The sequence below is a fragment of the Enhydra lutris genome, unplaced genomic scaffold (genome assembly GCF_002288905.1).
Source record: "Enhydra lutris kenyoni isolate GAN:26980312 unplaced genomic scaffold, ASM228890v2 scaffoldscaffold9, whole genome shotgun sequence".
NCBI lineage: Eukaryota > Metazoa > Chordata > Mammalia > Carnivora > Mustelidae > Enhydra > Enhydra lutris.
In genome coordinates this window covers 43,002,354-43,074,442 of record NW_019154093.1, presented here as the reverse complement: position 1 = coordinate 43,074,442, position 72,089 = coordinate 43,002,354, and the positions used below count along the sequence as shown (strand labels likewise).

The window sequence follows — 72,089 nt, the reverse complement described above, 5'->3', positions numbered from 1 at the left end:
TAAAAACAAAAACAGAAAGTGCCCAGGGGTATATAGTGTGCTACTATTTGTGTGGAAAACAAAGGAGAAAAATATATGGATATATTTGCAAATGAACAGAATTACTAAAAGCAGTTGCCTACAGGAGGAGGGTTGCTGGGAACAGGATTAAAGAAGGCTTATTCTTCACTGAATATCCTGGTGCTTTTGAAATTTGGTATATTTTACCTCTTCAAAAAATAAAAATATCTCCCCTCCAAAGAAAAGTAGCTACAAAAAAAATATATTGATTAAAAAATAATTTCATCTTGGTGCACCTAGATGGCTCAGTCCATTGGGCATCTGGCTTGGATTGGTTTCAGCTTGGGTCATGATCTCAAGGTCTGGATCAAGCCTGGTATTGGACACCGTGCTTAGTGGGGAGTCTGCTCGAGGATTCTCTCCCTCTTTCTCTGTCCCTCCCCCAATTTGTGCTCACCCTCTCTCTCACTCTGCTTTTCCCTTCGCCCCATGCTTTCTTTCTCTTTCTCTAAAATAAATATTTAAAAACAAAAAACACGTTCATCTCTGTCTCTAGACATGTGCTGTGTAATATAGCTAAATGGGATAGTTGAGATAACGGCCAATCTGAATTGAGATATGTTGTAAAGTATAAAACACACACCCTATTTCAAAGACTTAGTCAGAAAAATAAACTAAAATATCTCATTAACAATTTAAAAAGTACTAATTGTTGAAATAATATTTGGGCATATTGGGATAAATAAAACTATATTCTTAACATTAATTTCACCTACTGCTTTTTACCTTTTTCCCCCTTTGCCTTGTCTTTTTTTAAGTAATCTCTACACTTAACTTGGGGCTCAAACTAGAGTGTCATGCTTTGCCAACTGAGCCAGCCACATGCCCCTCTTTTTACTTTTTTAAATGTGACTATTAAAAAATTTATAATTACATAAGATCATATTATATTTCTGTTGGACGATGTTGCTGTAGTCACTGAGTTTTATGGGAACTGTAGCTGTGTCTGGTTTGTTCACCATTACATATTATGCAAATGAAACAAGTTTTTCTTTACCTACAATTTTGTTCAAAGCCTAGATTGTGATTATGAACATAGTTTCATTAGCTTCCAGCACCTAAACTGTTTCTAGTCTGTTCTAACATCTTTATGTCATGGAATAGCATTTCCAGGACAAACAATACCGTATTTCACCTAAGATGCCATTGATTATAAGATGCATCCCAATTGAAAAGATAACAAATGTGGAAAAAAACAGCCAATGGCTATGAACATAAACGTTATCCAGATTTTTGAGATGTTAAATATGAAAAAAATGTGCATTTTGGAATCAGTGAAATACGGTAACTGAGTTATTTTGAAATATCAAATGTAGAAGCAGAATATTACATGCTCCATGCCCCATATCCCTCTTGTAAAGGTATATTACATTCTATATATTGTATGACATTTCTGATATTTCTTCTCTTCCATTTTTCTATTCCAGTCAAGTAAATGAAATCTTGTTTACAGGGGCACCTGGGTGGCTCAGTGGGTTAAAGCCTCTGCTTTCGGCTCAGGTCATGATCTCAGGGTCCTGGGATAGAGCCCCACGTTGGGCTCTCTGCTCGGCAGGGAGCCTGCTTCCCTTCCTCTCTCTCTGCCTGCCTCTCTGCCTGTTTGTGATCTCTGTCTGCCAAATAAATAAATAAAATCTTAAAAAAAAAAAGAAAAGAAATCTTGTTTATGATCTTAGAATTACATGCCTTCCTAACTAAGTAATATCATAAGGAACTGGATAGGTTAAGATGGAGGTATAGAAGGAGTAGAATTCTGAAGCCATTTATTTTTTTATTTATTTATTTGAGAAAGAGAGCAGTGCAGTGAGGAGCCCAGGGAGAGGGACAAGCAGACTCCACTCTGAGCCTGGAGCCAACTCCAGGCTCAACCTCACAACCCTAAGATCATGACCTGAACTGAAATCAAGAGGTGATTTTAGGTGCAAAATAGTACCTTTATTTACACTTTATTTACACAAAACAGTACCTTAATTTACACTGTTTTGTAGTGAATTTCCGTTTTCTTGATCAGTTGTGTTTTTTTTCTTGGTAATTGAGTCTATGATGCAGTATATATATGCTATTATCAAAGTCTACTGAGACAGCTCAGTTACATATATGGTTTATATTTTTGTGATATATGATTTTATGCACTATTACTTAGCTATTACAATCTAATAAAAATATGGCAAATTAATTTTCTTTCTTAAAGCTCTGTACCTTAAAATATGTCTGTTCTTTAAAAAAAAACAAAGTCAGATGTGTAACCGACTGAGTCACCCAGGTGTCCCTGAAGCCATTTAGAAGAAACTTTTTAGATAAAGTTGGAGATGAAAAACATTTAATAATATAAAATCCTGAGGTGGAGAAATGAGCTAAATGGATGATGGGTTTTAAGGAGGGCACATATTGTGATAAGCATTGGGTGTTGTATGTAAGTGATGAATCACCAAATTCTACACCTGAAACTACTACTACACTGTATGTTCACTAACTGCAATTTAAATAAAAACTTGAAATTAAAAAAAAAAGAAAAGAAAATCCTGTTCCTTAATTATGAACTGTAAAAAAGACCTTGAAGTTTAGCTGTTTGAAACAATATTTGAGACATCTAGTTCTAAGGTTTAAATTGGATTTGTTTATTTGTTTGTTTATTTTTATTTAGTTGGCAGAGAGAGAGAGAAAGGGAGAGAGCACCAGCAGGCAGAGTAAGAAGCTGAAGCTGGTTCATCACTGAGCAGAGAGCATGATATGGGGCTTAATTCCAGGACCCTAGGATCATGCGTGACCTGAGATGAAGGCAGACACTTAACCAACTGAGCCACCCAGGCACCCCTTAAATTGGTTTTAATATCATATTGGTTCCCTCCCAGATTAATGACATAAAATGTTTCATATGTGTTTATTTTATATCTATATGCACCATGATTTTACCATTCTGAAAATTATAAGTTTTAGAAGTCATCTACGTAGATGTCCAAGTAGGTCAACAGATACAGCCAAGTAAACTGCATTGCTTGAGCACAGTACATCAAGCTCTACTTAAGCTGAGATACAGTTTTTCTTGGCTCACAGAGTGATTCTCATGTGTCAGTAAGGACCTTTTGACTCTATTTGTACAGTTTTTGCCCTCCTTACTGATTTCATTTTTTGTTTTTGTTTGTTTTTGGTTTTAACTTCAGGCCCGGCCTGTAAGTTAATCTTCACTGGTGACAATGATTAGGACTGTGTTTTTATGGTCCGTTTGGTGATCTCTGTACGTGACAGAAATTTATTTTCTCTTATGTGAGAGATGACAGGGAATCTGGTTTGTTCATCCTTGTCTGTATATGAGAGAGCTCTAATTAGTTAAGAATTTAATACCTGTTGGGAAGGAGAGGAGCACTTTGCGATCTAGACTTGCAAATTTACTTTCGGCCTTTGGCTAAATTTGTTTTACATCTGAAAGTTTTAAGTTCTCAGTGTGTCTACATGTCTTTAATTAAGGAAGGCCTTTGCTTCTCATTGTACGCCTATGAAATGCTTTCCTACTTCTGAGCAGTATACAGTATACATTAACAGATTAGATTGTGCCTCATATTAAAGATCTCTCTTCTGATTGGTTTATAAATAAGCACTCATATAAATGAAATAATCCCCAAATTACCAGAAAATTTAAAAAGTTAACTTTTTTAAAGATTTTATTTTATTTGTTGTAAATATTTATTTAGTTATTTTAGAGAGAGAGAAAGAGAGTGAGCAGGAGGAGCAGAGGGAAAGGGCAAGCACACTTCCATGATGAGCATGGAGCCCGATGTGGGGCTCAGTCCCAGGACCCTGGGATCATGATGTGAGCCGAAGGCAGATGCTTAATTGACTGAGCCACATGGGTTAGACTTTAAAGGAGAAAAAAAATCATTCATATACAAACTGCTAGCCAGAAACATTTTTAAAAATTCAAGTTTACATAAGTAAGATGAATCTTTGGGCAGATCAGAGAGGCCTAGTAATTTGGGTTAATGAAAAAAAACAGCTATCTGTTATTTTCTTTGCTTATCGGTATTAAGTATATATATTGTACTATATGTACAGTTTAGAAAGTTTTTAACATGTAAACATTTTTTTTCAAATTTTTATTTATTAAGAAATCTCTACCCCCAATGTGGGGCTCAAACTCATGACCTCAAGATCAAGAGTCACATGCTCTACCAACTGAGCCAGCAGGCACCTCAGTACTTTATTTTTTAATGAAGATATAAATTAGTCTGAATTTCCTGACTCTTTATATTGGTTTATTGGTCAAGTTGGCTAGCCTAACTCCTACATATATTTTAAGATTTTTAAAATTAATAAATTTGGCTTCCACTAAATTGAATCATAATTCTAACAAACATTTTTTTCCAACAGTAAGTCTGTTTTCAATTATGTCAGATTAAAGGTAATTGCAAAGACCTTTAGGAAATTTAACTAGTTTGGGTTAATTAATTATTATCATGACAAGCCTAGATTGTTTCTTGGATAGAATATTAAAACCTTGATTACTGAGCATAATTTTAAGTTTATATATTTTTGGTTCTTATTTTAATGTGCTATGGAATAAATGATATCTTTAAGTCAAGTTAATAAATGGTTCTTTTTTCCACTTTAAGATATAAAAGGATATGTATAGGTGTATAAAACTGTGTTAATATTTATGGTCTTTGGGCTGCCTGGGTGACTCAGTTGGTTAAGCATCTGCCTTCGGCTCAGGTCATGATCCTGGGATACTGGGATTCAGCCCCACATGGGGCTCCTTGCTCAGTGGGAGCATGCTTCTCTCTCTCCCTCTGTTGCTCCCCCTGCTTATATGCGTGCCCGCTCTCTCTCTCTCTCTCTCTCTCTCTCTCTCTCTGTTAAATAAATAAATAAAATATTTTTTTAAAATATTCATGATCTTTGATGGTCTGCTAAAATGTTTTTATGTGACAAACAGTGGCCTCAGAATCCTCAGGGTCACAGAAAGACCCATAAGCCTGAGTGCAGCAGAGCTCCCAAGTATTAGAGCCAAGCTGGCTGCAAAGAGTGAGCCAAGGAGTGGGCTCTCAGCTCAGGGTTGCCATAAACCATGATCCGCAGCACAGTCAGGCCACTACTCATTGAGCAGGTACCCAACAAGTGACAGATCCGGGGAGACTACCCTTCCTCTCCCAGGAGGAGTGGCAGGAGAGTGCACTGCAGAAATTTACATTGTTTGGAGACTCCAAACAAGACCATATGCCAGAGATACAAATGCTCAGTCACAGGCCTGGTATCTGGGACTGGTTTGGGCAGAATATTACAGCTTTTAAACTTATTTTGTTGCCAATTATTGTTTACCAAGTGTAATATTGCTATTTAGCAATATGCTTGGTTTTAAAGAAATTCTCCTTAACTTGGGAAAAAAGTGTCCTCTTTTAATTTTAATTCCCTTAAGCCTAAATGCCTGGACATAGCTATTGTGACACCTTTAAATAAATCCGTTTTGAATGTTTTTTGAGCCCACACAAAATAATGTTTTAAAGTTTTCCCCTTGCTACTTTACTGATACCTTTATCATTCCTGGGGCGGTCTGCTGATTTAAAAAAATGTAGCATTCCATTTGTATTTATTTTTCTCCCTTGCCAAAAAGTTTTTCTAATACTGCTTGTACCAGCCAGGGAAATGCTCCAAAACACTATTCAGATCTCTTGCACTGAGGAACTTCTATTTTTACCCCCTTATTGAACCTGGCTTTCATCAGCCAAGCTTACCTTAGTGTGGTTTGGATTTGATAGCTAATTAGTTCAGTGCTGGTTGCAAAGAGTTCATATTGAGATGATTTTTAATACCCAGCAGATTGTCTTCCTTTATATTGTATCTTTTTTATGTTGCATGTTGCTTTTTGGTATCAGCCTGACTCTTTGCCCAGTATATGATAGTTCTGCTGATGTTTATTGTTTATTGGTGAACACATCTTCATTAAGAGTTTTTGAAAAACTTATCAAACTCAGTAAGTTTTCTTCATAACCCATTTGGAATTATTCCTAATAAAATGATAAAAATATGTAATGTGTGTGTTCTTTTTGAGTCTAGAAGATATTTGAAATGGATTTTCTTATTTAGCACAGTTAATTTGCATATATTGCATTTTTGTAAACAATAATACAGGTCTCAGTGAGTTTACTAATTGTTTAAATTGGAAAATAAATAAATTGGTGAGCATGGAGTGTGGCCAGAGACCAGGAAGAGAGGAGTGATTGCTTTTCTCTGAGGGCTCACTGATGACTGGGGCCCTGAACTCTCACTCCTCCAGGGCCAGAGATTGGGAGGCCACCATTTTCATTCTTGACCTCTAAAGCTATACAGAAAGACCCAAGGGAACAAAAGTTACTGAGCAGATTCCTTAGCCCAACCCCTGGCAAGGGCAGCACAATTCCACCTTGGGGAAAGACACTTGAGAATCACTGCAGTGGGCCCCTCCCCCAGAAGATCATCAAGAACATCCAGCCAAGACCAAGTTTACTAATCAATGAGAACTGTAAAACTCCAGTGCTAGGGGAATAGAGCACACAGAATTCATGACTTTCCCCCCACATGATCCTTTAGTCTTTCAAAGTTTTTTCTTCCTTACTTTACTTTACTTTCTTTCTTGTTCTATTTCTTTTTTTAAAATATGGGTGCCTGGGTGGCTCAGCGGGTTGGGCCTCTGCCTTCAGCTCAGGTCATGATCCCGGAGTCCTGGGATCGAGTCCCGCATCGGGCTCTCTGCTCAGCAGGGAGCCTGCTTCCCCTCCCCTCTCTGTCTCTCTGCCTACTTGTGATCTCTCTCTCTGTCAAATAAATAAATAAAAATAAAATATTTAAAAAAAAATAAAATAAAAAATAAAATTTATCTTCTTTCCTTTTTCAACTGACTTATCAATTTCTTTTTTAAAATCTTTTTTTTTTCATTGCTTCTCGGCCTTTGGCTAAGATCGAGTGAACATCTTCTTTTTTTCATTCTTACAGTCATATTCTAACCCTTCCTTGTATTTAACCTTACTTTTTGTACATATGTAAGTTTTTCTTTCTTCAAAATTTTGGGATACAGATTCCACTAACTAAAATATGCCCTAAATCTAGTGTATGACTTTGTTCTATCCACCTGCTTGATCATAATAGTTCTCTTTTTTAAATTTATTTTTTCTTCTTTCTTTTTTCAACCAACTTATCTTTTCCTAAAATCTTCTTAAATTTTCATTTTTACCTTCATGGTCCATTCCTCCATTGTCTTTAGCCTTATTTTTGTATATATATAAGTTTTACTTTCTTTAAAATTTTGAGAGGCAGTTTCTTCTAACAGACCAAAATACACCAAAAATCTAGCATATGGCTCTTTTCTATTCACCAGCCTGATCATATTCTTCTTCCTTTTCTTTTTCTTTCTTTCTTTCTTTTTTTTTTTTCTGTTCCACCCAGTTTTGGGTCTCTTCTAATTTTTTTAGTGTATATGTTTCTGGGGTCCTTGTTACCCTTTTAGCCTTTTGTTCTCTCATTCATCTATTCTTCTCTGAAAAAATGATAAAATGGAAAATTCACTTCAAAATAACAAGAGGCAGTACCAACTGCCAGGGATCTAATCAATATGGACATTAGTAAGATGTCAGAACAAGAGTTCAGAATAACAATTATAAAGATACTATCTGGGCTTGAGAAAAGCATGGAAGATACTAGAGAAACTCTTTCCGGAGAAATAAAATCTAACCAAGTCAAAATCAAAAAGGCTATTAATGAGGTGAAATAAAAAATGGAGGTTCTAACTGCTAGGATAAATGAGGCAGAAGAAGAGAATTAGTGATATAGAAGACCAAATGATGGAGAATAAAGAAGCTGAGAAAAAGACAAATTATTGGATCATGAGGGAAGAATCTGAGAGATAAGTGATACCATAAAGTGAAACAATATTAGAGTAATTGGGATACCAGAATAAGAAATAGAGGAACAAAAGGTATATGGAGCAAATTATAGCAGAGAACTTCCCTATTCTACCAAACATTTAAAGAAAATTAATACCTATTCTTCTGAAACTGTTCCAAAAAATAGAAATGGAAGGAAAACTTCCAAACTCATTTCATGAGGCCATATGATCTTGATCTCCAAACTAAAGACCCCACCCAAAAGGAGATTTACAGACCAATATCCCTGATGAATATGGATGCAAAAATTCTCACCAAGATACTCACTAATAGTATCCAACAGTATATTAAAAGGACTATTCACCATGACCAAGTGGGATTTATTCCTGGGATGCAGGGGTGGTTCAACATCTACAAATCAATCAGTGTGATACATTACATTAATAAAAGAAAGGACAAGAACCATATGATCCTCTCAATGGATGCACAAACAGCATTTGACAAAATACATCATCCTTTCTTGATTAAAACTCTTCACAATAGGGGTGCCTGGGTGGCTCAGTGGGTTAAAGCCTCTGCCTTCGGCTCAGGTCATGATCCCAGGAACCTGGGATCGAGCCCCACATTGGGCTCTCTGCTCAGCAGGGAGCCTGCCCCCCCCCCGCCTGCCTCTCTGCCTACTTGTGATCTCTGTCTGTCAAATAAATAAATAAAATCTTTAAAAAAAAACTCTTCACAGTGCAGGGATAGAGGGTATATATATACCTCAATATCATAAAGCCATCTTTGAAAAACCCACAGCGAATATAATTCTCAATGGGAAAAAAATGAGAGCTTTTCCCCTAAGGTCAGGAGCATAGCAGGGATGTCCACTATCACAACTGCTGTTCAACATAGTACTAGAAGCCCTAGCTTCAGCAATCAGACAACAAAAAGTAATAAAGGGCATCCGAATCAGCAAAGAAGAAGTCAAACTCTCAATTTGCAGATGATATGATAGTTTTTGTGGAAAACCCAAAAGACTCCACTGCAAGAGTGCTATAACTCATATAAGAATTCAATAAAGTGATATAAAACCAATGCATGGAAATCAGTTGCATTTCTATACACCAACAGCAAGACAGAAGAAAGAAATTAAGGAGTCAATCCCATTTACAATTGTACACAAAACCATGAGATACCTAGGAATAAATCTAGCCAAAGAGGCAAAGAATCTATACTCAGAAAACTATAGAATTCTCATGAAAGAAATTGAGGAAGACACAAAGAAATGGAAAAATGTTCCATGCTCATGGATAGGAAGAACAAATATTATGAAAATGTCTAGGCTACTAAAGCAATCTGCACAATTAATGCAACCCCTATCAAAATATCATCAACTTCATACACAGAATTGGGACAAATAACCTTAAAATTTGTATGGAACCACAAAAGAGCCTGAATATCCAGGAGAATGTTGAAAAAGAAAACCAAAGCTGGTGACATCACAATTCCGGACTTCAAACTCTATGAAAATCCTGTAATCATCAAGACAGTATGGTACTGGCACAAAAACAGACACATAGATCAATGGGACAGAATAGGGAACCCAGAAATGGACCCTCAACTCTATGGTCAACTAATCTTTGACAAAGCAGGAAAGAACATCCAGTGGAAAAAGGACAGTCTCTTCAACAAATGATGTTGGGAAAATTGGACAGCCACCTGCGGAAGAATGAAACTGGACTATTTCCTTAAACCACATACAAAAGTAGACTAAAAATGGATGAAAGACCTAAATGTGAGACAGGAATCCATCAAAATCCTTGAGGAGAACACAGGCAGCAACCTCTTCAACCGCAGCCATAGCAACTTCTTCCTAGATACATTGCCAAGGGCAAGGGAAACAAAGGCAAAAATGAACTACTGGGACTTCATCAAGAGAAAAAGTTTTTGCACAGCAAAGGAAACAGTCAAAAAAACCAAAAGACACTTGACAGAATGGGAGAAGATATTTGCAAATGATACATCAGATAAAGTGCTAGTACCAAAATCTATAAAGAACTTATCAAACTCAACACCCAAAGAACAAATAATCTAATCTAGAAATGGGCAGAAGACACGAGCAGACATTTCTGTGAAGAAGACATCCAAATGTCCAACAGATACATGAAAAAGTGCTCCACATCACTTGACATCAGGGAAATACAAATCAAAACCACAATGAGATACCACCTCACACCAGTCAGAATGGCTAAAATTAACCAGTCAGGAAATGACAGATGCTGGCAAGGATGCGGAGAAAAGGGAACCCTCCTACACTGTTGGTGGGAATGCCAGCTGGTGCAGCCACTCTGCAAAACAGTGTGGGGGGTCCTCAAAAAGTTTAAAATAGAGCTACCCTACAACCCAGGAATTGCACTACTGGATAGTTACTCCAAAGATACAAATGTAGTGATCTGAAGGGCATGGGCACCCCAATGTTTATAACAGTAATGTCCCCAGTGGCCAAACTGTGGAAAAAGCCTAGGTATCCATCAACAGATGAATGGATAAAGAAGATATGATATTGAATATATATATTCAATTTGATATACATATATATCAAATTGAATATATATATTCTATAAATATATATAATTGAATATTATGCAGTCATCAAAAAATGATATCTTGCCTTTTGCAAAGATATGGTTGGAACTAGAGGGTATTATGCTAAAAGAAATAAATTAGTCAAAGAAAGACAATTATCAAAAGATCTCACTGATATGTAGAATTTGAGAAAACAAGCAGAGGATCATGGGGAAAGAGAGGGAAAAAATGAAACAGGATGAAACCAGAGAGGGAGACAAACCATAAGAGACTCTTAATCTGGAAATGAACTGAGATTTGCTGGAGTGGAAGAGGGTGGAAGGAGGCATGGTTGGATGATGGACATTGGGGAGGGTATGTGCTATGGTGAGTGCTGTGAATTGTTTAAGACTGATGAATCACAGGCCTGTATCCCTGAAACAAATAATGAATTCTATGTTAATTAAAAAAAAAAAACCTCATTGAAATGGATAAAAGGAATGACTGAGTGTCCTTTCAGTGGAGTGTTAGGTATTATCTAATGGATTCTGAGGGCATTATCTGAAGGGCTATTGGCTAGGCTGTTTTACAGTTCTGTAAACTTAAAAGTCTAATTATAGAAAATGGATAGTAATGCAAAAAAACAATGAACTACAGTTGATTTCTGCTCCAGGAAAAGATGCCCCCTTAGACTTTTTTGTCCTATAAGTAATTAAAGTTTTATATCTATTAGCAAATTCTTTTAAGCATTTCTAACTGCCTATATGTATGTTCTTCAAATTCTGCCTTACATCAGTTTTAACATCTTATTTGTTCCCTCATTCATTAATGAGTTGAATGAAATCTTTAACATTTAAAAAAAAAAAAAAAAAGAAAGTGCTTTCTATAGGATTTAATCTTCAGTCTCCAAAGACCTTTTGTAGTATTTGATCATGGGTAATGCATTCGTGTTATTGGACATCACTCCAGAGGTCATATAAACAGCTATTATTTAAATCCTGAAGCGTCTTGGAATAATCTTTTCCCTTTTAGCAATTTGATGATATGGCACATTCCTTAAATGTTCATTAAAATTACTAGAAACATACCAGCTATGTTATAAACCATCAATTCACAGATGTAGGCAACTAAGAATCATGTTTGTAGTCTGGGACAGTCCCCACGCTGGCTGTAATGGCCCTAGCCAGTCACTTTATATAAGTCACAAGAAATCAAATACATAAATACTAAGTCTTATTCTATCATGGATCAAAGAAGCAGAGAAAGCTAGGCTACAGAATGAGAAAAAAATGAAACATAACAGAGAGAAGTAGAGTGAAAGGTAGAAAAAAGTATTTTCATGGATTTCTAAGGACTGTTTGGGTCCTAGACACTTCCTAAAACTGACTCCATTCCTGCCCCTAGGATCCATGAAGCACTTCAATACACTTAAAAGATACTTGCTCACTTTTTTCATAAAGTAGCTTAAGTTCACTTGTGTTCCTTGTGACTAAAAAGTCTTATTTGATAGTTATAAAATTCCTTAATACTATCAAGGGTACTATAATAATTATTTTCACCATCATATGACTTTGGAATACATTTATATGTCTAGAAGCCTTATGTTTAGAATTCATAGGTGAATTTTTGGAGTTACGTATTGTAAGTTCAAATGTACATTTGGATTATATTCTATTTAATTTATAATTTCTGTGTAATACTCTGCTTTTAGTTTAAATTTTTATTTAAATTCTAATTAGTTAACATATTGTATAATAGTGGTTTCAGGGGTAGAATTTATTGATTCATCACTTACATACAACACCCAGTGCTCATCATAACAAGTGCCATTAATACCCATCACCCATTTCCCTCATCCCCACTCACCTCCATCAACCCTCGGTTTGTTCTCTAGACTTATGAGTCTCTTATGGTTTGCTGCCCATTATCTCTTTTTTTTCTCCTTCCCATAAATGTTCATCTCTTTTTGTTTCTTAAATTCCACATATGACTGAAGTCATATGGTATTTTTCTTTCTCTGACTGACTTATACTGCTTAGCATAAAACACTCTAGTTCCATCCACATCCTTGCAAATGGCAAGACTTCATTCTTTTTTATATAATATATACAATGGATATATTGTATATGCAATGTATACACAATGTATATACAATGGAATATAATGATTTATTCCATTGTATATACATATTTTTATACTACCTCTTTATCCATTCATCTGTTGATGGACACTTGGGATCTTTCCATAGTTTGGTTCTTTTTGATAATGCTGCTATAAACATCATGGTGAATGTAGCCATTTGAATCTCTTTTTGTATCCTTGGGTAAATACCTAGTAATGTAATTGTTGGATTGTAGGGAAGTTCTATTTTTAAATTTTTGAGGACACCCCATACTGTTTTCCACAGTGGCTGTACCAGATTGCATTCCCACCATCAGTGGAAGAGGGTTCCCTTTTCTCTGCATCCTTGCCAACATCTGTTGTTTCCTGTGCTGTTAATTTTAGCCATTCTGACAGGTGTACAGTGGTATCTCATTGTGGTTTTGATTTGTATTTCCTTGATGATGAGTGGTGTTAAGAATTTCTTCATGTGTCTGTTAGCCATCTGGATGTCTTCTTTGGATAAATATCTATCATGTCTTCTGCCCATTTCTTAATTGGATTGTTTTTTGGGTGTTGAGTTTGATAAATTCTTTATAGATTCTGGATACTAACACTTTATCAGACATGTCATTGGCAAATCCCAATCATAGACTTCCTTTTAGTTTTGTTGATTATTTCCTTTGCTGTGCAGATGTTTATAATTTTGATTAAGTCCCAATAGTTCATTCTTCCTTTCATTTCCCTGGCCTTCGGAGATGTATCTAGGAAGAAGTTGCTACAGCCGAGGTCAAAGACGTTGTTGCCTATGTTCTCCTCTAGGATTTTTATGTTTTTGTGTCTCACATTTAGGTCTTTCATCCAATTTAAATTTATTTTTGTGTATGGTCTAAGAAAGTGGTTCAATTTCATTCTTCTGCATGTTTCTGTTTTCCCAACACCATTTGCCATTTGTTGGAGAGATTGTCCTTTTCCATTGGATTTTGTTCCTGCTTTGTTAATGATTAGTTGACCATATAGCTGTAGGTCCACTTCTGGGTTTTCTTCTCTGTTCCATTGATCTATGTGTCTGTTTTTGTGCCAGTACCACCAGTACCATCAGGATGGTACTCAATAATTATAGCTTTGTAATGTACCTTAAAGTCTGGAATTGTGATGTCTCTAGCTTTGCTTTTCTTTTTTAGGATTACTTTGGCTATTTGGGTTTTTTGGTGATTTCATGCAAATTTTAGGATTGTTTGTTCTAGCTGTGTGAAAATTGCTGGTGGTATTTTGATAGGGATTGCATTAAATGCATAGTTTGCTTTGAGTGGTATAGACATTTTAACAATAATCGTTCTTCCACTCCGTGAGCATGGAATGTTTGTTATTCCATTTTTGTATGTGTCCTCTTCAAGTTTTTATGTTTTCTATAGTTTTCAGAGTACAGATTATTTTGGTTAGGTTTATTCCTAGGTAACTTATGGGGTTTGTTGCAATTGTAAATGGGATTGGTTCCTTGGTTTCTTTTTCTGCTGCTTAATTACTGGTGTATAGACAAGCAACATATTTCTTCTGTATGCTGATTTTATATCCTGTGACTTTGCCGAATTTATGTATTACTTCTAGCTTGTGTGTGTGTGTGTGTAGTCTTTCAGGTTTTCTACAGAGTAACATGTCTGCAAATGGTGAAAGTTTGACTTCTTCCTTGCTGATTTGGATGCCTTTTCTTTTTGTTGTCTAATTGTTGAGGGTAAGACTTCCAGTACTATGCTAAGTAGTAATATAGTGTCTTGTTCCTGACCATTGAGGAAAAGCTGTTTTTGTCCATTGAGAATGATATTAGTTGTGGGTTTTTCATATATGGCCTTTATGATGTTGAGGTGTGTTCCAACTATATCTACTGGGTTGAGGGTTTTTACTAAGAAAGGATGGTTATTTTGTCAAGTGCTTTTTCTGTATCTATTGAGAGGATCATATGGTTCTTATTCTTTCCTTTATTAATGTGGTATATCATGTTGATTGATTTGTGAATATGGAACCACCCCTGTAGCCAGGAATAAATCCCATTTGATCATAGTGAATAACTCTTTCGATATACTGTTGAATTTGATTTGCTAGTATCTTGTTGAGAATTTTTGCATCCATGTTCATCAGGGATATTGGTAATTCTCTTTTAGAGTGGGGTCTGTCTGGTTTTGGAATCAAGGTAATGCTGGCATTCTAGAATGGGTTTGGAAGTTTTCCTTCCATTTCTATTTTGGGGACACTTTGAGAATAAGTATTAACTTCTTTAAATGTATGGTAAAGGGAGACCCAGGAGGTTCACTCAGTTGGGTGTCTGACTCTTGATTTTGGCTCAGGTCTTCATCTCAGGGTTGTGAGTTTGAGCCATGCATTGGGATGCACACTAAATGTGAAAACTACTAAAGAAAAGGCTCTGATAAAATTCCCCTTGGAAGCCCTCTGGCCCCGGACTTCTGCTTGTTGGGAGATTTTTTTAAATTTTTTTTTTATAAACATAATGTATTGTTGGGAGATTTTTTATTACAGTTTTGGTATTGTTGCTGGTTATGGGTCTGTTCAAATTTTCTATTTCTTCAATTTTCATAATTCGTATGTTTCTAGAAATTAGTCCATTTCCTCAAGATTGCTCAGTTTGTTGGCATACAGTTTTTCATACTCTCTTGTAAATGTATTTCTGTGGTGTTGGTTGAGATCTCTCCTCTTTCTGATTTAACTCTCCTATTCATTTATGATCTTTTCTTTTTGATAAGCCTAATATTTTATCAGTTTTATTAATTTTTTCAAAGAACCAGCTCTTAGTTTCATTCATTGTTCTACTGTTTTTGCCTTTTTTTTTTGCTTCTATATTGTTCATACTCTATATTGTTCATACTCTAATTTTTATTATTTCCCTTCTTCTGCTGGTTTTAGGCTCTATTTGCTATTCCTTTTCTAGCTCCTTTTACGTGTAAGGTAAGCTTGTATATTTGATACTTTTCTTGCGTCTTGGGTAGGCTTGTATCACAATATACTTCCCTCTTAGGATCGCCTTTGCTCCATCCCAAAGTTTTTTGGACTGGTATGTTTTCATTTTCATTTGTTTCCATGTATTTTTTCATTTTATCTTTAATTTCCTGGTTAACCCATCCATTCTTTAGTAGGATGGTCTTTAATCGCCATGTTTGTGGTCTTTCCAAATTTTTGTCATTGACTTCAAGTTTCATAGTGTTTGTAGTCTGAAAATACACATGGTAATGATCTCAATCCTTTTGTAATGGTTGAGTGCTGATTTGTCACTAGTTTGTGATCTATTCTGGAGAATGTGCCAACTGGACTTGAAAATAATGTATATTCTGCTGCTTTAGGATGAAATGTTCTGAATATATTTGTTAGGTTCATTTGGTCTTGTGTGTCATTCAAAGCCATTGCTTCCTTTTTTTTTTTTTTTTTTTTTGCTTAGAAAACATGTAGGGGTACTATTGTATTATTATCAATGAGTTTCTTTATATTTGTTATTGATTTATATATTTGAGTACTCCCAATTTGGGGGATATTTACCATTGTTAGATATTCTTGATGTATTGACCCCTTAATCATGATATAATGTCCTTCATCTCTTGCTAAGGTCTTTGGGTTAAAAATCTAGTTTTTCTGAATTAAGTATGGCTACTCTGGCTTTCTTTCGATGTCCATTTACATGATAGTTTTTTCTATCTGCTCTCTTTTTTTTTAATATACAGATGTCTTTATGTCTAAAACAAGTCTCTTTTAGGCCACATGTAGATTTTTTTTTTTTTTTAATTTTGTGATACCCTATTTCTTTTGACTGGAGCATTTAGTCCATTAACATTGAGTGATGACTGATAGATATGAATTTAGTGCCATGTGTTACCTGTAAAGGTGGTATTTCTGTTGGTGTTCTCTGTTGCTTTCTAGTCTTTTTTGCTTTTGGTGTATTTTTTTTTCCCCCACACTCAAGAAGTCCCCTTTAATATTTCTTGCAGGGTTGGTTTAGTGGTCATGAACTCCTTTAGTTTTTGTCTGGGAAACTTTTTGTCTCTCCCCCTCTATTCTGAATGACAGCCTTGCTGGGTAAAGTATTATTGACTGCATATTTTTCCCAGTCAGTACTTTGAATATATCCTGCCATTCTCTTCTGGTCTGCCAAGTTTCTGTGGACCAATCTGCTGCCAATATGATCTATCTTCACTTGCAGGTTAGGGATTTCTTTTCCCTTGCTTTCAGGATTCTTATCTGTGTATTTTATGAAGTTGACTATGTCTTGGGGATGGCTGGTTTTTGTTGAACTTCATGGGCGTTCTTTGTGCTTCTTGGATTTCAATGTCTGTTTCCTTCCCCAGATTGGGGAGGTTTTCAGCTATCATTTGCTCAAATAAATCTGCCCTTTTTTCCTCTTCCTGTTCTGGGATTCCTATGATATGAATGTTGTTATGCTTTAAGGAGTCACTGAGTTTCCCAAGTCAACATTTGTGATCCAATCTTTCTTTCCCTCTTCTTTTCAGCCTCATTATTTTCCATAATTTTATCTTCTACATCACTGATTCATTCATTCTCATCATTGTATCCAGTCAGTTTTGCATCTCAGTTATGGAATTTTTTATTTTGGCCTGACTAGTTTTTAGTTCTTTTATCTCTACATTAAGGGATTCTCTAGTGTCTTGTTTTTCTCAAGCCCAACTAGTGTCCTTATGATTGTTGTTTTGGGACAGCCTGGGAGCCCAGGATGTGTGACTGGTACCCGAAGTGAGTGTTGCTGGTGGGACTGAGCCCTTAAACCCATGGAATCTGATGCTAACTATTTGGAGTTAATGTCAGAATAGGACTGAACCATAGGATGCCCAGTTGGGTGTCAGAATCAGCAGTTGGTATAACATTTTGTCAGTATTTGATGTTTAAGATTACAAAGAAATATTAAATTCGCAAACTTTGTTTCTTACGTGATTTTATATTTTTTGACATGTCTAATATCATCTAGTGAAAAATGAGGAGGTAACTTTATGGAGTTCAAAATCAGAACATGACTTTTTTCCATTACAGTAAATAAATAAAGCATACATTATTACATGAAGTAATAAAACTTCCTGGAAAGAATACAAACAGATATGCTAGTAGGCACTCAACAATTTTATTTCTTTTTATAATGTATGCACATGAAATGAGATTGTATACAACAGACCAAAGCCTACCCAGATACCAGGACTCATATAAAAAGATTTTAAGGCAGATTTTATTTATTTCTAAATAAGGCAAGTAAAATGCAGATTTAGAATTAAACAGGTTTTCAATAACTTCTGGTTATTATATGGTGAGAGAATTATGAACATCAAATTTTTGAGTATTATTGTACAAAACTGAAAACAAATGCTTTCCAAATTGTAGCAAAACGAACTCCCCCAATACCATTAAGTCTACAAAGACACTACCAAGTTATCTGATGGCATCCAAATCCTATAATGCTTTCTTAATGTAAATTTTGAAACATTCTGAATACTTTTATAAGCCCATTTTTCAAAAATGTCATTGGAAAAATATTGAAATCAAAAGAACTTCTGTTACTTTAAGTGCTTAATGTAACAAAACAAATGTACTTTTCTAGGTTAATTTAATTCAAGTACAGTAGTACTAAAGATCACACATAACTTTAATGAAACCTAATCTTTTTGTGAAAAAGCAAGTCATAAAGTTAAACAAAATTGGAAAATTAGTATTAGAATCAGCTGCATGAGTTTGGTCTAAGAGTACTTATTTTAAAGTTTTAGCAGAAAAAGTCTTAAAGCTCATTCTCTTCTTTGGAGCTTAAACAGTAGGTTGTGTTCTAATCACTCAAAAGTTAATCATGTTTCTATAGCTCTCTCTCTAATTTTTATACCTGCCAATGTGTTCACGGGCTATAATAAGTCTTTGAATTTGTGCTGTACCTTCATAAATCTGCAAGAAAAAAGAATACACATAGGTGAAATACCTTCAGTACATAAATACTTCAACTTACTCAATATTTTGGACAGTACCATAAGCTCCATTGTAATACCAAATTGAATCAAACCATACATAGGGTCTGTAATCCATAGAGATTCTGAAACCTGATTTTGTGAAACCATGAAAATATAATTCTCTTATAAAAAGTCATTTACCAAAATTTTGGGAGTACCTTAAAAATCAAAGGATATCAATATTTCAAAAAGTTTGGAAATCTGAAGTTTAATGTTGCTAAAATATTTATCCAACTTTTCTGAACTGTTTTTAGCTAGTTGTCATCTTCAGTTATTTTCCATTTTTACTCTTACACCAGATTTTCTCTCTTACTAAGGAACAGAGTTTCTAAAGAAAAAAATGCTGGAAGGACTTGGTTTAACTTAGATATTCCTAAGTAGCCAGTCCTTACTTCCAGTTTAAACATCTACCCCCAGCAATTTGTTATATATGGTTCATCTTCTCAGATGAACCTCTATCAAATGGTTAATATCACTTTATCATTATCTCTTCCAGGTTGTTTTACTCCCAAATAAGGCTTCAAATGATACAATAGTTGTCGAGAAAGATTCAAAATAAAATAGTTTATTTTAAATGATATGCATACTTTTAGGAGAGCAAAGGGTGGATTACAATTAGGTAGGATGTTAAGATTCAAGATGGCTGATCCAGAAATATACTTACATGTCTATACCATTTACTCTGTTAACCTATTCTCTCAGCCGTATACTTAAAGGTAACATTCTTTTGTGTTAATTAGTTTTTAAAGCTTTGGTTTATAGCCATCTATGATAGCTTATTATTTTTTTAAGATTTTATTTGTTTATTTAGAGAGAACACGTCGGGGGGGGTGTGCAGAGAGAGAGAGGAAGAGAGAGAATCTCAAGTAGACTCCACACCCTGTGCAGAGCCCAATGAGGGGCTTGATCCCAGGACCCCGAGATCATGACCTGGGCTGAAATCAAGAGTTGGACGCTTAACTCACTGAGGTACCCAGGCTCCCCTATGATAATTTATTATTTCTAATGGCATAAAATCCCTAAATAATTTGTCATCTGTGAATATTCTTTTACCTAAGAAACAACAAAAATCATTTTTAACCTTACCTGATAGATCTTAGCATCCCTCATTAGTTTTTCTACAGGATATTCTGTATTAAATCCATTGCCTCCAAAAATCTGCACAGCATCAGCAGCTAACTGATTTGCAATATCTGCAGCAAATGCCTTCGCTATAGAGGCATAGTAGGTATTTCGGCGACCCGAATCAACCTCCCAAGCTGCTCTCTGGTAACTCAATCTAGCTAGTTCAACTTTCATTGCCATTTCAGCCAGCAAAAATGATATTCCTTGGTGCTAGAATTAGAAAGAAAAAAGTTTAAGGATAATTACTATTTAAAAGTTTTTCTCCTAGAACTTTTTTTAACTTTAAAACTAATTTTAGACTTAAAAAATTACACTCTGCTTCCTCTAATGTTAACATATTACATAACCACAGTATAAAGATCAAGAACAGGATATTAACATTACTATAGTATTATCAACTAAACTATATACTTTACTCAAATTTGGGCAAGTTTTCCACTAACGTCCTTTTCTGTTCAAAGATCCCATCCAGAAATTCAACTGTTATTTCTTCTTTCCCCAGACTGTTAGATTCTTCAGTTTCTCCTTGTCTTTTATGACCCTGGCACTTCTGAATAATACCGAGTGGTTTTTTTTTTTGTAGAATGTCCCCCAATTCAGGTTTTTGTAATGTTTTCTCTGAGCTGGAATGAAGTTATGTATTTTTGGCAAAAATACCATAAAAATTATACGTATTCTCCTCCTGGGTATCTGCTGGGATCTTTTTTTTCTTTTTAATGTATATATGTATTTTTAAGTAAACTCTACACTAGCGTGGGGCTTGAACTCACAACTGCATGCTCAGGAGTTACATGCTCTACTGACTAAGCTAGCCAGAAGCCCCTGCTGGGATTTTTTTTTTAAAGAAAATTATTATAGACTCAGTGAAAAATGATGTGATACTTTATCAGATGCTGACAGAGGAAAGTAAGCACCAAGAAAAGGACAAATAAAAAAATGCTTCTTATCCCCCCTCTAGAAGTTCATAATCAAAGAAGAGACATAAGACAAACACCTTCAATTAAAGATAGTAAGTATTCTATTAGGTGTACAGCCAAACTATTATAGGATAGAAATATGTTCACCATGTATAGGTAAGTGAAAATTTCAAATATACAGTATGGTTGCAGTTTTGGAAAAATATATTCATAGAAAGAAAGAATACAGAGCAAAATGGTCACTGTAATAATCTCTGGACAATGGGATTATGGAGAAGTTTTATTACTTAATTTGCTTATATCACATAAGTTATTCTACAATGAACATGGAATGGAATATATGCTTTAAAATAATACACATTAAAAAGGCCTATAGGCATTTAGAAATGAGAATACTAAAATTATAAAAAGATGCTTTGTATCATAGGCAACACCAAAATGGGTTTTGAAGACTAAGAGGTTATAAAAACCACACAAGTTATGACTGTGTACAGACTAATATGCACCAAATGTCACATAAAACAAAAACCTGAGCTGTTCAAGTTCATATATTTACTGTTTTTAAAAATCACACTATTCCAGAATGTGACAAGTTGCTTGAGAGTAGCATGGTACATATGTCTTAAGAGGAGACAATTATTAACCAATATAAATAATTCCTACATAGAACAAGAAGAGTAATATCCTCCCTTATTTCCTTCTGCCTGATTGTGCCCATTCTTCTAAGCCAATGATTCTTTCAAGTTGTTTTGTTTTAGTTTTCACTTTTTTTTTTTGAATAGGTAATACATCTATCAGTTTGAAGTTCAAACTCTCTTCCTTCTATCATCCCTGCCATCTCCAACCCCATTTAATTCCCCTTCCTGGAGGTAACCAGGCTATTTTTTCATCTTCTCAGAGATCTTATAAACACATATAAGCAAATACATCTACAGTCTCTCCCTTTTTACACATATGTTGGCCTACCATGTTGATGGTTCTTCATTTTGCTTTGCTTATCAATAAAGCTGAGTGCTTTCTATAGTAATACATAAAGAACTTCTTTACACCTTTTTTTATAGCTGTAAATCATTTCACTGTATGGTGGATCAACCTTTTGGTTGTTTCTATACTTGGCAGTTTCTACACAATGCTGAAATGAATAAGCTATAGACATGTCATATTGCACATACGGGAGTAAACATGAAAGATACACGTGAAATACAGGTGCAGAATAACCACTTTTGATATATAATGCCAAAACGTTGTTCATAAAAGGTATAGTCAATTATATTCCCACTGGCAATAAATAGAAGCCCTTATATCACCACAACTTTGGCAACCTGGTATAAGATACCCATGCTTCTCCTGTGAGATGTTAATGAAAAAATCCCAGTGAGTCTCACGCAGTTTCTTTTCAGCCCATGCTTTGAGAAATCCTGTTCTAAACATCATCCCTGTAATGTCTCAGAATCCCTGTAATGTGTCTGGCCCATCCATGACAGTTTCGCCTTTTGGTTTCTCTAACCCAGTCTATGAGCCTTCACTTGGGACTTAATCTTATACAGCTCTATATTATTTCTTAATATTTGTTTTAGGATATGTATCGTATCTCCATAGAAAAGTTAAAGGTTCCTGAGTACAGAGTCTATGTCAAACTTCTTTTCTATTCCCAGAAATAGCTCATGTAATGTGCAAAAGGACAGACTCTTTAAGTGACTAACTGTGTTCAAATCTTGGTTTCATTACGTATTAGGTGAACCTAAAGTTTTACATACAATAAATGAGACCAAGAGTACCCACTCCACAGTAATGTGAAGATTAAATGAGTTAATACATGTAAAACCCCTAGAATAGTGCTTGGAACAGAGAAAGTATCCGATTACTAGTATTTTATATAGTAGGTGTTCAGTTACTATTTGTTAAATGGATGAAATAGAAGTTCATAGTGGAAATGTATTCTAAATGCTAGGAGTTTTAAGGGTTACCAAAACAGAAATTCATAGCCTATATGGTGCTTACATTCAAATGAGAGAGAAAGGAGAGACTTATAATAAACAAACACATAAATGATATAATGTTGAGTGGTGTTAAGAACTTTGGGGAAAACAAACCCAAGTGGGATTAGTATATAGAATGTTGGGAGGTGTTGTTTTACATTGGGTGACGAAGATAGATTCGTTAGTAAAACGAATGAGGAAGTGGTATTTGGGGGGAAGAGGAAAGGTAAAGACAACAGCAAAGGGCCAGTATGGCTGACAGAAGTCCACTGTAAAAACTCTGGATTTTAATCTGAGTGCTTTGAACACAGCAAGTTCAGTATCAAAGTTACCTCTACAAGCAGCTTTCCAAAAGTTTTCCTCTCCAGGGCATACTTGGTAGCTTCATCCAAAGCTCTTTGTGCTAGTCCCACAGCACCAGCTGCTACCTAATATTTTAACATGTACAAAGCATAAGTTCCTATTGTTTTTAAAACACAGTTCAATGACTATTTGCCTATAATTCTAAGTTAAGGACTATATAAAAAGATGATCTATACCTTTAGGCAACAAAAGAAGGGGTGGGGGAGAACAAGCATTTCAATTTATATTTTTTATGAATTAAAGCATTTGTGAGGCAGAGGATCACAGCCTAGAAAGTCATTCCTTCTGTTCAACAAGGGAAAGCTTCTTAGGGAACTTATTCCTAATGATTAAGAGAACAGGAAATGAGCACAATCAGCAGGAATGATTAAGTATGGACTGCCTTTCTGTAACAACTTAGCAGTGACTACAGTATTTGCTGAAGTAATTTCTGTAACAGGCAATAAGACAGTTGAAGAATTCTAAAAAAGAAAAATTATAGTATCTCTCCAACCTTAATTAGATATTAAAAAGGAAATACACACCAAAAAAATAAATAAATAAAAAAGAAATACATACAAAATAGACCATGTTAAAATAAAACTACTCAACGTAATAAATAAAAGATCCCCTAAAGATTTTCAAGTCACTGATATTACTTACTGGAGGTCTAGTTTTATCAAAAGCACCCATTGCAATTTTGAAACCAGCTCCTTCACCAGTTAAAACATTTTCTTTAGGCACTCTCACATCCTCAAACACAATTCCTCTTGTATCTGAACATCGCTGACCCATATTCAATTCCTAATAAGGAAAATAGTATATGTTAAGGAACACTTTTTGAGCTAGCATGAATTTTTGCTTTAACCTCTGTTTTAGGACTTTCTGCAATTATCTAAAACAGGGGTTAACAAACGATGGGTTGTAATACCTATTTTGTAAAAAAAAAAAAAAAAAAAAAAAGCTTTATTGGACTAGAATCACTACCTATTTGTTTACATATTATCTATGGCTACATTCTTGCTACAATAACAGAACTGAGTAGTCTGGGACAGAAATCTTGTGGATCTCAAAATCTAAAATAGCTATAAACTGGAAGTTTACAAAACAAGTTTGTCAACCCCTAATTTAAAACCATGTTTCACACACTTTGAAACCAACAATAGTCTAAAGATCTACATGTACGTATTACACTACAAAGGCAAATTTCATATGTTTGAAGGCTATCTTTTTTACCATCAATGTCTGGAAAAGCATTTAGCAAACATACTCTGATTCAGGATGCTTAATTTAGCTTAATGGAGTTAGCAAAAAAATGTGTCAACTCTTTCTTAAAATTAGGTTTACTGAAGTGGAATTTACATACAGAAAAATTCACCCTCTTTACATATAAATCTCTAACAGTTTTGACAAATATATGTGTGGAACCACTACCACAATCAAGATACAGAATACTTCAGCACCCCCCAAAACTCCCTTGTGCTTCTTTTAAGTCAACTCCCTTACTTTACTCTCAACCTGAAGCAATGACTGATCTGACTTCTGTTCATATAATTTTTCTTTTTCCAGAATGTCATGTTAAGTAGAATGATAATAGCAAGTAATAAGTGTCTTCTGTGTCTAACTTTTCACTTAACAAAGTGCTTTTGAGATCTACCTATATTGCTGCTGCTCAGTAATTTCTTTCTTTTACTGAGTAGTATTCCACTACGGGGATGTACATTATATCCATTATCTATTCACCAGTGATAGACATTCCCCTCTCACTCCAGTTTTTAGCAATTATATAAAGTTGCTATAAACATTTGTGTATAGGCCTTTGTTTTCATTTCTCTTGGATAAATACCTAGGATAAATACCTACGTATGTGGTAAGTGCATATTTAATTTTATAATAAACTGCCAAAGTAACTATTCCCTCAACTTTTTATTTTGAAAATTTTCAAATAGAAAAGCCGTAAGCATAATGTAACAAACACCTATGTACCCTTTATTTCAATTCACCAATTATCATTTTGTCACATTTGCTTTATTTCTATGTTTTGTGTGTGTAACTAGTAGCATTATTTGCTGAATTATCTGAGAGGAAGTTGCAGATATGGTGACTCATCCTTAAGGAAAAAAATTTTAATCTCATTTTTAATCAACATCGTAAGAAGCAAAGAAAATGGGAGCACAGAGCTGTAAATAAACTCTTTAACTTGCTTGCCTTAATAGTATTAGTCTGCTTCTAGGCTTGAAGAAATGCTAACAACCAGATATATAGTTTTACCAAGAAAGAAACCAACATTTCTTTTTTTTTTTTGGTCTTTTTGTCTTGGTCTTTTATAAATCAATAACTCAGACCCTCACTCAACATAATGAGAAAACACTGTTTACAAAAATGGTTCACTCTAGCCTGTTTCCCAGACTCTCTCCAAACACTAGAACATTTTTTTAAAATATTTTTATTTATTTGACAGAGATCACAAGTAGCGGAGAGATAGACAGAAAGAGAGGAGGAAGCAGGCTCCCTGCCGAGCAAAGAGCCCGATGTGGGGCTTGATCCCAGAACCTTGGGATCATGACTGGAGCCGAAGGCAGAGGCTTTAACCCACTGAGCCACTCAGGTGCCCCTAGAACATTTTTTAAAAAAGGTTTATTTTAAAGAGAGAGGGAGAGAGAGAGAGAGAGAGAGAGAGAGAGAGCCTGTCCTCCTGTGAGCAAGGGTGGGGGGAAGGGGTAGATGAAGAGGGAGAGAAAGAATCCCAAGCAGACTCCCCTCTGAGTACGAAGGTGGTGGGGCTCAATCCTAGGTCTCTGAGATCATGACCTGAGTTGAAACCAAGACTCTGACACTCAACTGACTCAACGCTACCCAGGCACCTCCAAACACTAAAACATTTAAAACCAAAATGCTTCCTGTTCTCCTCTCAAGCCAGATGACATATAAAACACAAAGCATTTTTAAAAACACTAAATATCACAAATCTATAAAATGCCCATATATTTCAAAAAAAGATTTAAGGAGGTTTAAATATATATAATATAATTATCTGTTTTTCTCACTAGAAAGTGAGCTCCCCAAAAGCAGGGATTTTTGTCTGTATTGATCCATATGGTATCCCCAATAACAGAATGGTGCCTAGTATATAGGATGAACTCAATAATAAATATTTATTGAATTAGAGATTTTTTTTTTTAAAGATTTTATTTATTTATTTGTCAGAGAGAGAGAGAGGGAGAGAGAGCAAGCGCAGGCAGACAGAATGGCAGGCAGAGGCAGAGGGAGAAGCAGGCTCCCTGATGAGCAAGGAGCCCGATGTGGGACTCGATCCCAGGATGCTGGGATCATGACCTGAGCCGAAGGCAGCTGCTTAACCAACTGAGCCACCCAGGTGTCCCTAGAGATATTTTTTAAGTGAGAAAATTGGGAACAAAGAGACTAGAAATAGCATGATAAAATCCACAAGTGGGTTTACTACTAAAAACAGTATAAGTTGTTAGGTCCTTTGCACTTTCTAGAAATGGCCATAAATTTGGCCTTTAGTTTTCTTGCAACCATCCTTAAAAAGAATACACAAATAGAACATAAATAAAAACAAACCATTTACTTGGAAGAAGCACATCCATTCTTACAACTTATACTTTGTCATACACAACAACCTCACTATAATTACACTGAAGTACAGTCTACCTTTAATATCTACTCTTAAAAGAGAATATAGAAAAACAGGGTTAGAAGCCACATTGGGGGGGGGGTGCCTAGGTGGCTCAGTGAGTTAAGCCTCTGCCTTCAGCTCAGATCATGATCTCAGGGTCCTGGGATCAAGCCCCAAAATGGGTTCTCTGCTCTGGCAGGAAGCCTGCTTCCCCTTCTCTCTCTGCCTGCCTCTCTGACTATTTATGATCTCTCTCTCTCTGTCAAATAAATAAATAAAATGTTTAAAAAAAAAAAAAAAAAGAAGCCACATTGGGCGAGTTCCTAGGATACTTTAGTAGTGATCTCAACTCTGCCTTTAAGTGTGTAAATCATTTACTTGGATCTCATTTTCTACATTCAGTGAACAGACTGAAATAATGTGTATATTTTCCACCTTTAATATTCTGTGGCCTCAAAGAGAAGTTGCCCCTCTTCTATATTCTAGTAAATGCTTCCATTTTCAAGAGGCTTGAGTACAACAGAGAGATTCTGATGGCTTTTAATAAAACAGGATTATGTAACCTTTGGTAACTATTAATAAACTTCCAAAATTTCTCCTTTCCCTTCAATATAGACATCATTTGGTCATCATTAGGTTTTCTTTTTTACAAATTCATTTTGCAGAGAAGAGTTTTACAGTTGTAAAATTAAGTTTCCTCTTCCTAGTCTCAAAGTTACAATCTTAGCTCTCATTAAAATGATTTTAATGACTTCATTTCTTCCTTCTTTGATTTGCTAAATTTTAAACTTTTCTTTTTAGTCTACTTTAAATGTTAGTGCTAAATTATCTCCACACATTCAAATTACAACAGTTCTCAAATATGTTACATTATCTTTTCTTTTTTTTTTTTTTTTAAAGATTTTTTTTTTATTTATTTATTTGTCAGAGAGAGAGAGAGAGAGCACAAGCAGATAGAGTGGCAGGCAGAGGCAGAGGGAGAAGCAGGCTCCCTGCCGAGCAAGGAGCCCGATGTGGGACTCGATCCCAGGACGCCGGGATCATGACCTGAGCCGAAGGCAGCAGCTCAACCCACTGAGCCACCCAGGCGTCCCTACATTATCTTTTCTTATTTAAACAAAATTTCTGGCCTTCCCACATTAAAGGCTCTTTACCATTCCCATACTTTCCTCAGGCACAGAATTTTCTCTCACTGGTGTTATATGATCTGGGGTATTATTTTAATCACTACAGTGGGCATAATGCTAGTTATCCTACCAAAAAGGCTGCTGTGAGGAAGGGAAAAGAGTGGGAAAATCTTCGGAAATCTAGAACTCCGTTATTGGGCAGGCCACATAAATGGCAGCTGCATTTCTGCATCATTATACCTCACAGCTGTTACAGACTGGCACCAGGAGCAACCAGTTTTCCAAATCATGAATCAAAAGGATTATTCTCAACTTAAAATCTTCAGCTATAATCTATAGACTATTTCACCTGATAATATCAAAACATAGCTTTTAAGGGATGGGTTAAATACGTGATGGGGGTTACAGAGCAAATCTATCTTGATGAGCACAGGGGTTATGTATGGAAGTGTTGAATCACTATGAATCCTGTACACCTGAAACACTATATGTTAACTGGAATTAAAAACTTAAAAGAAAAAAAAGGGGAGGAAGCTTTATTTTTATTGCAACTTAGTACAAAGAAAATGTTTTCAATAAAGGAAGCTAAAAGAGTAATTCTGAAATTTATAGTTAAAATAGTATTTGAGGCCTTAATCACCGATAAATACACACTTTACCTTTCTTCCAATCTGCACTCCTGGGGTATCTGCTTCCACAATAAATCCAGTAAAGGCTCTATTAGCAGGAGTCTTTGGATCCGGATCAGAACGAGCCAATAAGAAATACCTAATACATATATAATGTGGATATGATGACAACATAGTGACATCAATAGACAACACATGGTGATAGCTATCTCATTTAGTCCTCCCAACAATTCCAATTATTATTCTCCCATTTTACAGATTAAGAAATGAAGAATCAGAGAGGCTCAAAAGCTTGCCCAAATCACATACTTACAATGTGGCAGAGCTAGTGTTTTAACCCAGGTCTACTTCTTACTTAATACGGTATTTAACTTTTTCTTTTTTTTCTTTTTTTTTTTTTTTAAAGATTTTATTTATTTATTTGAGAGAGAGACAGTGAGAGAGAGCATGAGCGAGGAGAAGGTCAGAGAGAGAAGCAGACTCCCCGCATAGCCGGGAGCCCAATGCGGGGCTCGATCCCGGGACTCCAGGATCGTGACCTGAGCCGAAGGCAGTCGTCCAACCAACTGAGCCACCCAGGCGTCCCTAACTTTTTCTTTAGTAGTCTGAGTTCTTAGTAAAAATTCCTCATATCAAAATTATACAATATAAAAAGAAAAGTATGTATGATATTGGAAATGGCATTTTTCCCTTCCCAAAACTAGTCTGATTCTTTAAGGGACAAGCTACCTGGAAAAGGACAACAAATAGGGCTGCCTGCAAAAGGAGTAATATATGAAATAAAGACACCTGTATTCTGCCTACTGTCTTCTTTTTGCAGCAAAATCACTGTTTTTGTTATCACTGAATTAATATGAATATTTACCAGGTTTTCCCTCCAGAATTTTTCCCAAACTGATTTTTTTTAAAATGTTTTAAAGATTTTATTTTTTTATTTGACAGAGAGAGATTACAAGTAGGCAGAGAGGCAGGCAGAGAGAGGGGGAAGCAGGCTCCCTGCTGAGCAGAGAGCCCAAAGCAGGGTTTGATCCCAGGACCCTGTGATCATGACCTGAGCCAAAGGCAGATGCTTAATCCACTGAGCCACCCAGGTGCTCCGCCCAGAATTGATTTTAAAGTGAAACATGAGGTATGTAAAAACATCTAAATGTAACCTATGTTCTAAATAGCCTGACATAGGAGAATTTTTTAAAAATTCCTTAAACAGGGGCGCCTGGGTGGCTCAGTGGGTTAAGCGTCTGCCTTCGGCTCGGTCATTATCTCAGGGTCCTGGGATTGAGCCCTGCATCGAGCTCTCTGCTCAACAGGGAGCCTGCTTCCCCCCCCCTCTCTCTGCCTATTTGTGATCTCTCTATCAAATAAATAAAATCTTAAAAAAAATTCCTTAAACAAATTTATATCCTATGCTTAACACTAATAAGTTATCATTTACTCTACAATTTTACTTGATAGTAGTAAAAAATAGTAAAAATTATCTTCTAGTTTCTTATATTACCTAATTGGTCTTACTACATGAGAATTATACCTAATGAATTCTTAAAATTATGAAAACTTTTTTTTTTTTTAGATTTTATTTATTTGTGAAAGAGCACAAGCGCACATGTGCACAAGCGGGCAGAGTGGCAGACAGAGTCGGAGAGAGAAGCAGGCTCCCTGCCGAGCAAGAAGCCTGATGCGGGACTCAATCCCAGGACCCTGGGATCACGACCTGAGCCGAAAGCAGTGGCTTAACGGACTGAGCCACCCAGGCGTCCCAAATTATGAAAACTTCTAATTGCACTGTTAGATTTCTCTCAACTTGTTAAATTGTAATAGTTCCTTCATTTTTCTATTACTTTCTGATATCATGATGACTTACTTAAAGATAATTATATAGTCCTCCTTAATACTGGACAGTGATAAAGGGGTTGATAGGTACTGTTTAAAATAAATAATTTCCTGGTAGGCTCATTCCCAGGAATAATGTTTTACCTGCTAGAGAACTGCGCTACAGAGCACACACATATACTGAATCAGAATTTTTGCAGACAAGGAGGAACAGCCCATTTAGTTCATTATTCCAATCACCAGCGAACCCTTATCCTAGGAAGTCTCTATCTATATACTTGCAGTGATGGGTAAAAACATTATTTCCCATGACAACTCAACAACATTGGACAGCACTGTTGTTGGAAAGCTTGTTTTTATGTCTGTAGTTTTCTAACTTTTTTTCTTAAGATTTTAATTTATTTATTTGACAGAGAGAAACATAGTGAGAGAGGGAATACAAGCAGGGGGAGATAGAGGGAGAGAAGCGGGCTTCCCACTGAGCAGGGGACCTGATGCAGGGCTCAATCCCAGAAGCCTGGGATCATGATGTGCGCGGAAGGCAGATGCTTAACAACGGAGCCACCCAGATGCCCCATTTTTCTAACTTTGATCCATTAATTCCACTGGCTTCCTGAAGCAAATGTACAACACTGCTCTTTATTCTGTGTGATGTTATTCCAAAACTTTCAAAATTCTTCTAAACTAACTTAATTCCTTTGCTCTTCACTGGACATGTTTTCTAGACTCTTCTTAATGAGGGATACTTACTTGCTTCTTAACTTATTCCATTTTGCCAATGCAAGTCTTAAAATGTGTCATACAGAACTATTACCACTTTTTCCCTCATTTGTATTGTACTTCTATTATTTCAGCCAGAAATTACATTACCTTCTTAGACATCACAGTGTTGATTCCTACTGAATCTACAGGCATCCATTTTACTGTCATCTTTTTTCCTCAAATAATGGTATAAATAGGTTCGTCAATGTTTTTATTTATGCAGGTGATTTTATGATCCTTTGTTGAACTTCACGTCATTGTTTTTAGACCTATACACTTTGACCTTTAGATTTTACTAAAAGTAACATTCCGTCTTTTCTAAAAGATAATCTGAGTTTTAAGACTGTCTTCGCCTGGGACGCCTGGGTGGCTCAGTGGGTTAAGCCGCTGCCTTCGGCTCAGATCATGATCCTAGGGTCCTGGGATCGAGTCCCGTATCGGGCTCCTTGCTCAGCAGGGAGCCTGCCTCTCTCTCTGCCTCTGCCTGCCTCTCTGCCTGCTTGTGTGCTTTCTCTCTCTCTCTTAAAAAAAAAAAAAAAAAAGACTGTCTTCGCCTGTTGTTCAGAATCAGAGAAGTGTACTATACCAATGGCTTTCCTTTTTCCACAGTCTTCAGAGAACAGTTCCAAGGAGATGCTAGTATAGCCAGTGGAGATATTAAGCCACGTAGATGGATTCACATTCAACCAGAGCAGGTGTTTTTGTTTTTATCTTCTTTTACAAATTAAACTTCTGAAGAGTTAGGTTGAAGAAATAATTCAGGGCTTAAAAATAGTTTTTAAAAATAACTGAACTATTTATGATCTTTTATGGACATTCCAGTTCCATGAATAAAACTTACTTTTTCTAAATATTTTATTTATTTATTTGACAGAGAGAGAGAGACCGTGAGTGAGTGCATAAGCAGGGAAAGCAGGAGAGGGAGCAGCAGGCTCCCCACTAAGCAGGGCGCCACAGCTGGATACCAGGACCCTGGGACCACAACCTGAGCCAGAGGCAGGTGCTTAACCCACTGATCCACCCCAGGCACCCCTAAAACTTATCTTAATTGTGGTGCTTTAATAATAAAGGAGAAAAAGAAGATTCTTATATGAAGTAATTAACAAGCAATATATAGAGGTGTTTTAAACAACATACCAATTAGCTTTTCCTCCATTGGTTATCCACATCTTCTGACCATTAATAATATATTCATCTCCTTTCCTTTCTGCTTTGGTTTTTATACCAGCTACATCAGAGCCAGCTACAGGTTCTGTTACGCAGTAAGCCTTAAATATATAGAAGCAATAAAAATAATTTAAATTTAATTATTAAATTATGAATGTTTAGAACCAGGAGTGTATTTTATTTTTGAAGCCAGTATTTTAAATATTTTTAAATACCTAAAAATAAAATATTCTCAGAGAATCAAATAAACTGCTCAAATGTAGCAACATTTAATATATAACTTAAAACTAGATATAGGATATCAATAAACCATATAAATCAAAATGTTAGATAACTTCAAGTTAATTCATTCACATGTAATCATTCATTCAAATGTTTCTTTAGTATCTACTATGTACCAGGTTATGAACCAGGAGATGGAAAAACTAGAGATAAAAGACCGGTCTTCAAGATTTCCACAATAGTGGAGACGAATACTAACTATATTGTAATTACATATCTAAGTACTACAGTCATACACAATGGTCTTGTGAAACTAGTTTAGCTTTAGGGTGTCAGGAAAAGCTTTCCAAAGGTGATGCTCACATCAAGTCTCAAAAAGGAAAAGATATTCTTTGGGGATGAAGAAGGAATGTGTATTCCACGCAGAATAACAAATGCAAATGACATTGAGATAAATGCAGGGTTACCCAGAGTTTGTAATTCCAAAGTAGCAGAGTCCCATAACATGTAAATTCTATGCATGTAAGGGAATTGACTATTTTCATTTTCACCCTTGATTTCATATTCTGGGTACATTTACTGCCATTAAGTACTAGCAGGGGAAAAATGTATAGTAAACCTTTACTAACCTTTATTAATTCCCTATTCTAACATAGGGACTACAGTAAATTTATTTTTATATATACTGAAAACAAAACAAAACAGCCAAAAAATATTTAAAATACTTGAACTATTTTTAAAGACTTTTATCTTTGAAATATGTTATTTATAAGCAATAATTATAAATATTCTTATCAGTGCATTAATGAAGGTTCTCCTAAGCAACTCTATGCTAAAATTTTTTTAGCTTATTTCTAGTATTATGTAGGATACAGAAAAACAATCTAAATGTGTCACACAATCTTAGACAATATTGAGAATTAGCCTACTAAACTCTGATTTAAGAGTTACCAATTAATTAAAAAATCTGTATATATATTTTTATTAAGCAGTTTGCCTAAAATTAAGGTACCTGAAAAGAGAAACCTTGATTCTTAACTTTCTAGTCTTTCAGACCTATTTTCACAATTAGTTCAAAACTGGTAACAATTTACTATATTTTGGTATCACAATCACACCCTAAATTGAAATCTGTTCAGCTGATAAACAAAATTCAAAATCCTTATGTAAAAACACTTTCAGAATAGGTCCTCAGTGTGCGTGTGTATATATGTACAAGTTTTTTTTTGTTTTTTTTTTTTTAAGTAGGCTCCATGCACAGTGTGGGGCTTGAACTAATGATCCTGTGATCAAGAGTCACCTGTTCTACTGAATGAGCCAGGTGGGGGCCCCTATAACTATCTTTTAAAAATCCAGTTTAAATATTTGTTGAGTAGTGCTCAGGGAATTAAATAAAGTCTATATTCTTTCCAAGCCACTTGCTCAACAAATAGAATAACTTTTCAGTCACGTTAATTTCTTCTTAGTTCAAAAGACAATTAGTTCAAACACCTACTGTCATACATTCAGTCTGAACTTCCTGACACACTCACTCAGGTCCTGAACTGCAGAGTGCTCCATTAAACAGCAAGTATTTCTTTCTTGGCAATAAGCTAGGAGATTATGACACTTGTCTTGTACCCTAGAAACACCATTATACCTAAATAGGTTGCTAACTTTTGTCTTCATGTGTTACATTCCAGTGTACACATATGTATTGGAAAGTAGAAATAGCACCCTTGTTCCCAAACAGCAGCTGCACATACTCACACACATCAGTGGCTCCTCAGTGAGTCTCCCCAAATACTTCTTTTGTTGTTGGTCATTTCCAGCAATAAGAAGAGGCATTTGCTACCAAAGAAACGAGACATTGAAAAGCAAGATATTTTATTAGGTATGTAAATTCAGAGACACTATAATTCAAAACGAGAGTACTACTTTCCCCCAAGGGGTAAGTCCAAAGAACTGGCTAGCCTTTATTCTTCCTTTAAGAGAGTTAAAACCAAGAGGAATGTGGTATATATACACAATGGAATACTATGCAGCCATCAAAAGAAATGAAATCTTGCCTTTTGCGACGACATGGATGGAACTAGAGGGTATCATGCTTAGCGAAATAAGTCAATCGGAGAAAGACAACTATCATATGATCTCCCTGATATGAGGGAGAGGAGATGCAACATGGGGGGTTAAGGGGGTAGGAGAAGAGTAAATGAAACAAGATGGGATTGGGAGGGAGACAAACCATAAGTGACTCTTAATCTCACAAAACAAACTGAGGGTTAATGGGGGGGTGTGGAGGGGTGGGATTATGGACATTGGGGAGGGTATGTGCTATGGTGAGTGCTGTGAAGTGTGTAAACCTGGCGATTCACAGACCTGTACCCCTGGGGATAAAAAGATATTATATGTTTATGAAAAATAAAATTAAAAAAAAAAAAAAAAAAAAACCAAGAGGAAATAAATCTGTGAATCTAGTATTTTCAAAAATTAAGTTATATTGGGCTTGTTGGGAATATGTAAAAATCCATTGTAGTAACATATACAAAGAATTAAATTTGGGATAAATAATGTGCTACATATGATCAGACATCTTAAGAACTGCTCACTAAATTCAGCACTGCCAGCAGTGGCAGCAAGCCTTCCTGATCCTTCTCTCCAGAATGTCAGTCTTTGGCCTTGCCCTTACCTAAGAATTGCCACTGACACAGCAGCCAAAGCGGACAGTTTCCCTACAAGGACAGCTAGGACTCCGATTACTGGGGACAACAGGAACAGAATGATCAACTTATGCAGTAAGAACTCTAGGCTTCACTGCACAATCTTGTGTTCCTTTTTTCATTTATTTTTAGAAGATTTTATTTATTTGACAGAAAGAGTGCATAAGCCGGGGAGAGCAGCACGCAGAGGGAGAAGCAGGTTCCCCACTGAGCAGGGAGCCTGATGTGATGCCTGGCTGGATCCCAGAACTCTGGGATCATGACCAGAGCCCAACTGATCCATCCAGGTGCCCCTCCTGTAGTCCTTTTTTTTTTTTTTTTTTTTAAGATTTTATTTATTTGATCACAAGCAGGCAGGGAGAGAGGGGGAAGCAGGCTCTCCGCTGAGCAGAGAGCCCGATGCAGGGCTCGATCCCAGGACCCTGGGATCATGACCTGAGCTGAAGGCAGAGGCTTTAACCCACTGAGCCACCCAGGTGCCCCTCCTGTATTCCTTTTAAAGAAAATTGTGTTGGCCAACTAACCTAACCTAGCAGCACAGTTTCACTTAGGCAATTAATTTTCTAAGAAACTTACCCCCAAAGAATTTGCTTCAATAGCAGTCTCAACCCCTGTGCATCCATAAGCCAATTCTTCAGTAATTAAACAAGCATCAAAAATTCCAAGTCCAAGACCTCCTATATAATCAAAATATTTTAAGACCCATTATAATATGTAGTAGATCTTATTAGAAATAAAGGTGAACTATTTTAATTACCAAGAAACTAAAAAAATGTTCTAGTTAGCACAGTAACAAATTACACTTCTCTAAAATAGTTTTAAATATTTCAAAAAATTTTCTATTTGTAATCTGGACCTGCATTCCTGTTTCAACTTGATTTTGTAAAAAATTTGATTCAACTGTGCTAAAACTTTGACTCTTTCACCTGAAGGAGTGACTATCTCATAGAAAAAAGTCTGAACAAAATGTAAAATCAAAGGTAGAACCAAATGCAACAAACTGACTAACTCTAAAGAAAAATTACCAGAGTCTAGGATGAAGTTAAGGTTGAAGTGAGTTATAAAGGAAAAATGCCTTGAAGTCTTAATACAAGGTTTCTCAAAACAGGCAAATACTGAAGTCTGAACAAAAAGATAAAGGTAGAAAGCCATTTATCATAAATGACTTAAGATAAATGGCAGTTAATACTTGAAAGAATGAGTAGAGTTTTACCATTTTCGCTGTTCATATGCATTATAAGGATTAAAAATGTGAAGAAAACTTACCACAACTCTCTGGAATGTGTGTATTCATTAAGCCAAGTTCCCATGCTCTTTTAATTAGGGGGACAGGGTACTAAAAGGAAAGCAAAAGGTAAAAAAGACCTTTAAAAAAAAAAACCAATTATATTAAAAATCTACATAGTTCAATTATATAATCTTTTTTTTTTTCAATTATATAATCTTAAGAAAAATGTAAACAACTTTTTTCTCCTTAAAATGCATACACCTACCTCGCCACTTTTATCGTATTCTGCAGCAACTGGGATTATTTCTTCCCTGGCAAATTTACGAGCAGTAGCTTGAAACTCTTTTTGCTGTTCAGTGAGCTCTAAGAGTAAATCATTTAAAAAATATTAAACCAAGATAATGAGCTGAGGAAAAAAGTCCTATGAACTCAGTATGTGAAAATTTATAATGGAGTCTTTAACTCTTGATTAACCAGAAAAGTCCACAAATAAACCACAAAGACCACAACACACTTTTTGGACTAGAAAGATTTCACTATATAATATAAATAAACCTATGTCAATACAAGTACCAAAGGACGTAGGTAAGATTTCTAGCTTTTACAAATGAGTAACAGACATAAATTTGTTTTTCTCTTCTAATTGGTGAGAATAAAAAAAAAAAAATTGTTTTTACTTGTTATTAGTTCCTAAGCAGATTTATCAAATGTTTAGTAATCCTGAGATGAAACTAAATATAAGATACTCCCTGATCTCAAGAATCAGTCCAACCAGGGAGATGAGACATGCTCGGTGACCATAAACCAATAAAACTTGTTCCAAAGTATCATATAAGAATACCAATATGCGGGATGCCTGGGTGGCTTAGTAAATTAAACATCTGCCTTCGGCTCAGGTCATAATCTGGGAGTGCTGGAATCGAGCCCTGCATGAAGCCCTGCATGGAGCTCCCTGCTAGGCAGGGACTCTAATTCTCTCTCTGTCCCTCACCCCGCTCATGCTCTCTCTCTCAAATAAATAAAATTAAAAAAAAAAAAAAGAAAGAAAAAAAGGAAAAATTTTAAAAAGACTACCAATACTATAATTTCACTCTTCCTTTAAACTCAGATAATTTAAGGTTATAAATTAGCACAAAGAAACTGGTAAAAGTGGTGGGAGGGTTTCTCAAAAGTTAACAGGAAGATAGAACTCTAATTCAACTGCAAAAAATATGAGGTTCTGTTGTTATAAAACTAATGAAATGAATGTGGTGGTTGGACTGAGGACCGGAGCTGATCATTTGGATTTTTTTCAAATCCACACTATCATAGGGTTTTAATGTGGTTGTGTCAAATATCAAAGGATAGGTAAGATTTAAAAGAGATATAGGGTATTTCAGGTAAGAACAATAAGAACAAAAACAAAGAGATAAGAATGAGCCAGCATATTCAAGACTATAATAATCATTTTGTATAGGGATATGAGAAATAAAACATAAAAGACATGAGAACTTTGGTGTTGGATCAAATAGCCTAAAATCAAATCTCTCATTTTATAGATAAGGAAACAAAAGCTCAGAATGAGGACATGATAGCCTCACAGTCTTACCATGAATTAGCAGTAAAAGTATACTTCAGAGTTTCAGCCACTGTTCTCTGTATCACAATTACTTCTAATATTGGAACCATCAGATACCAAGGTTGTGGGTGAGTAAAAGACAGGGAAGGCAGGGACCTAGTTTCTATTATTTATTGAGAACCTACTTAAATCTGGTCACTGTGTACTACGGACTTTACATATGCAGTATATTAACCTTCAGATAAATCCCATGTTGTAGATATTATCTCCACTTTAGAAAAAGCCAGATTCAATTGACCACAGATGTTATCCCTGGCACTTAAGTTTAATGATCTCACTCCTGAATACCTGTATCTATCCCACCTTGTTATTCAACAAACCGCCAGATTTCTCCAGCTTGTTTCTTACTACTAAATATGAATCTGTAAGTGACAAACTGAAACTAAATAGCAATGATACCTATGTTAATAACACAGTAAGAGAAAATCCAACGCCCCAAGCTGCTATCCTCACATGGCCTGAAATTTCCCATTTAATTCTCTTTCAAAAACTGTAAAGAAGCTAACAATCTTAAAAAATAAAATGAAAACCAAAAATGAAACCCTGGTGAGCTCTGAGCTTGTCATTTTTATCAGGGTATGAGTTAATTATCTGAGCTGCCTTGTAATTATTTTCTGAGACCAAGAAACCAGAGAAAATGGATTTTTAACTAAAGGAAAGGTAACAATTTTTTTTTAATTTTTTTTTAAATTTTATTTATTTCTTTGACAGAGACAGATCACAAGTAGGCAGAGAGGCAGGCAGAGAGAGGAGGAAGCAGGCTCCCCACTGAGCAGAGAGCCCGATGCGGGACTCGATCCCATGACCCTGAGATCATGACCTGAGCCGAAGGCAGAGGCTTTAACCCACTGAGCCACCCAGGCGCCCAGGAAAGGTAACAATTTTAAAGCAAGAAGCACTTTAGGAGGTGATGGATGCTAAAAATAGGGATTATTATTCCAATTTTTTTTTGCTCAGGATCTGCATTTTAGAGAGCAAAGGGTGTGCTTGCTTCAGCAGCACATATACTAAAATAGAAAGCAAAGGGAAAGGGAGATCTTATGCCTTTTCCTTCCCAAACCACATGACTCCCTGATCCCAGGACTTTAAATCCTATCCATTAGCAACAAAACTGCAGTTCAGATGTATTAGGGTCAAAACAGGCTTTGGCTTCTTAGCAGGTTCCTAGCACTGTGTATCTAAGTGTTCAAAACATTATCTTTTGCATTCGAATTTCTAACTTGAAGACTGTACGTATCAGTAACTTTGTTATTTTAGGGTTACATACTTAGGAAAAAGGGCACAGATATTTATGTCTGCTGCTAACACAGGTCTCTACATAGAATATTATGCTGAAAAAAAAAAGAGGTCAGGAAGAATGGGTGTGAGTGGAAATCTGTGGATGGTAATTGGTTCTATTTATTGACAGACACTACTAAGATGATTTACAAATATATTCCAGACAAATACATATACAATGCAATAAAAAATGCATATATATAACAAATATGTTTAAAGTCAAAAGACAGAACAAAACATACCAAAATTAAATCCCAATTTTGGTTCATGCTGTAGGGCAGCTTTTGTATGTTGTGATCTCCAGTCAAAACGAGAAACACTTTTTAGGACCTGTAAAGGATAATTTTATTAAAATAAATTTGATAAATTAAACATCAAGTAAGAGAATACTGGCAATTACAAGTGAGTACAGCTACTTGTTTGACTATACTCAAGAGCATAGTTTTTTAAGTCATTACTTAAATGCCTTCAACTATAATTTGATTTCTATATTAAATAAGCCAAGTATTAGATGTATGAACACTTACTACAAAAGAAATTTTTTTAAAAAACAATGAAAATAACACTAATTAGCAGTATTTGTACTACTCAAGTGGAGTATCTCTGAGGCAAACAATAGTCAGGGGTATTAGCAGACACAGGACTGCTATCCTGGAAATCTCACAACCTTTAGGTCATTTGTGATTGAGAAGTTGGGGTGGGGACAAAAATAGGACGGAATAGTACTGTGTTCAAGAGTTCCCAGTCTATCAACTTTGATACTTTGTCCGGTGAGCCTCACAGGTATGCCTCTGGGAATCTTCCCCTTGGAGGATTCCATTTTCTAAGATACCTCACTTTATTCAACAAAACAATTTAGCCTAAAACTGTGTTCTATATTTTCTGCTGTTGTCTATAGGCATTTTTAGAATATTCTAAGGCAGTGGTCAGCACACTATGGCAGCCACCAGTTTTGTAAATAAAATTTTATTAGAACAACATATTGTCTATTGCTGCTTTTCCAGCAGAGTTGTGCAGTTATCAGAAACCACGCGGTCCACAAACCTGAAAATATTTACTGTCCCTTTACAAAAATGTTTGCCAACACTGTTCTAAACTATTGCTATGCTACATTTCTTAATATCTGCAATATACCATTTCTTTTAAAATATGTATAAAAAAGTATCAGATATATATATTGTTCCTTTGCAGTCCATTTTTATACTCATGACAATTTAATGTACACAAAAATAACCATTTGCATTTATTAAAGTTAATGGAAACCATACCTTAACTCCTTCCTGAAAATGTTTGAGGACAGCAAAACATAGTTTACACTTCAAAGGATTTGATGGAAATATCCCTATGCAATTCTAATATTCCAAAGAAAAGAGAAACTGAACAATATACTTATGTTTGAAACATAAGTATACATATGTTGCTTATGTTTCTTCAAAACTGTAAAAAGAAACTGTCCATTTTGTAGGTGACAACTTCAGCTTATACAGAGAATCACCTACATTTGAAGTGACAATAAAGATCGTCAAGTATTTTTTTTAGTATTTATTTTTTTAAAAGATTTTATTTATTAATTAGACAGAGAGAGATCACAAGTAGGCAGAGAGAGGCAGGCGGGGGGGAGGGGGATCAGGGTCCCTGCTGAGCAGAGAGCCCAATGCAGGCCTCAATCCCAGCACCCTGAGATCATGACCTGAGCCAAAGGCAGAGGCTTAACCCACTGAGCCATCTAGGCGTCCCAAGATTGTCAAGTATTTTTTTTTTTTTTTTTTTTTTTTTTTTTTGTCAGAGAGAGAGGGAGAGAGAGCAAGCACAGGCAGACAGAATGGCAGGCAGAGACAGAGGGAGAAGCAGGCTCCCTGCCAAGCAAGGAGCCTGATGTGGGACTCGATCCCAGGACGCTGGGATCATGACCTGAGCTGAAGGCAGCTGCTTAACCAACTGAGCCACCCAGGCGTCCCTGTCAAGTATTTTAAATAGCTCTTTCAAAATAATACTTTATAATTTGGGGCAAAAAAAACTACAGAGCATGAAAATTCACATTTTCTTTGCAATTTTCATTAAATTTACTTTGGAAGTAAAACATGGTTTCTCTAATCCTTACTGTTCAGTCATCATAGACCAAACCTATACTTGTTTAGTCACATTCCACGTATTAATTCACTGAATCTCCAAGTCAAGCCTAGGATTAAGGCACTACTTTTATTCCTATTTTGCATACGAAGAAACTGAGACTCAGAAAGTTCAAATGGAACCAGGATTCTAACCCTAACATTTACTACAGAGAATCCATACCACCAACCACCCTGCTATACTGCTCTTTCAATTTAAGTCTCCTAATTGGTTATTACATTGAATAAAGAAAAACGCCATCCCACAAAAATCAGACCAAATAAACTCGGCTCTTCTAAATGTGTGTTTAGATACCAGTACACAAAAATCAGACCTTACAAAACAGGTAAAATAGTCTGCAAGACTTTAAATAGGGAATTATTAGTGGATTTAAAATAATTTATAAAAAGTTTACATATTATTTTTCAGGAAAATGTTATATAAAACAAAATGCAAAAGTAGCTACAGCCAGGGAACAATCCCCATCTACCTGCTAATTATATATAATGTTAGCCATTTAGAGAGGTGGGTCAGTGGACACAATATAGAAACTGTAGACTGTTGGGATTTACGATAGTTTAAGTCTACATTCCACAAGTATTTCTCAGAGTTTGCCGCAATTACAACCTTAACTCAATTATAAATGACATTTAAATTGCAGTTTTGTGTTAATATATCAATAATATTTAAGGTATAGAGCATCTACTGAGACAAATTAGAATCTGTGAGCCACAACACTAGAATAGACAAGCTTCGAGCAAAATTCTGCGGTAGGTTCTTCTTTTTACTTCGTAATGTACGGAACAGAAGCGTTCTCTTCCACAGTCCAAAACCAAAGAGTATTAAACATATTAAGTATCCCAAGAAGCGGCTGCTTCGTTTTCCTTTTCGCGGTGACTTTGCAGCCGCCCAAGACAAGAATGTCTGAAATCTACACTTTCTAGCATTATCAAATGCACGATGAAATTTACTTTTATGATTTCTTCTTGGGCTAGAGATAGCAAGCCAGTAGAGTTTTCTCAAAAATATACTGCAAAAACAAGGCCTTTGCTCTTTCTGAGATTTTCGCCCAGTTCAGAGACAGGTTCACGTACGGGACAGGGTGAGATTCCTGGGGTAAATATTTGGAAAGTTCCCCTGGCCAGATGGAGGAAAAAAAAAAAAAAAGGACATTCTGAAAGTGACCAGCGCCTATAATAGTCCGAGGGAGTCCCTCCTCCCCGCCACCCCGGGAAGGCACCTATTTTCATCCCAGGCTTCCCTCCCTCCCACCCCTTCCAAACACCACAACCTCCATTTCCCAACCCCACAGACACTACTCTCTCTCACCCTGCAGCTACGCCTAAACATCGCGGCCATGTTGACTCCCGGTCCGGATACTCAAACGCTAGCTCAGTCCGTGGCGCTGACGCTGCTAAGGTCGTCCCCCGCGCGGGGCGCTAGACCCATCTGGCCCCGCCTACGCCCTGGTCCCGCCCACCGACGTCGTTGTTTGTGGGGAGAGAGGGGAGCGGATTGCACAATAAGGGGGGCGGAAGGGGAAGGGAGAGGGGGTTGGAGTTGCGTGCGCGCCGTTCTGGACGCCTGAGGCGCCACGTCGGTACGACCTTGGGCAAGTGGGAGAAGGGTGTTTGGTGATCTCCTGGAGCCTAATGGGTCCCGAGGGGTGGTCCACGAAGAGACTTCGTTTCCCTCGAGCCCTGAGTTCAGACAACGCGACCTCTTGTGGGGTGGGGGGGCGGGTAGCGAAGGGTCATGCTGAGAGGGACCCGGGATTCGCGTTCCGTGGTTTGAGCCGCTGGCGGCAAGGGGCCAGCCAGGAATCTGAGTGAGAGGACACGGCAAGCGACCTCTGCGCGGTGTGTGCCCATGCCTGGCGGAAAGATACCTCCCTGGCCGGCAGCCTTGACTTTGTCCCGGAAACCGGTTCGACCCACATCGTTTGTGTTCTAAGTAGTCCAAGAGCACTTTATTGTCAGACTCTGGTGCAAAGACTAAAGGATGGACTGTACTTAAGAAAACAGGAGAATTGAACCACTTAGGTAAAATTGACCTTTTCTAATATTCCCGAGGCTATTTATTACTACCCACGTGCGTGGGTGTGCAGTGTTCTTGAAAATAAGATGCGCCTATTTAAAGCTCCTGGTTCAGCGAATGAATGTTGGAAGTGAACGTCCACGTGAAGAATTCTACTTAAAGTCACCTTCTCATCCAGTTAGACCCTGAGTTGGGAGACGGAAGCTGTAATGTTACAGTGCTGGGGGCTTTATAAAACTACAGGTTTAGCTAGCTTTTTCGTGGAAGCTAGTAAGAGCCCCAATGCGAGGGGAGTGTAAATGTTCCCCGTAATTACCAGGACTTTTCTTCCTTCCTTCCATCCCTACTTCCTCCCTCCCTCCCTTTTCCTTTTTAAAAGTATTATTTAGGGGCGCCTGGGTGGCTCAGTGGGTTAAGCCTCTGCCTTCGGCTCAGGTCATGATCCCAGGGTGCTGGGATCGAGCCCCGCATCGGGCTCTCTGCTCAGCAGGGAGCCTGCTTCCTTTTCTCTCTCTGCCTGCCTCTCTGTCTACTTGTGATCTCTGTCTGTCAAATAAATAAATAAAAAAAAAAAAAAAAGAAAAGAAAACCACACTGAGACACATAATTGTTTAAAAAAATAATAATTAAAAAAATATGTGTGTGTATATATATATATATATATAGCAGAAAATTTTTTGGCTGTAATTTTGCAAAATTTAAAGAAGTGGTATGGTATATTCAAACTGCTAAAAAGAGAAACCAAAATGTCAACCAAAAATACTCTGTCTGGCAAAGATGTCCTTCAAAATTGGGGGCGCCTGGGTGGCTCAGTGGGTTAAAGCCTCTGTCTTCGGCTCAGGTCATGATCCCAGCGTCCTGGGATGGAGCCCTGACTCGGGCTCTTTGCTTGGTGGGGAGCCTGTTTCCCCCTCTCTCTCTGCCTGCTTCTCTGCCTACTTGTGATATCTGTCTGTCAAGTAAATAAATAAAATCTTAAGAAAAATAAAAAAAGATGTTCTTCAAAATTGAAGGAGAGGAGGGATGCTTGGGTGGCTCAGTTGGTTGGACGACTGCCTTCGGCTCAGGTCATGATCCGGAGTCTCGGGATCGAGTCCCACATTGGGCTCCCAGTTCCACGGGGAGTCTGCTTCTCTCTCTGACCTTCTCCTCGCTCATGCTCTCTCTCACTGTCTCTCTCTCAAATAAATAAAATCTTTAAAAAAAAAAAAAAAAGATTGTTCAAAATTGAAGGAGAGGAAAAGTTTTCCAGACATGTAAAAGCTGAAGGAGTTCATCACCACGTACCAGCCTCATAAGAAATGCTAAAGAGAGTTCTTCAAGGTGAGATGAAAGGATGCTAATTAGTAACAGGTAAAAGTAGAAAACTGGTAAAGGTAAATATATAGTTAAATTCAGAATACCCTAATTTGCTCATGGTGGGTAAATGACTTATAACTTTAGAATGAAGTTTAAAACAGAAACATTAAAAATAGCTACAATAATTTGATAGACACACAAAGTAAAAAGATTAAATTGTGACATCAAAAGCATAAAATGTGGAGGAGTATAGACTGTAAAAATGTAGACTGTAAAAATGAGACTTTGTGTGTGTTCAAAGTTTAGTAGTTACTGGCTTAAAATAGACTATTATATTAGATGCTTTATGTAAGCCTTATGGTAACCACAAAACTAAAACCTATAATGTACACACAAAAGATAAAGAGTAAGAGATCCAAACACACCACTCAGAAAATCATCAAATCATAAAGAGAGAAAGAAAGAAAGAAAGAAAGGGATTATAAAACAACCAGAAATCTGTGAACAAAATGTCAATAATAAACCAATATTTACTGGGGTTCCTGGCTGACTCAGTTGGTAGAGTGTTCAACTCTTGATCTTGGGGTTGTAAGTTTGAGCCCCACATTGGGTGTAGAGATTATGTAAAAATAAGATCTTTTAAAAAAATCTATATCAATAATTACTTTGTAATTATTGTAAATGGATGAAATTCTCCAGTTTAATGGCTGATGGATTAAAAAAATAAGACACATTTCACCTTTAAGAACATACTTAGACTGAAATTGAAAGAACAGAAAAAGATATTCCATGTGAGTGGAAACTAAAAGAAAGCAGGGGTAGCTATACTTAAATCAGACAAGACAAAACAGGCCATTGTATAATGATAAATGGGTTAATTCATCAAGAGGATATAACATTTGTAAATAATTATGCACACAGCATAGGTGCACTTAAAAATGTAAAGCAAATAAAACAGATCTGAATGGAGAAATAGCAATATAACAATAGTAGGAGAATTCAGTGTCCCAGTTTCAAGAATGGATAGATCATCCAGACAGCAAATTGATGAAGAAACATAATAGGTCTTAAATTACGTGTTAGACCAGGTGGACTTAATGGATGTTTACAGAACATTCAAGAGCACATTCTTCTCAAGAGCACATGGAACATTCTCCAGGGTGGATTATACATTAGGCCACAAAAGAATACTGAGTAAATTTAAGAATATTGAAACCAAATCAAGCATTTTGTTCAAATGGTAGGAAACTAGAAATCAGTTATAAGAAAAACATGCTACTGAACAACCAATCAATCAAAGAATAAGTCAAGAGAAATCCCCAGAAATATATTGAGACAAATGACAATGCAAACAGAACATACAAAAATCAGGGGATATGGCAAAAGCAGTTGTTAAGAGATAATTTCATGGCAATAAATACATAAAGACAAGAGAAAAATTTTAAATAAGCAACCTAGCTTTACACCTCAAGGAATAGAAAAGAAAAAATTTAGCCCAAGTTGGTAGAAGGAGGGGAATAGCAAAGATAGAGTAGAAATAAATGGAAGAGAGACAAAAAAGATAATAGAAAAGATCAATGAAATTAAGAGCTCTTTTCATTTTATTTTACATTTAAAGATTTCCTTTATTTATTTGTCAGAGAGAGAGGAGGGAGAGGGAGATAACACAAGCAGGGAGAGTGGCAGGCAGAGGAAGAAGCAGGCTCCCCACTGAGCAAAGAGCCTGATGAGGGACTCCATCCCAGGACCCTGAGATAATGACCTGAGTCAAAGGCAGATGCTTACACGACTGAGCCACCCAGGAGTCCCAAAAGCTGTTCTTTTTTTGAAAAGATAATCAAAATTGACAAAACTTCAGCTAGATTTACCAAATATATATATATTTGTGACTGGAAGTGTGAGTGTTTTGTGTGAATGTAAACTGATACAATTATATATAGAAAATCTTAAAAACTCTACCAGAATTCAGTAAAGATTCAGGATGCAAAATCAATACATGGAAGTCAGTGGTGTTTTTATACACTAACAACGATCTATTGGAAAGAGAAATTAAGAAAATAAGCCCATTGGGGCGCCTGGGTGGCTCAATGGGTTAAGCCTCTGTTTAACCTTAGCCTTCTGCTCAGGTCATGATCTCAGGGTCCTGGGATTGAGCCCCGCATCTGGCTCTCTGCTCAGCGGGGAGCCTGCTTCCCCTTCTCTCTCTGCCTGCCTCTCTGCCTACTTGTGATCTCTCTCTCTGTCAAATAAATAAATAAAACCTTTAAAAAAATAAAAATAAACCCATTTACAAGCATCAAAAAGAATAAAATACTTAGGAATAAATTTAACCAAGGAGGCAAAAGGTTTATACAACGAAAACTATGAGACATTGATGAAAGAAGTTGAAGAAGACACAAATAAATCAAAAGATAATTCTGTGCTCCTGTACTGGAAAATTAATATTATTAAAGTATCCATACAATGCAAAGTGATCTATAGATTCAATATCCATACTGAAATTCCAAAGGAATTTATTTTTGCACAGAAATAAAACAAACAATACTCAAATTTGTATGCCACCACAAAAGACTCTGAAAAGCCAAAGCAATCTTAAGAAAGAAGAACAGAGCTGGAGGTGATTCCTGATTTCAAATGTATTACAAAATTATAATAAAACAATAATCAAATAATCAGAACAATATGGCATTGGCATAAAAACAGACACGATCTATGGAACAGAATGGAGATTCTGGAAATAAACCCACACTTATATGGTCAATTAATTTACAACAAAAGAAAATACACAATGGGGAAAAGATAGTCTCTTCAACAAATGGTATTTGGGAAACTGAATAGTCATATGTAAAAATGAAACTGGAGCCCTCACACCATATACAAAAATCAATCCAAAGTGGATTAATATTTGAAAATAAGATCTGAAACCATAACATCCTAGAACAAAACATAGTTGGTAAGCTCCTTAGCACTGTGTTTGGATTTGACACTAAAACCTAAAGTGACAAAAGCAAAAATAATGTTACTACATCAAACTAAAAAACTTCTACACAGTGAAGGAAACCATAAACAAAACGAAAAGGCAAACTATGGGATGGGAGAAAATATCTAGAAACCATAAATATGATAAGGGTTAATATCCAAAATATATAAAGAACCTATACAACTCATTAAAATACCATTTTGATTAAAAAACAGGCATAGAAACTGAGTAAACATTTTCCCAAAGAAGTCACACAAATGCCCAGTGGGTACATGAAAAGGTGCCAAACATCACTAATCATCAGGGAAATGCAACTCAAAACCACAGTGAGGTGTCCCCTCACACCTGTTAGAATGGCTATCATTTCAAAGACAAGAGTTAAGTATTGTGAAGAGGGAATGTGAAGAAAAGGGAAACCTTGTGTACTATTGGTAAGATTGTAAATTGGTGCAGCCACTATGGGAAACAGTATTGAGGTTTTTCAAAAAATTAAAAATAAGACTGCCACAAGATCCAGTAATCCCACTTCTGGGTATATGTCCAATTTAACAGTTCTCTTGATAAACAAATGGATAAAACATGTTCATCCTCTTTATATTCATATCTCTTTGTAAAGAGTATATCACCCATTTTAGCTACATCTTTAACCAAAGCAACTAACTTCTGAATTCTCAGTCACAGAAAAACTAGGAGTTAGGTAACTGATCTATCATAAACCAGCATTTTCCTGGCGGGACTCCAGTGAAAGTTGCTTGTATTTTATGAGTACCCTTCTACATCTCTTTTATATTTGTAAAGTGTTAAGTGCAAACATGACCATGTATACTAGCATGACCTAAAGTTATTTGCATATCTATTTTAAACTATCAACTAATGACCGATGGAGAATGTATACAAATAAGAGATATACATATGTATGATAAAACTATGTTTGTTGGGGCACCTGGGTGGCACAGTGGGTTAAAGCCTCTCTGCCTTTGGCTCAGGTCATGATCCCAGGGTCCTGGGATCGAGCCCCGCATCGGGCTCTCTGCTCAGCAGAGAGCCTACTTCCTCCTCTCTTTCTCTGCCTGCCTCTCTGCCTACTTGTGATCTCTGTCAAATGAATAAATAAAATCTTTAAAAAAAAAAAACTATGTTTTTGTTTTCTATGTTTTATGAATTTAGATCTAGTTAGGAATTATCTAGGTAGTCTATGATTATTTTAACTTATATACTAGTCTATGTTCTCAGGGATTTTGGAAATCTTGATCGAGGTTGAACTTAAACACAATTTAATTCTTCAGAGAACTACGATATTTAAAAATTTTTATAGGTAGTATAGAGCAGACATTCTAGACTGTATGATTTGTGGTTGTCTGAAGTTCATTAAGAGTAAATCTTTCAAAAGATAGTTGGACCATAATTTTTATAGGTTTATAACTTTAAACATGTAATGGAAGTAAAAAACCAGTACAGGAAATCTAGGAAGTTAGAATTGATTAGGCTTTCCATGAGAAAATAATATTATGCTAAAATGTTTCACACTATATTAAAATCAGGGAGAACATACAACTATTTTTAAACCCAAATTACCAAACCTATTAATTTCTTCAAGGATTCACCTTGATAGAAATATAACCTAAATTTATCCTTATATAATTTCTCCTGTATTTATATGACTATTTAAACTTTAAAACATTTGTTTAAAAATATTGTGTTTTTTGGGGTGCCTGGGTAGCTCAGTCGTTAAGTGTCTGCCTTCGGCTCAGGTCCTAGGATCAAGCCCCGCATCCGCCTTCCTGCTTGGCAGGAAGCCTGCTTCTCCCTCTCCCACTCCTGTGTTCCCTCTCTTGCTGTGTCTCTGTCAAATAAATAAAATCTTAAAAATAAATAAATAAATAAATGTATTATGTTTTAAAATAATTTCTCCCCACTGTTTTCCAGCCTGATAACCACTGGTATTTCTCTGGCTTTTCTCTTTTATAACCAAGACCATTAATTTAATTTACAGTTAAGCAACTCCTCCTTCTATTCCTTCTCCTCCAATTTCTTCTCCTCCTCTTCTTCCTCTACTTTATACTTTTTTCTTCTCTTTCATTGTGTTACAGAGTATCAGCAAGCCTCTGAAGCTTTTATAAATTGTCAGCACACTGACAGGGATTAATCTACTTCCTAAAGATTACTGAATGTCTTATTAGTCTTATAAATCAACCAGAACATGAGTTCTTTTAAATTTAAGACTTTGTAATTAAATTTTGAAATTTTCTTGAGAAATAGACAAAAATGTGCCATTTGTTTGTTTAGAAAATATTTCGTATTTAATAGATAAATCTTATAAATCCCTGGGCAAGGAAGAGAACTCTGGATGAATGTAAGGTTGCTTTTCCTCATATTTTATTATGTGGTTTTTGGAGAGTACTTTCCAGACAGGGTCAACATATAAGTTCTACTGTAGAATTTTGTGACACCTCATTGTAGTTTACACAAAGCTCTCCCTCACATCTTTACCTGGCTCATTTGTGTGTATTTTCATGGGACTTTCTTATTTCTTTTCTGAGAGGAAGGAATCAAAACAAAACAAAACAAAATAAAACAAAAGCCATGCACATTATATCCTTGAGTTTTCTCAGAATGTCACAATGCCCCAGAGAAACCAGAAGCAGTCATTCTTATTCCAGTGACATTCAAGCTTGTTCACAAAATTGAAAGGCACAACAAGCAAAGCTATTTTAGAAGCCCAGCTCTATTTTACAAGCTATACAAAATGAGTTTTAATTTTTCCATGTTTTCTTCCCGTTGAAGATGGATCTTTTTGTACTGAATATCCCTATAGTGTGCATAAGCAATAGATCCTTATCATCAACTAATCTTGAAAAGGTTCCCAAAAGAGGAAGGGAGATGATGAGATGGAATCAGTCCAGCTCCAGGAAGAGCTACTAACGAAAGTGGAGTATTATAAAAGACTTACTTCCTTGTCTTATTCTTCTGTATCACACTTCTCTGTATGTCTTACCTATCTCTTCCACATTGACACTGGACTTGGCTGTGTGACTTGTGTCTGATAGATATGAGCAAATCCACACAAGCAGTGGGTTGATAAGCATTTGTACATTGATTCTTACCCTCTCTGAACATTCCTGCCACAGTACAAAGAAGCCAGCACGAGACACATGGAGAGAGGCCCGGCTGGCCTGGGAGTCCAGTCGTCTCCGCCAAGATCCTAGATAAAAGATTAAGAAGTTGTCTTAGACCATCCAGCCCTAGCTGAAGTCACAGATGACTGCAAATGCATGAGTGAGCCTTGGTAAAAGAACCTCAACAAAAATGTGGAGAAATAACAAATTGTTGTTTTGTGTGGTTTGTTATACAGTAGTAGATATTTACATAACTTTCTTTTCTAAAGAGGGGAAACGGCTTTTCTCTTTCTTTCAATGCAAAGACCTACAAAGAGCTGACAAAAAAAAAAATACAGAGCATAAGACAAACAATATGATGTTCTAGCAGTGGCTGGAAAGTTAAATCAGAGAGGTAGGAGGCTTGTGTTCCCTCGCTTGCTGTGCCTCTCTCTGTCAAATAAATAAATAAATAAATAAATAAATAAATAAATACAGTCTTTTTTAAAAAAAGAAGACCTAGGAAACAAACAACAAACAAACAGCTGAGTTTACTTAGGTATGAGGGAGATAATCAACTGTAGACTCTAGATTGTCACCGAAAAAAAATAAGGCAGAGTTTATTAAAACAAGAACCATAGACTAGCGATAGAACAAGGCTCTTCTTTGTTGTCCTTGGACAAGTTGATTGGCTAACAACTAGCTAAACAAGAATTTGCCGTGAGGCAGGATAGCAAGATTAGTATTAGGAAAGCAAAGTCAGTTACTTATGGGTTATCTGAGAAAACGATTTCAGCCCTGGAGTATATTTGATTGCTGTCTTTCTGTCAAAGAGGTTAGATCTTTCTTCAGCTTTTCCACCTCAGGTAAGCCTCCATTTCCTGCACCATGAATCCACAAGGGAGAATTCTGAAGTTTTCCTGCTGTCTGCAGGGTTTATTTCATTTCGTTTTCATATTAAGACTCTATATACATATTAGAGTTTACATTACATGATAATGGCTTGTTTGTAATTATAAGGACAAAGATTAGAAATACCATGGACAAAAAAGTTGAGGCGGTTGGATTGAGGTCAGGCTGATTCGATGTGACTCCACTGTATTTGTTTCTTTCTTTCTCTCTCTCTTTTTTAAAAGATTTTATTTATTTATTTGACAGACAGAGATCACAAGTAGGCAGAGAGGCAGGCAGAGAGAGAGGGGGAAGCAGGCTCCCTGCTGAGCAGAGAGCCCAATGCAGGGCTCAATCCCAGGACCCTGGGATCATGACCTGAGCCGAAGGCAGAGCTTAGCCCACTGAACCATCCAGACACCCCACCACTGCATTTATTTCTATCATCCTAACTGTCTAGTGAGTATCTTCACATGATCAGTATTCTTTGCATGTTTGATTGATAAGTTGTTGATAGAGTGAATTTTGGTTAAAGTTTTATAGTTCTTGGGAACCCACTTCAGTGCTTTCTTCATCATCAAATACTCTTCAAGTTTCTACAATCATGATTAGAGCAGAGTCCACTTGCTATCTTTTAATCATAGGTACTTTGTGCTTCTGTGGTTTTGAAACAATGGTGGATATCATAGTCATTATACCTGCCACATAAAAATTGCTTTATTTACAACTTGGACTCTAATATCATGATGAAATAAGATAATAAATATGGTATCATAGTCTTTAAGAACTCTTTGATTTTTTTAATCATATTTACATCATAGAGATATAAATTGTAATAATTTATATGTATTTGTATGTATGTACAAATTTGTATGTACCCCTGGGGATAAAAATACATTATATGTTTATAAGAAAATAAAAATTAAAAAAAAAATAATTTACTGATTTGTAATAATTGAGTTAGTAGAATAATTGCTATGTGTTAGCTGTTATTATATCATTGTAATAAACATTATAAAAAGAAGGTCAAGAGCATGTACAATAATTTGGCAAGACCATATCCAGTACTTAGGCTGAATTATAAGTATACCACTGTGGTACTAAATAATGGAAGAAAGGTAATTCACTATGCCTTGAATAAAAGTGCCAACACTATTCTAATGTCTTTTTGGGAAAAACTAATTCAAGAGGATCTAATGGTTTGTTCATTTAAAGGCATGCCCGTGTACCTTGTCATGTTTTAATTCTTACAAATTTCCCCACCAGATCCTTTTTTTCTTGTTTTTGATGAGTCTCATCTGCTCCCTCAATTTTAGACAACATTGATAAATCCTTTTTTTAAGGTTTTATTTATTTATGTATTTGAGACAGAGACAGCACAAGCGGTGGTGGGGGAGGTGGGAAGATGGTGGAGGCAGAGGGAGAGGGAGAAGCAGACTCTCCCACTGAGCAGGGTGCTTGATGTGGGGCTTCATCCCAGGATCCTGGGATCATGACCTGAGTTGAGGCAGCTGTTTAACCAAATGAGCTACCCAGGCACCTCACTATTGATAAATCTTAAATACATAATGGTCTTCTGTTCTCTGGACTTGTATTTCAAATACTTGCCTAAATATATCATAAGCATCTCAATGAAAACACCTGTAAGTGCTACAGAACCTTCTCCTGTAAGCATGTCTTTCTTTCATACTCCTATTGATTAATGGTACCATTATCTGGGATGACACTCAAACCCAGAGACCTTGTCACCCTCGTTGATTCACACTTCTCGCTTACAGCCTCATCTAACAGCCATTAGGAGGGTGCACTGGTTGTGTTCTCCAGCATGTTCTTCTCCATTCCTATTTCCTCAGCATTTAGGTCTGTAAGCCTTTCTTGCCTGCTGTACTACAGTAATGACAAAACTCATGTCTTTTCCTTTCTCTGCCTTGCTTCTAGAGTTATCTCTCTCAAACATAGGTCTAAAATCTGCCTCCTTGCTTGAAACCTTCCAAGTTTCCTAGTCCCTTATAAATCAAGTTAAAATGCCTTATCATGGAGTAGGGCTCAGTTAGTGGAGCATGTGGGTCTTGATCTTAGGGTTGGGGGTTGGAGCCCTACTTTGTGGATAGAGAGATTATTAAAAAGAAAAAAAAAAGCAAAACACAAAACCTTATCGTGTCCTAAATTCCCTTTTTATTTGTATCTCAAGGCAAGCTTTTGTTATCTATATTAGTACTTAGTACTCTGTATTACCATGATTATTTGCATCTCTGTTCTTCATCTAAAGATAAGCTTTTCCTTAAAAGTAAGCACTATAAGGGACGCCTGGGTGGCTCAGTGGGTTAAGCCTCTGACTTTGGCTTGTCATGGTCTCAGGGTCCTGGGATCTAGCCCTGAATCCGGCTCTCTGCTCCGAGGGGAGCGTGCTTCCTCCTCTCTCTCTCTGCCTGCCTCTTTGCCTACTTGTAAAATCTCTCTCTCTCTGTCAAATAAATAAATAAAATCTTAAAAAAAAATAAGCACTATGATTTATTTAATTTTATACTGCCATAGCCTAATAGTACATGGCACTCATAGTTGAAGTTCGTTAGCTTTATAAATAATAATTCTAACAAATATTCATTGAACTCTTACTGTGTACCGGGCACTGTTCAGAATTTCTTTCACATGTAAGGTATCCTTCACAAGAGTCCTACAAAATAGGGACTCTTAGTATTCCAATTTTATAGGTGAAGATACTGAGATTTAGAGCAATTGTATAATGTGTCCCTAGCTACACAATTAGTAAGTGCCAGTACTGAGTTTTAGATCCAGACATTCTGACTTTAGAATCATTTTTCAAAATCACCATACATGTCAAGAGAATTGATGAATAAAAGAAAATCAAGAGAAATATTTCCCATATATAATCCTAATCCATCTGTTCACATTTTTTCCAGCTTTAAACCATCAACTGATGCTGTCAAGTGGAAAATGCTCTAAGATGAACACAGTTAGGAAAGACAAATAAAAATAAAACTAATACACAAAGTGCTTATTCTATGCCAAACACTTAAGATCCAATTCATTTGCTTTTACACTTTTTTTTTGTTGTTGTTGTTAGCTTTATCCTTTCTTAATATAATTCTTTTTCCTAAAATCTTAAGTCAGTTGTTCATTATTTTTATGACCAATTTTAATTTGTTTGTAATAACTATAGGAGCAGGTTTATTTATATTTTAACTTTATAGGAGAAAAAAATCATTAAGACATGTATCAAATCTAAAATCAATCTAAAATCTAAAATCTAAAATCAATCTAAAAATCAAAAGGGAGGGACAATGCCTTGTTGGCTCAGCTGGTTGGGCTTTCAACTCTTGATTTCAGCACGGGTGTTGATTTCAGCCCAGGTGGTGATTTCAGGATCTGCCTTGGGGCTCAGTGGGCTTGGTTCTCAGCAGGGAGTTTGCTTTTCCCTCCCCCTCTGCCCCTCCCCCTGCTCGCATGCTTCTCCTCTCTCTCATAAATAAATAAATAAAATCTTTAAAAATTGGAAGGCAATTGAGAAGGGAATAATCCTGACTGATGAGTTCTTATCTTATTTTCAGTAACACTCAACGCTGGTGACCACTTCTTCCTTTTAAATTGATTTTTCCATTGTCTTTGACATTATTATTCTTTTCTTGTTCTCCATTGTCTCTTGCAGTGATATTCTTAAGTCTCCTTTCCTAGTTGATTTTTCTTTCTTTCTTTTTTAAAGATTTTACTTATTTATTTCACAGACAGAGATCGCAAGTAGGCAGAGAGGCAGGCAGAGAGAGAGAGGGGGAAGCCGACTCCCCGCCGAGCAGAGAGCCCGATGCGGGGCTCGATTCCAGGACCCTGAGATAATGACCTGAGCAGAAGGCAGAGGCTTTAACCCACTGAGCCACCCAGGCGCCCCCCTGGTTGATTTTTCTTTGTTGCCTACTAACTGTTGATAGCACATAATGTACACCATATCTTGGATTGGTATCTCTGGAAATGGGGAATTGTATGCATACTGTTTTTTGGAGAGAATGCTTAGGAGATACACTTCTCAGGAAGTAAGGAAGATAGTGTTGGGCGGAAGAAGCTGACTCAATGTGGTTGGAACTGAGACCTCAGCCAATTCTACAGGAAACTCTGGAGCTGGGATGGCCCTTCAGAGTTATCCCAAATTGAGGCAAGAGAGTTGAGTGTATATCCCTGTAAGAGCCTGTCCTGGTGAGGCAGTTCCTCCCAGCTAAATCATTTTCGAGAGGGACAGTTGAGACCCATCACGAGCTAATATCATAACAGTGTGGAAGTGGGTGCATGGGCCTGGAAGAGGAAATCTGGACAGAGCTCCCCAGTATTAATTATACCTACCCTGACTTGTTATTTATAAGATAAATTTAAAACTTCATTCCATTATAGTAAAGAACATTTACTTTCTAACCCCATGAGACTTCTCTGCCCCTTTCCCTCACATTTCTCTTCTGTGTCATGCTCTTTCATACCAACATTGTCTCTCCACAAACTGATCTCTCTACATGTAATACCCTGCCTCTTGGATCCCCCATCTGATTATTACTAATCCTGGGAGAGGCAGCTGAGATGTCGCCCTTGGTGAAATTCCCAAAACTGCTTGTCAAATCAAGTATTTTCTCCTTTGTGTTTTTTGTACAAACCTTTTTTATAATATAAACTCAGTAAAAGCCTATGGCCCTACGTGGCCCAGTTTCTACACAGCTATATAACAGAAATCATCATATGGTAATAAAATTATTCAATAGGAGGAATTTAGTATTTTACTTTCATCTCCAAAAAAGCTTCAGATTCAGTTTATAACCGATGGCCACCATCTGTGTAATCCCCTCCCTCTCTTTTTTTCTGTTGATGTTTTGTCTTTGATTCCGAAGCTGTGTTCAAGTCTCTCTCTATCCCTCCCTTTATTCTTTATTCCTTATCAAGGGGGAAACCCACATGTGCAGCTCTTGTTCTCATTTTCTCATCCTCTTTCCTCTCTTCTTCTCTACACTACCTTACTCTCTTCCATCCCCTTTCTTTTCTTCCTCTTTTCCTTTATGGCTTTATAAACATATAATTCATGTACCTTCAAATTCACACTTTTAAAATGCACAATGGAATGGTTTTTAGTATATTTACAGAATTGTGCAACCATCACAAATGTCTGATTGATGTAATGTCGAGCATTTCATCATTCGCCAAAAGAACCCTCATACTCATTAATAGTCACTCCACATTCTCACCTCCTCCCAGGCCCTGACTACATAATTTAATTTCTTTCTACAGATTTGCTTAAACTGTTCATGTCATATAAATGGAATAATAGAATACGTGTTCTTTTGTGACTGGCTTCTCTCAGTTAACATGTTTTCAAGGCTTATGCATGTTGTTGTATGTATCAGTACTTCATTCTTTTTAATGGTTGAATATTCTAGTATGTGGATATGTACTACATTTTATTTATGTGATCATCAGTTGATGGGCACTTGGTTTGTTTCTTTTAGCTATTAGAAATAATGCTGTTATGGGGGGCGCCTGGGTGGCTCAGTGGGTTAGGCCTCTGCCTTCGGCTCAGGTCATGACCTCAGGGTCCTGGGATCGAGCCCCACATCGGGCTCTCTGCTCGGCGGGGAGCCTGCTTCCCCCTCTCTCTCTGCCTGCCTCTCTTCCTACTTGTGATCTCTCTCTCTCTCTCTGTCAAATGAATAAATAAAATCTTTAAAAAAGAAAAAAAAAGAAATAATGCTGTTATGGGGTGGCTGGGTGGCTCAGTGGGTTAAAGCCTCTGCTTTCGGCTTGGGTCATGGTCTCAGGGTCCTGGGATCGAGCCCCAAATCGGGCTCTCTGCTCAGCAGGGACCCTGCTTCCTCCTCTCTCTCTGCCTGCCTCTCTGCCTACTTGTGATCTCTCTCTTTGTCAAATAAAAAAATAAAATCTTAAAAAAAATAATGCTGTTATAAATATCAACATACAATTTGTACATGGACGTATATGTTAATTTCGCTTGGGGATATATCTAGGATTGGAATTGTGGGGTCATATAGTAAGTATGTTTAACATCTGAGGAGCTTTCAAACTGCTTTCCAAAGAAGCTGTATCATTTTACTTTCCCGCCAGCAATGTATGAAGAGTCTAATTTCTCTACATCCTCCTCAACACTTGTTATCTGTCTTTTCAATGATTACCATTCTAGGGGATATGAAATATTTCACTGTGGTTTGGATTTGCATTTCTCTGGTGACTGAAGATGTCAAGCATCTTTTCATGTGCATATTGAACATTTGTATATGTTCTTTGGAGAAATGGCCACCCAGAGCCTTTGCCCATTTTAAAATTTGGCTATTTATATCTTTTTATTACTGAATTGTTGGAGTTCTTTATATCTTCTAAGTCCATCATTAGATGTATTATTTGCAAATATTTTCTCCCTTTTTGTGGGTTTTTTTTTTCTCTTTTATGATGGTGTCTTTTGAAGCAAAGAAGTTTTAATTTTGGTGAAGTCTGATTTATCTGCTTTTCTCTTGTTGCTTATGCATTTGTTATCATATCTAAGAAGGCTTTGCCTAACCCATAGTTATAAAAATGTACTCTTATGTTTTCCTTTAAGAGTTTTATATTTTTATGTCTTGCATTTAAGTCTATGATCCATCTTGAGTTACTTTTGTGTGTGGTGTGAGATGGGAGTCCAACTTCATTCTTTTGCATGGGTATACAGTTGTGACAGTATCTCATTTTATATGAGTAATCTAAAGCAAAAATAAAGTTCATAATTTTTCCATATTTGGAACTTACTGGTATTTGATATTGTTTGAGAGGTATTGTATTCTAAAACCAATTGTTTGGTCACTTAACTGAAGATCTTCCACTTTTTGTGAAATGCCATTTTCATTTTTAGTCTTTTCCTTAAAATTTTCCAATCTAATTTTCATGACTGAAACAATTATTCCTTTATTATCTTTCCATTTAAATTTCATTTGTGTTTGCAAAAATCCAATCCAGTGTATGACTGGCCAAAATTAAAAGCTCAGGTCCTGTTATAAATCATTAAAACAGTATTTGTTGAACATTTGATTGATGTCAAATGTGGTTTGATTTCATTGATTTTTCTTTCTTTTTTTTCACTGTTGAGAGTGTTACCAGAATCTGGGTTCAACTTTTGGTTAGTGTCAAGCTAAAAGCCACAACCAAGGCAAAGAATAGGAGAAGGAAGGGTTTTACATGCAACAAGAAAAGGGAAACACCAGGGATCTTTCCCAAAGCAATGTCTCCCCAACAACAAAATTAGGGAAGCTTTAAGGTAAAAGATGCATACTATTCATGAAGGGGCTTGTACAGTGGGAAATACAGCATGGAATTGGGGCAAAAGTCATCTGTAAGTGGTTAATTCCAGGTCAAAGTCACAGGTCAGTAGGATCAGCATCATCAGTTCTCTGGCTCTAGGTGGTCCAGTATTGAGTGCTCAAGGAGTTTAGATCCTGCAATGATAACACAAGAATGTGTGTCAGGCCAATCTTTACTTTTGAATCAGTGCTGGGAGTTTTACTACTGATTTAACATCAGTGATATGATTAGGCTATCTCCTGACCTGATAGTGACTGTTTGTGCTTACATTCTTTTGTTCCCTTAAAATCATTATCTTCTGAGGTCTATTCTTCTGCAGTTTCAACATATCCTAGGAAATTCTGCAAGAAATGTGCTTTGTGGGGCACCTGGGTGGCTCAGTCGGTAAGCGGCAGCCTTCTGCTCAGGTCATGGTCCCAGGATCCTGGGGTCAAGCCATATGGGGCTCCCTGCTCAGCGGGAGGCCTGCTTCTCCCTCTCCCATTCCCCCTGCTTATGTTCGATCTCTCCCTATGTCTCTCTCTGTCAAACAAATAAAGTCTTAAAAAAAAAAAAAATGAAAGAAAGAAATGTGCTTTGTGCAAGTAGTGCAGGTCAGGCATAGGTCACAAAATGGCTGGGGGCCTGAAAGGATTTTTCTTACGTCAAGAAAGCTATGCCTTGTTTTTTTGTTTAGGGACATGCAGTTTTTTCTGATTTTAATACCATCTTACACAATGTGACAGTTAAAGAGAAGCGTGGAGCTACCAAAACAATAAAGATGTTTAACAGAAAAATATTTTACAGTTTAATTTTTTAATGTAATAATATATATATAACATAAAATATGCTATTTTCACCATTTTAAGGGTGCAATTCAATGGCACTTAATTACATTTACAGTGTTGTATAACCCTACCCCTCTCTATATCCAAACTTTTCTTCCTGCACACAGAACTCTGTACCTCTTAAGCAATAACTCCTCATTCATTACTCCCTTTAGCTCCTGGCAACCCAATCTAGTTTCAGTCTCTATGAATTTGCCTATTTTTGCTATTTCATATAGGCAGAATCCTCAAACACTTTTCCTCTGTGTCTGGCTTATTTCACTTAGCCTAATGTTTTCAAGGTCCACTCATGTTGTATCAGAACCATTTCTTTTTATAGCTGATTCATATTCCATTGCATGTATATATCACATTTTGTTTATTCATTTGTTGATACTGAAGGGATTCAGAACAGACCCCATCCCCACAATGTACCACTTGGGCACATTGATTAATTTGAGCTGAAGGAGCTTGAAACCCTGCAGGCTCAAAAGAAAACTTTTGTCCCTCCCTTAGCCACACAAAAGAATCTAAATTAGGGGTCTTTCCCAGAATAAGGGTTATTAACAGAGATAGATTTTAACTGAGTGATCATCTGTATGGTTGGACAAACATCTAATTACCAAACATCTGCTCTTTTTCTCATCCTGTGAAATGCATTCCTGTTCTGTGAAATCCCAGACTCCTACCCCCTTCTCCTTAGTTCAGAATAACATATATATCTCATTTTGCCTGACTTTGGAATTTCCATGGCTCTTTGGAGTCCCCATATGTATGCCTATCAAATTAGATTTTTTCCTGTTTATCTGTCTCAGAGGTGACTTGATTCTTAGTCCAGCTAGAAGGGCACAAGAGTTCTTGCTTCCTATGAAGGGGAGGAGGCATTCTTGCTCCCTGACGATATCTATTCATTTGTTGATAAAATATTGAAATAAACACATTCCAAGTACACTTAGGTTGCTTTTACCTTTTAACTGTTGAGAATGATGCTGTAACAAACATTTTCCTACAAGTATCTGAGTTCCTGTCTTCAGTCTTTTGGGGTATATATCTGGGGTGGTATTGCTGGCTCATATGGAATGCTTCAATTTTTAATTTTGTTTCACATTTTATTTTTAAGTAATCTCTGTACCCAACATAAGGCTCAGACTCACAATCCCCAAGATCAAGAGTCCCATGCTCTACCGACTGGGCCAGCCAGAGGCCCCTTAAGTTTCAAATTTTAAATTAATTAAAATTATAGTATATTAAAAATTGTTCTTCTTAGTCACTAACCATATTTCAAGAACTTAACACATATGTCTAGTGACCACCCCATTAGACTGTGCAGGTCTGGATTAGAACATTACAAACACTCAATAGTTTGGTAAAGAACTTCACAACAAATCTACCAACTCTGCCTCTCTCTCTCTACTGCCCAATAAGCTTTATGCTTCCTGCTTTTGTGCTTTTGTTCACCTTTCTCAGCGTCATACTCCTTTTTGCCTGGGATATCTACCTGTTCCCTATTTTCCCTTTGGAAATGTTATCTCTTTTAGGAACTATCACTGCAGCCCACATTGATCTCTTCTCCTCATAAATTATCAAAGCATTTATTAACTTTTCATTTCTGTGACTTTTATTTTACATTATAGTTATTTACATGTTTCTTAGTTTCTTTCTTTCTTTTTTTTTTTTTTAAGATTTTATTTATTTATTTGACTGAGAGAGAGAGAGATCACAAGTAGGCAGAGAAGCAGGCGGAGGGGGGTGGGTTGGGGAAGCAGGCTGTCTGCTCAGATGCGGGACTCCATCCCAGGACCCTGAGATCATGACCTGAGCCCAAGGCAGAGGCTTAACCCACTGAGCCACCCAGCCACCCCTATTTCTTAGTTATCTAGATTTTAAATTCCTAGTGGCAATGGTATTAATTATAAAAACAAGAACTAAATCAGCAAAACAATGCTGACCATTTGTTAAATGATTACAACACCTCAGGGGTAGTGTTAATCATTTTATACACTCCATTTAATCCTTTAAATAGATTTAGGAAAGGAGGTAGTGTTATCTGAATTCAAGATTAGGGTTTAAGGGTTAGGGGTAACATAGCATGTTAGGGACCATATATTTTTTTTTTTTAAGATTTCATTTATTTATTTGACAGAGATCACAAGTAGGCAGAGAGGCAGGAAGAGAGAGAGAAGGGGAAGCAGGCTCCCTGCTGATGCAGAGATCCCGATGTGGGGCTCGATGTGGGGCTCGATCCCAGGACTCTGGGATCATGACTGGAGCTGAAGGCAGAGGCTCTAACCCACTGAGCCACCCAGGCGCCCCTCGAGACCATATTTCTAATGAATGGTAGCATCAGTGATAGTAGGCTGGTTGGGTCCAAGGACTCAGGGGTTCCCACAGAACCAGCCAAGCGGGTTCTTGGCATTGCGCAGGATTGAAATCAAACATGAGTTGGGAAGGAGTGAGAGCAGAGCATATTGAAGATATGAAGAGGGTGCAGATACAGACAAAATGTCTGGGAGACTCAAAAAGGAAAGAAGAGTTAGCCTCTTCTTTTCTCAGGCTTTGGGGTTTTTACTGAGGATTGTGGTCTGGAGTTCATGTCTTCTCAGACATCCAGAAACTGGTTAAAACAAAAGTGAGAATTTAGATATCCTCCATAAGTCACTTACACTCTGCAGTCAGGGGTTTTGCTGAATCAGTGGTCTGGAAAACATACCTGATGACCTCACTCGGTCACTCCTTAAACATTACTCTATTGTGCTGGGAAGCTCTGAAGAAATCATTAATTACTTGACCTTCACAAGTGTAGGTCCTGCTAGGTGTAGATCCTAGCAGGAGAAGAAGCAAAAGAAGCAGTCCTTAAAAAAAAAAAAAAAAAAAAAAAAAAAAAAAAAAAAAAAGTCCTTCACAAGGTTCCTCCAGTTTCCCTGTTTCATCTTCTTGCTACGGGATTTTTATATTTCCAACAACACAAGAAACAAGATTATGTTGGCGGGAATGCAGAGAAAGGGGAAGTCTCTTACACTGTTGTTGGGACTGCAAGCTGGTGAAGCCACTCTGGAGAACAGCATGGAGGTTCCTCAAAAAAATTAAAAACAGAACTACCCTATGTCCCAGCAATTGCACTACAAGGAATTTACCCAAAAGATAACAAAAATACTGATTTGAAGGGATACAAGCACCCCGATGTTTTTAGCAGCATTATCAATAATAACTAAATTATGGAAAGAGCCCAAATGTCTATCACTTGATGAATGGATAAAGAGGTGATATATATATATATATATACATATATATATATATATATACAATGGATATTACTCAGCCATCATAAAGGGTGAAATCTTGCCATTTACAAAGATACGGATGGAGCTAGAGAGTATTATGCTAAGCAAAATCAGTTAGTCTGAAAGAGCCAAATACCATATAATTTTAGTCATATGTGAAATTTAAGAAATAAACCAGGTGGGGGCGCCTGGGTGGCTTAGTAGGTTAAAGCCTCTGCCTTTGGCTCAGGTCATGGTCTCGGGGTCCTGGGATCAAGCCCCACATCGGGCTCTCTGCTTGGCAGGGAGCCTGCTTTCCGCAACCCGCCCCCCCCCGCCCCCGCCCCGGCCTGCCTCTCTGCCTACTTGATCTCTGTCTGTCAAATAAATAAATAAAATCTTAAAAAAAAAAAAAGAAAAAAAAGAAAACGGGTGAACTAAAAGAGAGGTAAATCATAAATAGACTCTTTTTTTTAAAAAATTAATTAATTTTTTTTAATAAACATATAACGTATTTTTATCCCCAGGGGTACAGGTCTGTGAATCGCCAGGTTTACACATTTCACAGCACTCAGCATAGCACATACCCTCCCCAATGTCCATATCCCCACCACCCTCTCCCATCCCCATAAATAGACTCTTAACTATACAGAACAAACTGATGGTTACCAGGTAGGAGGTGGGTGGGGGGGAGGGGCTAAATGGGTGATGAGGGCACTTGTGATGAGCACTGGTTGTTGTATGTAAGTGATGAATCACTAAATTCCACCCCTGAAACTAATCACACTGTATGTTAACTAACTGGAATTTAAATAAAGACTTGTAAAAAAATATATGAAGAACCACTTTGGGGGGGGGAAAAAAACACAAGTTCTTCCTTGACTGCTGTTATCATATTCAAGGCCAACCTACTGTTCAGTTGTTGAAATAATCACATGCCCATGGGGTCTTGTTAATATCCCCACTATATGGTAAGACTGCACAAATCCAAAAGGTGAGCCTTCAAAACTGAATGGTCTTTGATATCTTGACAAGGAGGGACCTATGCTCTCATTAAAAGAGAATGTTTTAGGTGCCTGGCTGGCTCAGTTGGTGGAGCATGCAGCTCTTGACGTCAGGGCAGTAAGTTCAAGCCCCATGCTGGATGTAGAGATTACTTAAGAATAAAGTCTTGAAAAACAAACAAACCCCAGAATGTTGCATATATATTCCACATTATTCAAAAAATATTTAACTAAAGCCACGAAGGATTTAAACAAACACATCACTGCTGCATATGCCTTAGCTCTAGATCCTTTTGGCTATTAGGTAAATTTGATTTCTTTCAAATGTAAATATACTTTGCTAAGCCTTCTTTTATTTGTTGTTCTCCTCCCCTCTGGTTGTTTTGACTTTTTATCTATCAAACAAGAGTCTGCGTTATTTAGACTAGCTTGGAGAAGCCCTTACTGTTCTCTGCAGTATAGAGGTCAGAAACTTGTATAGAGGTCAGAAACAAAATTCTCCCACTCTGTCAAACTTCCATGGCAAAATCCCTACGTCATACCTGGTCAGCAGGAAGTAGCTACGGAAGAAATAACCATGGTTTGTTTTCCTTCCATAGGAATGAAATGGTGTTTTGACTGTGCGGTTTTGAAAGAGGAGTTCAGCTGCCTCATTTTGACTTCAAACTTTTTATTTTTACTATTTTTTAAAGATTTTATTTATTTATTTGAGAGAGAGAGAGAAAGCACGAGAAGGGGGAGAGTCAGAGTCAGAGGGAGAAGCAGGGAGCCAGAAGCAGGACTCATTCGCAGACTCCAGGATCATGACCTGAGCCAAAGGCAGTTGCTTAACCAACTGAGCTACCAGGCACCCAACGTGAAACTTTTGGGCTCTTCTTTCCAGCTGGTCTCGGCTCAGGTGGAAGACTCTGAGGCAAAGCATCCATTCTGGGAATGGAAATACCCCCCAAGCAATAAGGACTGCACTAAGCCAGCAACTTCCGTGATGGACTCCAAGGCAATGATCAGTCTAAACTTTCACTGCCAACCCGTGTGTCCCGCATTTTGCTTATGTAAACCTGGAAGTTTGCAGCATTTTGGAGACAGTCTTTGAGATACTAGTCTACTGAAAAAAAAATTCCTTTCTCGTTTTACCACCTCTTGTCTCTCTGCCTTTAGGTTTTACCAGTAGTGAGTGGCTGAAGCTGGTCTGTTTGGACACCGCCCCCCTCCCCCAACCATGTGCTCTTGCGTTGCTGGGCCCTGCCTGCAGTGGGATTCAAACTCCTCTCTGTCAGGTGCTCTTACAGGTCTGCTTACATTATTTTATCAACATTGCCTTGGGAAATCCTTACAAATAATATAACTTAACATATATTGATTTTTACTATGTGCCAGATCTTATCGTTAAGTCTACTTCAGGTATCCCCTATATTTTCAAGGATGAGTAGCGAGAGGTGTTTCAGGTTTATACTATTAATAATAAAATAATTTTCAGGTATATAATAACTTAGTTCTTTCAACGATCTTATGAAGTAACAGTTGTTATCACCATCATTTTATGTAGATGATAATGAAAGGTACAGGAAAGTGAAGTTCGAGTTAAATTAGCTTGTAAATGGCAGAGCCAGGATTTGAACTGAAGTAGTCTGAGTCCAGAGCTTTTATTCTTAGTAATCGTATTATTTATAAATTTATAAATAAATTTAACCAACTTCTGCTGAGTGATTATGTGCCAGGCACTGTGTATGGTGCTAGGGATTTAAAGATAAATAGAGCAGTCTTTTCTAGGGGTTTTGTCTACTAGAAAGAACCAAATAAAAAAATCTTGTCATTAGTATGAACGTCATTGAATGCAACTACCACCACCACCAAACTACGAATAATGAATAATGAATATTTTCCAGGTGCTATTTTAAGTATTTTGTAGGCATTAATTCATTTAGGCTCACAACAACTTGATAAGTTCATCATTCTTAATATTCTCATTTTCAGATCAGGAAGCTGGGTGGCAGTGATGTTGTCTAAGCTACAAAGTGGGAGAACTGACTTAGGAATACAGGCATTCTGGCTCCAGAACCCAAGTACCTAAATGAATATTACCTGTGAGTAATAGAATTTCAATTTTCCTGGAGTGTGAACAAGTAGTATTATATATAGTACATTAAAAAACTGGCTTTAGACAATATTAGGAACTTGGAAAAATGGTATTCATTCTGAAATGAGATTCAAGAAGTTGCAGTTACTAGAATGATCAGCAGAGGGTGAAAGGAGGCAGCATTCCTGTCGTACTGCTACATTAAAATGAGGTGAGCTGCAGAATTATCTCTGAAGACCCCTTGCTCTAACAAGCTATGGTGATACTTGTCTGAATTTCATTAGTTCAGCGCAATATAAAACACAAGCAAAAAAATGAAGCTGTTCCTTCTCAAATATGTGTAGGAGAGATGATTTTTATCTGATTTAACATGGTATCCATATCAATATTTATTGAATGCTAAGAACTTCTGAAAGAACTAAGTACAAGATGGCCCATATTCTTAAAGAGCTCAGAGTCTTACTGAAGTGGCAAGATAAATAAAAATTTAAATAGTGATATAAAACAGTATATTAATAAAGCTTTGGAGGATTTCACAAATAAGGAGAAATTAATGGGGCTGAAATGGAACAGGACTATTTCATGGAAAAGGTAGCCTTGTTCCAATACTAAACCCAGGGTGGGGAGCGGTAGTACGTGTATAGGTATAAAGGAAGGGGAAAGTTGTTTTTTCTTTAAAATTAAATTCAATTTCCCAAGCATTTATGAACTGTCTTGAGTGAGAGGGTGCCATCTCAGGCACTTCAGAAAAAATGAAGATCATGGGGCTCCTGGGTGGCTCAGTGGGTTAAACCTCTGCCTTTGGCTCAAGTCATGATCTCAGGGTCCTGGGATCAAGCCGCTCTCTGCTCAGCGGGAAGCCCGCTTCTCCCTCTCTCTGCCTGCCTGCTCTCTGCCTACGTGTGATCTCTGTCCGTCAAGTAAATAATAAATAAAATCCTAAAAAAAAAAAAAAATGAAGATCGTGATAAAGTTTCTGCCTGAAGGAAGTCACAAATACCCCGCAAGTTATACTATAAGTCACAATATGGTAGACAAATAACTGGATGCTCTAATGGAGTTCCCAAAAGCTAACAGCAGAGTAATATGTGCCTCTCATTCTAAACAAAGGTACAAACCAGTCACGTAGAACTTTCTAAGTTCATGGTCGGAAAGTAGTTCTGCCTGCTTTAGCTATTCACTCATCTCCAGCCCATTTATGAAGCTGAAGATGAAGAGAAAGAGATTTTTTTTTAAAGAGGAGATGACAGAGCACTGGCATTTCACTTACCCTACTACCCACCTCTGATGTGGAAGGAGGAGGATGTGTTCCTCTATGGTAGCAATCCCCTAAATAGACAGAAATTGAAACTCCTAGGTCCTGCTCATTTTGCTCATCGAAGAGGAGATTGCCCCGGTGTGGAGACAGCAAGAATTTCAGAGCCTTGGGGAATATGGCTCCTTGCCTCGAAGAGTTAAAGCCTTCTGTTGGTGCTCTAAGTTATTTCTGAGTATTGATGTAGCTGGTGTGAAAGACAGTGAGTCCATATCCTTCTTTGGCCTGGAAAACTGGCAGGCAGCCAATTCCACTGAACTTCAGGGGGGCTTCTGTGGAATGTACACGAAGCATGGGGAGCTGCATCCACTGAGCTCTTCTTATTTTATTTTTGCCAATGGCCGTTTATTTACTGCTTTGGGAATAAATAGAAGTAAAAGCAACCTTGTATAGAGGTCAGGTTATCTTTTCACCTGTCGGTGAACTTGAACCTGACAGATAGCTCCTAGTGATGATGATGATGATGATGATGATGATGATAAGGCAGAATATGATAGATGCCCCCCCCTTTCAAGTCAAGGGGAAGCTTTCCTAGGGAGCCACTTGGAAAGCTTTATGCCTGTCTCCAGGGACTTGAAGGTCTTACCAGTGAATATTCTAGAGGTGAGATGGTGGCTGGAATTGCCCTCTCTTGTGGCAAAACACACAGGTGATTTGGGGCTGGGCTGTATGTACTTCCTCCCATGGCAGGATAAATGTGCATGTTTTTGAGTCTTGATAAGGACCCTATGGAAATTATTCTAACCAGGTGTGCTGACTGGATGAACAGAGGTTGGGTCCCAGAAATCCAGAAGCCAGACAGAAAAGAGGCAGACCAGGCCACCACAAGATATTCATGAGGGAGCCACAAAGATACCTTATAGAGTCAACACTTGTACGTGGTCACCTAGAAGTCCCTGGGGGGTGGGTTGCAACTGAATCTGCTGAAAAAGAAATGCTCCATTTGCTCAACACCTACCCTCCTACACCCCAGATATCAGAAAAATTGGAGAGATGTAACCAGAAAGAAAGAGGTTAATTTTGACCCACTATCCCATATAGGTTAGGGGATAGAGGATTTAAATTTGAATGGGTTTCGAGTTTGAAATTGTATTTGATAGAGCTTTTTCTGTGTTTTTTAATTTTTTTTTAGTTCTATAATAGTTTTGCATGGTTCTTTGTTTTCTTAGCTTTGCATTTCCCCTCCCTTTTTTTCTTTAATAGTGCATTACATCTTATTTTTTAAAAGCTGATTTTATGTTTCCTTTAACATCATGAAGCACTTGCAGGAGTTTTGTTTGTTGCGGGGGTGCTCTGCTAACTTATAGAATGTTTTATTTATCTGTACTCTCCTTTCGCATATTTATTTATTTTTGCTGATATATACTTACAAAGTTGTGCCCTTTTTATCTTTTTCATATTGCAAATGAGCAATGTTGTTTACACCTTCTGTTTGTTTTCCTATAGTGTGGGTGAATTCCACTTGCTTTTCTATCACCTGGGAAGAACTCAAATGTGGCTGTATACAGCTTAGGTTGGAGGACCTCTGGCTCTGCTTTCCTGGGTTTATTAAATGCGTTGTACTAAACTCAGTACATTTGTTGAGTTTTGCCTTCATCACACTAAGAAATATCATTGAGCTTTGGATTATACCCTCTAATGATCATCAAGCCCTGGGTTCTTTGCTTCCTTTAGAGCAAGTAATCTAAACTTTGATTTTGTTTATTGGGTTCTCTACTTCAATGTTACCAATTTTTCCTTTCTATAGTCACCTATTTCTCCCCAACAGCAATTTCTCTTCCTCCCAGCCCTGGCTCTTTCTTCCTGGGGAAAACATAATAAATGGAGAGTTTTGCCCCTGTATCAATAATACGTGTGTAGGTTACTTCCCTTCAGGCATTAAACATGCTTCTTCTCCACTTTCTTTTCCTCAGAGACTCTTGTCCTAATTATTCTCTCTTTTTACTTCCCATCTGCTAAGTCACTATTTATTGTTGGTGATAATTAACTCCGGATGTTTATGATTGTTCTGCTATCCTGTCCATTTTTCTCACAGCTGGAAGATCCTAAAATAGAAGGTCCCAGTAGCTTCCTTTTCTGAAGACACAAAGGTAGCTGGGATGGGACTTTCCTCCCATGCAAAACTCTTTCTCTTCAAAGAGCTACCCATATCTCATCTGAATCTCGCTTTTCCGTGCTGTGGTTCAGGTTGTTGAGCGTGCTTTAGAGTTTTCAGTGTTCTGCTTGTGGATCTTCCCTATGTAGAGCTCCTTTGGAGGATGATGTTAAGAGCCTTGCCATACCGCTCTGAAAATTGTTCCATAAATTCTTAGAAGTTCCTGCGTCTTTCCTTGCTTGATAGCCACCATTTTTTTAAGGTTATGACACAACCTTTCTCCTTGTTTGATTGCTATTGATATGTTTTTGCTGCTTTAAAATGTTTTCCCCATTTGCCATCCATCTGATTAAGTTATGTGGAAAGGAGATTTTTAGATTTGGTTGAAATCTAATATCTAAACCTTGAATTCTCTTAAAAGAAATTTTTTTTTTATCTTTTTAGTAATCTTTGTACCCAACATGGAGCTGAAACTCATGACCCTGAGATCAAGAGTCACATGCTCCTCTGACTGAGCCATCCAGGTACCCCTAAACCTTGAGCTCTGTTATTCCCATTTATAGTTGTAGAAACTAAAGGTCATAATATTTGATTTGTTTGAAACATGGCTTATCAAAGAAAGTGGCAGGGAAGAATCATGATTTGAATCTAGACCTGTCTTTTATCCTGTAATCAGTACTCTTCTATAATCAATGGAGAACAGTCAGGACTTTTAAAAAGGTGGCTAATGAAATAAAACATTCATTTTAGGTTTGGAAGCTGGCATGAGGTCTGAGAGAGATGTGAATTTTCAGAGAGGGAACTATGAAAGCAATGAAATGGTTAGGAAGTTTTTATAAAGTCAGATATAAAGTAATGAGGACCTGAAATAAAGAGGAACCTCTTTCATATTTTAGAATTTTGATTTTGGTAATCAAGGCCCTTTTCCTCATATATTTCTAAGGTGCTGTCAGTTCATCTATCACATGCTCAAATGTATAAGAATTTTGTATTAATATTGGGAAGCTTTGTGTTAGGTAGCTAACACAAAGTTAGATTAGCTTTTAGTCTTTCTTTCTTTCTTTTTTTTTCTGCCATATACTTTTGTAAAACCTACACCAAATCATTTCAGTTTGCTGAGCCTCAGATTCCTTATGTTTAAGCTGGGGAACTTTAGATGGGCAGATTATAAGTTCCCTTCCAGTTCATAGTAAACACTCAGAAACAGAGGAGTGACGTTAGAATCGTAAGATATCTCTTCTTTCTGCCCTCCCTCCACTTAAATAACTAATTCGGCATTCATCCATGAACAAAAGTACCTCTGTAAGCCAGTGTCTGTGGGCCAGGGAGAAACCACAAATTTGAGCTATAGCTTCGTCTTCTGGAAGACAAAAGAGAGATTTCTAGTAGTTAGCCTGGTGAATTGTAAGAACCAAGTAAAACGGGGCACCTGAGTGGCTCAGTCCTTAAGTGTCTGCCTTCAGGTCCTGGGATCCAGCTCTGTGGCAGGCTCCCTGCTCAGCAGGAAGCCTGCTTCTTCTCCCTCTCCCCCTGCTTGTGATCCTTCTCTGGCTGCCTCTCTGTTGAAAAAATAAATAAAATCTTAAAAAAAAAAAAAAAGAACCAGGTAAAACATGTAATCTTAATAATTATGCCACAAGAGGGAGCGAGAAGTGTGGAGCAGGTGTATCCACACAAGGCTGGAGAAATCACCAGATATAAGGTGAAGCAACAAAAAAAAATCTGCCAACAGAAAATAATAAGTAAAGATTTGGGGAGGTGTCTGCTGTTCAAATGCTAAAATAACAACGCAAAACTCCAAGGAACACGAGGAATCAAGGAAACGTCATCACCGAAAGATAACAATGATCCTACAATGTCTAAATTCAAAGGCTTGAAATGCTGACAAAGACTTCAAAGTAGCTGTTTTGAGGAAACTCAAAGAGATACAAGAAAACACAGAAAGTCAATTCAGTGAAATCAGGAAAACAATTCATGAGCAAAATGAGAAATTTAACAAAGAGAAATCATAAAAAAGAACCAAACAAATTCTGGAACTGAAAAATTCAGTGAATGAAATGAAAAATGCAATAGATAGAGCAGAATAGATCAAACAGATGATAGAAACAGGGATCTATAGGATAAGAACTTTGAAATAATCCAGTCAGAACAGAACAAAGAAAAAAAAGGAAAAAAAGTAAAGATAGCTTACCTGATCTATTGGACAGCTTTAAATGTACATGTAGTAGAATAGCTGGAGTTCCAAAAGGGGAAAAGGAGGGAATGGGGCAGAGAGTCTATTTTAAGAAATAATAGCTGAAAAAAAAAAAAAAAAAAAAAAAGAAATAATAGCTGAGAATTGTCCAAACCCGGGGAGAGATTTGGACATCCTAGTTCACTAAGCGAATAGATCACTCCATTACCTCAATGTAAAATGACCATCTCCCAGACACATTATAGTGAAACTGTCAAAAATCAAAGACAAAGAGAGAATCTAAAGCAACAAGAGAAAAAAAAGATTGTAACTTACAAAGAATCCCTATTAGGGTATCAATAAACCTTTCAGCAGAAACCCTATAGGCCAGGAGAGAGTGGAATGCTATGTTCAAAAGTTTTAAAAGAAAAAAAAAATTCCAGCCAAGAATACTTCCTTCAGATCTGAAGGAGAGATAAAATCTTACTCAGGAAAAAAAA

General features: G+C 36.8%; 1 protein-coding gene across 2 annotated transcripts; it reads right to left on the bottom strand.

Moving 5' to 3' along the window:
• Positions 1-17,672: 17,672 nt before the first annotated feature.
• LOC111143093 (acyl-CoA dehydrogenase, C-4 to C-12 straight chain) lies at positions 17,673-42,706 on the bottom strand. 2 transcript variants are annotated; one of them, XM_022496562.1, is made up of 12 exons: positions 42,555-42,706; positions 39,359-39,446; positions 36,486-36,583; positions 36,259-36,328; positions 35,569-35,669; positions 34,043-34,123; positions 32,042-32,172; positions 28,346-28,454; positions 23,583-23,723; positions 22,910-23,005; positions 19,643-19,891; positions 17,673-18,494 (listed from the first exon to the last, which is right to left on the bottom strand). In XM_022496562.1, the coding sequence occupies exons 1-12, from the start codon at positions 42,582-42,584 to the stop codon at positions 18,423-18,425; spliced, it is 1,266 nt and encodes a 421-aa protein (XP_022352270.1). In that variant the 5' UTR covers positions 42,585-42,706; the 3' UTR covers positions 17,673-18,422. The 2 variants fall into 2 exon arrangements, with proteins under 2 accessions (XP_022352270.1, XP_022352271.1); XM_022496563.1 differs by having other exon boundaries at positions 39,359-39,453; positions 42,550-42,584.
• Positions 42,707-72,089: the final 29,383 nt, after the last annotated feature.

Excerpts from the sequence above, each read along its gene's own strand:
- LOC111143093 (XM_022496563.1), bottom strand. The coding sequence starts at position 42,584 with ATGGCCGCGATGTTTAGGCGTAGCTGCAGGGTGAG. Across the intron at positions 36,584-39,358 it reads AAAATTGGGATTTAATTTTG|AGCTCACTGAACAGCAAAAA; the intron begins GTATGTTTTGTT and ends ATTTACTCTTAG. Across the intron at positions 23,724-28,345 it reads GAGTGCAGATTGGAAGAAAG|GAATTGAATATGGGTCAGCG; the intron begins GTAAAGTGTGTA and ends TTTCCTTATTAG.